The sequence below is a fragment of the Rutidosis leptorrhynchoides genome, chromosome 6, assembly GCF_046630445.1.
Source record: "Rutidosis leptorrhynchoides isolate AG116_Rl617_1_P2 chromosome 6, CSIRO_AGI_Rlap_v1, whole genome shotgun sequence".
Taxonomy (NCBI): Eukaryota; Viridiplantae; Streptophyta; class Magnoliopsida; order Asterales; family Asteraceae; genus Rutidosis; species Rutidosis leptorrhynchoides.
The window spans coordinates 409,033,020-409,105,108 of record NC_092338.1 but is presented as its reverse complement, the minus strand read 5'-3'; the positions used below and the strand labels follow the sequence as shown (position 1 = coordinate 409,105,108).

Genomic DNA, 72,089 nt, shown 5'->3' with positions numbered 1-72,089 from the left:
GTTTCGTGTATGATCTCGGGACCAGTTAATTGTCGATCTCCTACTTCATTCCAACAGATAGGAGATCTACACTTCCTTCCATACAATGCTTCGAATGGTGCAGCTTTAATGCTTGCATGATAACTATTATTATACGAAAATTCTGCTAACGGTAGATACTTATCCCATCCGTTTCCAAAATCGATCACACATGCCCTGAGCATGTCTTCAAGAGTCTGAATCGTTCTTTCACTCTGCCCGTCGGTTTGCGGATGATATGCGGTACTCATATCTAAACGAGTTCCTAGTGCCTCCTGCAGTGATTGCCAGAACTTTGAGGTAAATCTACTATCACGATCGGATATAATGGAAATAGGTATTCCATGCCTTGAAACAATTTCCTTTATATACAATCGTAATAGTTTCTCCATTCTATCCGTTTCCTTTATAGGCAAGAAATGGGCAGATTTGGTAAGACGATCAACAATCACCCAAATGGTGTCGTATCCCCAGGCAGTCTTTGGTAACTTCGTGATGAAATCCATGGTAATACCATCCCATTTCCATTCTGGGATTTCTGGTTGTTGAAGTAACCCTGATGGTTTCTGGTGTTATGCCTTGACCTTGGAACAAGTTAAACACTCCCCAACATATGTTGCAACGTCTGTCTTTAAGTTAGGCCACCAATAATGTGTCTTAAGATCTTGATACATCTTTCCAACTCCAGGATGTATCGAGTATCTTGTCTTATGTGCCTCGTTCAATATCAACTTCCTTAATCCACCCAACTTCGGTACCCAAATACGGTTTGCAAAATATCGAATTCCATCTTCCCGTATAATGAGTTGCTTCTCATACTTCTTCATTATTTCATTTCCTATATTTTCTTTAGTAAGTGCTTCTCGTTGAACTTCTTTGATTTGTGAGTTGAGATTCATGCGAATTTTTATGTTCATCGCTCGTACTCGAATTGGTTCTCGTTCCTTTCTGCTTAGTGCGTCAGCCACCACATTCGCTTTCCCGGGATGATAACGAATTTCACAATCATAGTCGTTTATTAACTCGACCCACCTACGTTGCCTCATGTTCAGCTGTTTCTGATCAAAAATATGTTGAAGACTTTTATGATCAGTAAACACAGTGCATCTAACCCCATATAAGTAGTGTCTCCATATCTTTAACGCAAACACGACTGCTCCCAGTTCTAGATCATGCGTCGTATAATTCCGCTCGTGAATCTTCAATTGTCGAGATGCGTATGCAATAACTTTCTTTCGTTGCATAAGAACACAACCAAAACCTTGTCGCGAAGCGTCACAATATATTTCAAAATCATCGTTCCCTTCAGGTAACGATAAAATAGGCGCCGTAGTTAACTTCTTCTTCAGTAATTGAAATGCGTTCTCCTGCTCCGAGGTCCATTCGTATTTCTTCCCTTTTTGCGTTAATGCTGTCAACGGCTTAGCTATTCGGGAAAAATCTTGAATAAACCTTCTATAATAACCGGCTAAACCCAAAAATTGGCGTATCTGCATTGGTGTTTTAGGAGTCTCCCATTTTTCAATGGCTTCAATTTTTGCTGGATCAACCTGAATTCCTTTGCTACTAACAACGTGGCCAAGAAATTGCACTTCTTTCAACCAGAAAGCACACTTAGAAAATTTGGCGTATAGCTGTTCTTTTCTCAACAACTCTAATATCAACCTTAAATGCTGCTCATGCTCTTGCTCACTCTTGGAATAGATAAGAATGTCATCAATGAAAACGATAACAAACTTATCTAAATACGGACTACAAACTCGATTCATGAGGTCCATGAATACAGCTGGCGCATTCGTCAATCCAAACGGCATGACCAAAAATTCGTAATGACCATAACGTGTCCGAAAAGCAGTTTTCGGAATGTCCTCTTCTTTGACACGTAGTTGATGATAGCCCGATCTTAGGTCGATTTTCGAATAAACACATGATCCCTGGAGTTGATCAAATAAGTCGTCAATTCTCGGTAGTGGATACCGATTTTTGATAGTTAACTTATTTAATTCACGATAATCTATACACATCCTAAAAGATCCATCTTTCTTTTTAACAAATAGAATCGGAGCTCCCCACGGTGAAGTACTTGGTCGTATGAATCCATGATCCAGTAATTCTTTTAACTGACTCTGAAGTTCTTTTAACTCGGACGGTGCAAGTCTATATGGAGCACGAGCCACTGGTGCGGCTCCTGGTACTAAATCTATTTGAAATTCTACAGATCTAAATGGAGGTAATCCCGGCAACTCTTCCGGAAAAACTTCAGGAAAATCTCTTGCCACAGGCACGTCGTTGATGCACTTCTCTTTTTCTTTCTTTTCGACTTTATTAACATGTGCTAAGATAGCATAGCACCCTTTCTTCAAGCACTTTTGAGCTTTCAAATAACTAATGAGTTTTAGCTTTGAGTTACCCTTCTCTCCATAAATCATCACCGGCATTCTATCCTTACAAGGAATGCGAATTGCCTTCTTGGCACACACAACTTCAGCTCCTACTTTGGACATCCAGTCCATGCCGACTATTACATCAAAACTTCCTAATTCTACGGGTATTAAGTCAATTTTAAATGTTTCTCCGGCTAAATTTATTTTACAATCACGGCAAATTTTATCGGCTTTAATTAGTTTACCATTAGCTAACTCAATCATGTACTTAGCATCTAGAGGTAATGATGAACAATTCAATTTAGCGTAAAAGCCTCTACTCACGTAACTTCTATCGGCACCAGTATCAAATATAATAGATGCGGATAAGCTATTAATGGTAAACGTACCCGTAACAAGCTCCGGGTCTTCACACGCCTCTCTAGCATTAATAACAAATGCTCTTCCACGTGCAGATCCATTATTCTTCTCTGGATTCGGACACTGGCTCTTATAGTGACCTTGTTTTCCACACCCATAACAAGTAATGGTAGCCAAAGCAGTTCTATTTGCATTGGTGGCAGGAGTCTTGGTACCATTTGTATTTGTAACGAGAGCCCTACAATCTTCAGCAAGATGACCCTTTCGATTACATTTGTTGCATACCACATTACAGTAGCCAGAGTGATGTTTGTGGCATCGGTTGCATAAAGGATTTTGTCCTTTGTAACCAAAGCTTGAACCACCACCTGCACCTTGTATGGTTTCTTGTTTCTTAAAAGATTGTTGTTGGTTACCTCGATCATAATTTCCATTCCACTTTCTTTTGTTACCTGATACCTTCACATCAGTATTGGATGCTTTCTTATCCATGATGACCTGATCCATTAGCTCGTTTGCCATGGTTATAGCTTCATGAATTGTCTTAGGTTTCGATGCTGTAACGTTTGCCTTGACCTTTTTGGGCAAACCATCTTTGTACATTTCAATCTTCCGTTCTTCGGTTGGAACCAATTCAGGACATAGCAAAACTAATTCCATGAATCGCTGATTGTAGTTGGTGATTTCAGTACCAATAACCTTCAGACTTCGTAACTCATCTTCCAACTTCCTAACCTCGTTCCTTGGACAATATTCATTGATTAACATTGTTTTGAATTCTTCCCACGGAGTATCATAAGCTACATCTCCTCCTACAGCCTTCACATAATTTTTCCACCACGTGAGTGCACTATCTTGTAAAGTGCACGATGCATACTTGGTCATGTCCTTTTCAACACAACCACTGATTTTAAACACAGTCTCCATCTTTTCTATCCACCGGGTTAAACCGATTGGTCCTTCTGTTCCACTGAATGATGAGGGCTTGCAAGCTTGAAAAGTTTTGTAAGTGCACCCCACACGAGGATTTGGGTTAACTGCAGCACCTCTTGCAGCCTCGACCCATAACATTCTGTCGTTCACTCGTTGATTGATGAGTTCCTGGATTTCTTGTTCCGTCATTCGGTTCAATCGCGCCATATTCTTCTATAAGAATGAAAAGAAAATAATTATTCACATGGAATATTATAGATGTAGTGTATATTTACAGTACATTATAGCTTATTAATAATATGAACCAGGTATTATTATAAAAGCCTTTTCTTCTTATTAGCGTTTTATAATTATATCTAGGGTAGTACCTACCCGTTAATGTCCATACTTAATAGCTTAGTACAGAATCAATTACTACCATCTAAATAATACTTAACCATGGAAAATTATTGCATTTCACACTTCACTATTTTACATATGCTTATCTTATATCGAACATTAAGCAAACCACACTAATAATATTATACAAAACATTATATGATCCCATGGTTTAATACGGCAGCGCATCGTTTGGTCTATTTTCTAGGACGTTTAGGTTCAAGGAATGGCCTAACGCTTATCCTAGCTGTCTGCCTATATTTTGGCTGTGGGGCTGAAGAACTGGATGCCGGGACAGCACGAATAGGAATAGCGGGAATAGGAGTGGTAGTGTCTAGTGGAGTTGGTGCCATATCATCCTTACTAAACTCGGGATTTGAATTTTCTAATTCATTAGCCTTTCGTTTCTTTCCTAGTTCGAACTCGTCTTTTGTAATTTCCTGTATTTCTTCCTCGGGTTCACTTTCCTCCTCGGGTTCACTTTCCTCCTCGGGTTCACTTTCCGGGTTCTCTATAGTCGGTTCATCCGGAATTTGTGAGTCTTCCCCAAAGATATTATTTTCGTCATCGGATAGGTTTATGACTGGAACACCATCTGAAGATTCTGGTTCGGAGTCGCTGAATGTGATAACAAGTTTTGAGCCCGACATCTATCATACAACAACTAACCCATTAGTACTACATAATATTTACATATAAATTTTAACCAACAATGATAAGCAATGGTTTTTAAATCAGACCCGGTCAAAGTCCAGACTTACTAATGTATCCTAACGACTTATCGGTTAGACACACTAATGCAAACCTGGTTCGCTAAGACCACCGCTCTGATACCACATGTCATAACCCGTCCTTAACCATAAGAACGTGTTAGATAACGTATGATTTCATTGCGAGGTATTGACCTCTATATGCGACATTTTTAAAAGAGAAACTGCATATATTATACATTACAAACCATAACCATTATTTTTGTTACAAGCTTTAGACAATAAAAAGATGATTATCGTTTAGCGATAATCTTCGACTTACAAACTTTACATATAATGATAACAACACGATTTCGAGCATATTTTACAACACAAATCCTTGGGTATGCAGTTTTATTTTTGACACAAATATGCGTACGCAAGATCCTGCTCAAATTCAACATAATGCAGCGGAAGCTTTAGTAATCACCTGAGAATAGACATGTTTTAAAAGGTCAACATAAAGTTGGTGAGATATAGGTTTAATGCCGGCAGCAATATATATATATAGACCACAAGATTTCGTATATAAACAGTTTAATAAAAATATTCTAAGTGGTTGAGCACTTGGTAACCATACTTAACATTTAATCACGTCGCATATTCCCTTTATTATGAAATCTTACTACACCGTACCAAGTGTAGTCACGAAACGAAGTACTGTGCAACCGTTGAATACTGGTCGTCCAGTCCGGTTGGGGTTGTCAAGCCCGATAGATCTATCAACAGGATTCGCGTTTACAATACCGCTGTAAATATTAGTTACCAAGCTACAGGGAAGTATGCCAGTGGTACAACTCAACGTAGAATATATTTTTCAGTTACTTGTGTCCATAACGTAAAACATAAAATACATGTATTCTCATCCCGAAATATTTAGAGTTTAAAAGTGGGACTATATACTCACTTTCGTCTTGAAGATATATATATAATTTGACTTGGTCTCCGGTTGATATCACGAACCTATCCATATATAATATATCAATACCTTTTCTTTTTAAACAAACGTCACATATATATACTTGTTATACTTTTAATACTTTGAATAATTCCTTAGTCCGTAGTTAGCAGTTCGTTGTTAGTAATTCAATTTTAATGGTTCATTTTTAGATGTTTAATATACCCGCAATGAAATAAATAAAACCCCCAACAAAATAAATAAAACCCCATCGTATATGTATTGGTCGAGATTAATCTTGACCCATGGTACCGGTGTTGTCAAATGACGTATTGCGTACATAAAGTACCGGTGTTGTCAAATGACGTGTTGCGTACAATCATGGGATCTTATGATTAATCTTCTCGTGTTGTTTACGGGTGATCCTGAACCATATAAAATTGAATTATAAGTACATATATATAAAATATCATGTTAACTTAAAAAGATGTGATTTATTTAATTTTTTCCCAATTATTTTCGTGGCTAAACTAGTCTTGGATATCCGATTTTGTTTCGGTCATAGTTTCTTCGTTACAACTCCGTTTTCGTTGATTCAACTTGCCATCTCCTTGGATCGAGTCCCTCTTTAAGACTATGAACTGTAAATACCTTAGTTTGTATTCAAAATCACACGGCATAGGTCAAACTTTAGTGAAACTTATGAAGTTAATCATTTTCCATCATGTAAACAACCTCAAATGATTATTTTTCTAAAAATACTTATACTTTGAGTTAAATCATGAAATTTTTATGTGTTATCATATTCATAGTAAAAATCATTTTTCCAGAAAATAAACCTCCAATTCAAAGTTTAAGATGGTTTTTAATTATCCAACCCAAAACAGCCCCCGGTTGCACTCCGACGTCGTAAATTCAGTTTTTAAGGTGTTCTTTGAAAAACCAAGTTATACCTTGTTAAGTTAGCATATAATTAAGATATGTTACAGGTCTTGAAGTATTTTAAAAGTTAAGTTAGAAGGATCTATTTAGTTTGCGAACAAGTTTGAAATCATTCAAACTATGTTCTAGTTTATAAACTCTTATATATATAGCTTTAAATATATGAATTGAAAAAGAGTTGAAGTAGAGTTTTTACCTCAAGTTTAAAATGTAAAGTTGCTGGAAAGAAGTAGTAAAATAAAAGTTGAGAGAGTTCTTGCAAGTGTGTGTGAAAATTGGAAGTAAAATTTGGAAAATGAATGTGTAAAAATGAGTTAGAAATGGTGCTTATTTATAGGCTTGAAAATTTGGTTTTTAGTGAAAATATCTAAGATAAGTTAAAATTTATTATGTCATGAATGACATATTATTCCAATAATTGAAGATTTCTATTGGTATATACCAATAGTAAATACTTCTAGAAGCTGTGTATAGTACCCTAGATATACGTATAGGATTATTGAGGAAACGGAACGAGAATTCAAATATAACTATCTTTTGTAAATATACTTATATTGTTTTATGTATAAAAGCCCTTTAAAAATGATTAAATACATTACTTATACGATATATGTATAAACATTATAAATCATCAGTATTTATGTCAAATAACGTTACGTAGGTTATTGTTTTGAAAACTTAAGTTAGTAGTTTCAAAATATACTTATGACTTTTTGTTATTAATACAAAATGAGATATTAAAACATCCTTAGATCATGTTAAATATGTATGTATAATTATCATATATTGTATAGTTCGTGATATCATCGGTCAAACTAGACGGTCAAACGTTGTGTAAAACTCCTTTCAAAAACATAAGTCTCAACAATTTGGATTGCTTATCATGTTGGTAAGGTTTAATTTATGTAAATATTAATCTCATAAGTATAAAACGATCGGAAAAGTGCGGGTCGTTACATTGCTAATTACGTAATGTCTAATAATTATATCATATATGTAATACATATAATATTTATATATTTTATATATGCTTCAATCATAATACTTCTTTATAGAAATCATATGTATATATATATATATATATATATATATATATATATATATATATATATATATATATATATATATATATATATATGTATGTATATGTTTTAATAGTTACTTAATCACTCTATTTATTATTTTACATCATTAATTCAAATGTCTATTTTTAATACTTAAGTAATATTTTATTTCGAATTATATTTCCAATCATTATAAATAATATGTATCTATTTATAATTTGTTGTTCGTGAATCGTCGGGAACGGTCGAATGGTAATTGATTACATGATTATAGATTTCAAAACTTTCAAGACTCAACATTACAGATTTTGCTTATCGTGTCGGAAACATATAAAGATTAAAGTTTAAATTTGATCGGAAATTTCCGGGTCATCACAGCTGTAACCGAACCCAGTGAAGAGACTGTTAAGAAATCTGATAATGGGAAGAGAAAGTGGGATAATAACCGCAATTAAAGCCAAAGTCAGCAGAAAAAGCAGGATACTTCTGGTTCGAATAACTGCAGTCAGCGTGTGTGTCCTCGATGTTACAAAGCTCATGATGGTTACTGTACCGTTACTTGTAAGAGGTGTTCCAAACAGGGACACATTGCAAAAGATTGTACGGTGCTTCTGCCGGGTTCTGCTACTCCTGCTGCAGGTGGTAATAGTGGTAATAATGCTGGTAACAGAGGTGGGAATGGTAATGGTAATGGAAAGTCGAATAATGGTGGTAATCAGAGAGTTTGTTACGAGTGTGGGAAGCCGGGGCATTTCCGTGATGCCTGTCCTAACAAGAAGACTGCAGAGACTGCACGTGGTAGAGCATTTAACATTAACGCCAGGGATGCTGAGGAAGATCCTAAACTTGTTACTGGTACGTTCTCGGTCAATGATTTATCAGTTTATGTACTATTTGATTCAGGGGCTGATTTGAGTTTCGTGTCGAGTAAATTAAGTCCAAAAATCAAAACAACGTTAACTCCTTTAGACAATACTTATGTTGTTGAAATAGCTAATGGTAAAGTGCTTACTTCTAAGACTGTGCATCGTAAATGTAACATTAGTTTGACTGGTAGGGATTTTGAGGTAGATTTGGTACCGATTGAACTTGGTAGTTTTGACATTGTTATTGGGATGGATTGGTTATCTGCGAATCGTGCTGAGATTGTGTGTTATGATAAAGCTATTCATATTACTAATGTGGTTGGAGAGCCGTTGATGGTTTTTGGAGATAAGAAATGCCGACAGTTAAATCTTATTAGCTGTTTGAAAGTTCTTAAACATCTTCGCAAGGGCTGTCATGCTATTCTGGCCCATGTTGTTGATTCCGATAAAGAAACGAAGAGCGTTGGTGATGTTCATGGTGTTAGAGATTTTTCTGAGGTATTTCCTGAAGATTTACCTGGCCTTCCGCCGCAACGCGCGGTAGAATTTCAAATTGATCTTGTTCCCGGTGCTGCTCCTGTAGCACGTGCTCCTTATCGTCTTGCGCCTTCCGAACTTCAAGAATTGTCGAGTCAACTCCGTGAGTTGTTGGACAAAGGTTTCATTCGTCCTAGTTCGTCCCCTTGGGGAGCTCCTGTCCTGTTTGTTAAGAAGAAGGATGGTTCTTTCCGTTTGTGCATTGATTATCGTGAGTTGAACAAGCTTACTATTAAAAATTGATACCCTCTTCCGAGAATTGATGATCTGTTCGATCAACTTCAGGGTTCATCTGTTTATTCAAAAATCGATCTTCGTTCCGGCTATCATCAGTTGCGTGTTAAAGAATCTGATGTTTCGAAAACTGCTTTTCGCACCCGTTACGGTCACTTTGAGTTTCTTGTTATGCCGTTCGGATTGACAAATGCACCTGCTGTGTTCATGGACCTCATGAACCGTGTGTGTAGACCCTATCTGGACAATTTCATTATTGTGTTCATCGATGACATCCTTATTTATTCGAAGAGTGATGAAGAGCACGAAGAACATTTGAAGTTGGTGCTCGATCTGTTAAGAAAAGAAGAATTGTACGCTAAGTTCTCTAAATGTGCATTCTGGTTACGAGAAGTTCAATTCCTTGGACATATTTTTAGTAAACAAGGGATACAAGTTGATCCTGCTAAGATTGAGGCGATTAAAAAGTGGGAAACTCCGAAAACTCCTACTCAGATTCGTCAGTTCCTAGGATTAACAGGTTACTATAGAAGGTTCATTTAAGATTTCTCTCGTATAGCGAAACCTCTGACTGCTTTAACGCACAAGGGGAAGAAGTATGAGTGGAAGGATGAACAAGAGACTGCTTTTTAGATTTTAAAGAAGAAGTTGACTACCGCTCCGATATTGTCACTACCTGAGGGTAATGATGATTTTGTTGTTTATTATGATGCTTCGCGTCAAGGCTTTGGTTGTGTTTTGATGCAACGAAAGAAAGTTATCGCGTACGCGTCACGTCAATTGAAGATTCACGAGCAGAACTATACAACTCATGATTTAGAGTTGGGGGCCGTTGTTTTTGCGCTTAAGATTTGGAGAAATTATTTATATGGGGTCAAGAGTACTGTGTACACAGATCACAAAAGTCTTCAACATATCCTCGATCAGAAACAGTTGAACATGAGACAACGAAGATGGATTGAGACGTTGAATGATTATGATTGTGAACTTTTATATCATCCGGGTAAGGCCAATGTTGTGGCAGATGCGTTGAGTCGTAAAGAAAGGGCTGAACCTCGCAGGTTTAGGGCCTTGAATATGACAATTAGAACAATCCTCGCAAGGCAGATTCTTGAGGCATAACAAGAAGCCTTAAAGGAAGAGAATTTTGTGAATGAGAACGTAAGAGGTATGGCTAAGAAGTTTGAGGTACGAGCAGATGGTACTAGATACTTTGCAGGACGTCTTTGGGTTCCGAAGTTTGGTGAACTGCGACAACTTGTTTTAGATGAGGCTCATAAATCTAGATACTCTATTCATCCTGGTTCAGGAAAGATGTATCATGATCTTAAGGAGCTGTATTGGTGGCCTAATTTGAAAGGTGATGTGGCTACGTATGTGGCTAAGTGTTTAACCTGTGCTAAGGTTAAAGCTGAACATCAAAAACCGTCTGGACTTTTGGTGCAACCTGAGATTTCCGAGTGGAAGTGGGAAGGGATTACAATGGATTTTATTACTAAGTTACCGAGAGTTACGGGTGGCTATGACACTATTTGGGTGATTGTAGATCGACTCACTAAGTCGGCTCACTTTTTGCCGATTAGGGAAACAGATTCAATGGAGAAGCTTACTCGGTTGTACTTGAAGGAGATTGTTTCTAGGCATGGTGTTCCTGTATCCATTATTTCAGACTGAGACAGTCGATTTGTATCGAGGTTTTGGCGATCCTTACAGGAAGCCTTGGGAACTAGGTTAGATATGAGCACCGCTTATCATCCTCAAACAGATGGTCAGAGTGAAAGGACCATTCAGACGTTAGAAGATATGTTACGGGCGTGTGTTATTGATTTTGGTAATGGGTGGGATAAATATTTGCCGCTAGCTGAGTTTTCTTATAACAACAGTTATCATGCAAGTATTAAAGCTGCACTGTTTGAAGCTCTGTATGGTAGAAAGTGTAGGTCTCCTGTCTGTTGGAATGAGGTTGGGGATGCTCAACTCACAGGTCCAGAAATTATTCATGAGACTACCGAGAAGATTGTACAGATTAAGGAAATATTGAGAACCGCTAGAATTCGGCAAAAGAGTTATGCTGATAAGGGAAGGAAAGATGTGAAATTTCAAGTTGGTGATCGTGTTATGTTAAAGGTTTCACCTTGGAAAGGTTTGATACATTTTGGTAAAAGAGGAAAGTTGAGTCCTCGTTTTGTTGGACCGTTTGAGATCATTGAGAGAGTTGGACCGTTGGCTTATCGTTTGAAGTTGCCGCAAGAACTCAGTGCTGTTCACGATGTCTTTCATGTATCAAATCTGAAGAAGTGTTTGGCCGAGGCCGATAAGACTATTCTACTGGAGGAACTTCATGTGGATAAGCAACTACATTTTATTGAGGAGCCTGTTGAAATTATGGATCGAGAAGTTAAGACTCTGCCGAATTCCTATTGTCCGGCTTAGATGGAATGCCAGACGCGGTCCCGAGTTCACTTGGGAGCGTGAAGATCAGATGAAGCAGAAGTACCCGCATTTGTTCCCAGATGCTGAGTCAACCCCTGCACCTGCTTAAATTTCGGGACGAAATTTCCGTAACGGGAAGGTCCTGTCACGACCCTACTTTTTCCGTTATCTTTTACCGTTAATTATTTAACGACCGTTAACTGTTATTTGTGCCACGTCATTTCTATGACCTATATGATTATTTTTATAATAATATATATATTAATTATTATGTGTTACGTGAATATGTGTATTCATATTTTGAGTTATACGTTTCTACGTGTCGCGAATTACTATCCGGCGAATCTTTTCGGTTTTCAAACCAACGGTCGAGTTTTTGGGATATTTAAATCCTAATTATTTTAAATATGATATTTTAAGATCATATTATTATATATAGTATTTATATTTATTTTTCGTTGCGTAAATGTTATCTCTCCGGATTTTTAATCGCGTAAGCGTGTTTTCGCGTTTCGGGTTTCGTTCGGGCTTTCGGGCTATATGTAAATCAACAACTAAGTGAGATGGGCCAAGTGAGGCCCACCCCACCCCTAGTTTTGGCCGATTGGATGGAGGGGAGTATACTCCCACTTAATTTTCATTTTTGTAAAATTTATTTCATTTCACAATTACACTACTAAACCTAATATCTAATTTGATCTCTCCCTCTTTTTCTTCTCCCCTTTCCATCGCCAATCCCATCCCCAAGATCATCATCATCAACCAATTTTAAAGCTTGGATCAAGGATTAATTAACACCAACGCGTTCTACTAATCGTCCTCTACCCGACGAACTTTTGATTTAAACTTATGAATAATTATTAAACTTATGATATAAATAATGAATTTCATTATCATTTAATTACTTATGATATAAAAAGTAATTATTAAATTTTAAGACTTATGATATATATTTATTATATCATTTAATTATTACTTATGATTTAATTAACATTTTAATTAAACTTATGATTAATAATACTTTTATTATTAATGGAAAATACTTATGATAAGTATTAAACTTATATTATGAGATTATTATAATAAGACTTATAATAAGGATTAATTAATTATTTATTTATTATAAGGCTTAGTTATTATTTATTTATAATTTAATTATTAAATACTTATGATTTAATAATTATAATTAGAAACTTATGATATGATTAATATTTCATTATTAATTAATAATACTTATGATATGATTTAAAATTTATTATTAATTAATAATACTTATATTATGACTAATATTTAATTAATTAATTAAATACTTATGTTATATTAATTATATCATTTAAACTTATGTTATGACATAATTAGACATATTTAACTTTAATAAACATTATAACTTACATTATATTTACAACTTACACTTTTAAAATTAACTTTGACTATGTTTGACCAAGGTTGACTTTTGAGTTGACTTTGACTTTTAGTTGACTTTTGTTGACTTTCTAATTAAGGAAACTTTCCTAACTTATAAACTTTCCTAAAATAGCAACTTTCTAAATTTGGAAACTTTTCAAAAATAGAAACTTTCCAAAAATGGAAACCTTCTAAAAATAGAAACTTCCTAATAATAGAAAGTGTGTGTCCGTAAGCTGTTCCGATCAAACCAATGCATATTGAGTATTGTTCTATGTCTACTTGCAACATGCACAATAGCTATCATACTAAGACTTGACCTAAGTTAGTTATTTATATCGATCTGCTTTATTTATAGGTCGGCATTGTGATCATTCCTGATCACTGTACTCCATTTGATGTTCGCTTATTTGTGTTGGTTACTTCGTTACTATTAAGGTGAGTTATAGTCCCGATTTTACATACTTTTCAAAGTATATTTTTGGGATGTGATTACATGCATTTTATTTTACGTTTAGACACAAGTGACAATTAAATTTAAATTATTCATTGTGAGTTGGACAAAAATATTCCCTAGTCTGGTAACTGTAATCATTGGTTTCTACCGGTGAACGTGAATCCTACAGATAGATCTATCGGGTTTGACAACCCCATTTCGAGCTAGTCGCGCTAGCAATTTATAATCGGAATATTTAGTACTTCGTATTTTATTGTAGATACACTGTCCAGTGTATATTATTATTGTGTTTGGCAAGGGTAAATAAAGGGTTAAGTGGTTACCAGGTGGCTCATTAATAATGGAATAATGTTTAATATTTTCTAACATTTTTAAATCTTGTGGTCTAAAGTTTATTCAATTATTTAAACCTATAATTCACTCAACCTTTGTGTTGACAGTTTACTCGCATGTTTTCACAGGTACTTGAGTTTATGTGATGCTTTCGCTGTGTTTAGAAGAGTCTGCATGCATTTGGGCAGATGTTAATGAAACAATTTATGAAACTTAAGCTTGCATTCTGATTTTGGATAATTTAAATTGTGGGTTTGTTGACAGTGTTTTGTGTCAACTTTGGTTAATTAATATGTTGGGTTACTTTTAAACTACATATTTTGGTATGCTTTCCTTTTGGAAAACTTTTGAAATAAAAGAATGCAATATTGTTTGTTAAATTCATTTAAGTTCGATCAAGCTGTGGGACCAAGTGACGGAGCCGTTAAGTGTTTTGACGGGGCCATCACAGAGGTGATCACGGTCACTCGACGATCATGCTTGAAGCGGTTGCTTCATACGATATGTGGATATGGCATGCGTTTTTTGGGATGGCGGGTTCAAACAATGACATTAATGTGTTAAATCATTCTCCGTTGTTTGATTCCCTTCGTAAGGATAGAGCCGCACCTTCACCGTTTGAAGTAAACGGAAACCAGTATCCCTTTGGTTACTACTTGGCGGACGGGATATATCCCGATTGGACAACACTAATAAAGGGGTATACGACTCCTATTGAAGAGCCTAGAAAAAAATTTACTAAATTTCAATCGAGTGCTAGAAAGGATGTTGAGCGTACATTTGGTGTTTTACAAGGTCGGTTTGCGATTTTAAAAACACCGGCACGAGTTATGAGTGTTAATAAGATGAGAAGGATAATGTATAGTTGTATTGTTATGCACAACATGATACAAGAAGATAACGGGTTTGCGTTAAGTACTTGGGAACAAGAATGGTTAGATAAACCCGAAAACCGGCCTCGTCGCAATATTCGGAGAAGGGTCAAAGATCTTCGATCACGAGAGAAAGAGATTCGCGATCGAGATGTGCACGATCAACTTCGTGAAGATTTAACGGCTCATATTTGGAACCTCCCGCCAAACTTTCGCTCGATGCATAACTAGTGTTTTTTTTTAATAATGTATTGTAATGTTTTTTTTTTTGCGTGTATTTTTTTTAATTGTAATGTTTTTTTTAAATAATTAATGTACTTTTGTCTAATTTATTTTATATTTTATATTAAACAAAATCAAAAATAATTTAAAAACAATTAAAAAAAAGAAAAAGAAAATGCCACGTCACAGTCTTACCATGACAAAAGCTCCCCATTACAACTCCCCCCAAAATGTCATTGTCCCAGTCACAGTTTTTCCCCAAAAAGTGCATCTCACCCACTCCACGTCACAATCACCAATATCTGTGGTCTAAGAAAACTATTATGATTATATATAATTTTAAAAAATCCTACATGGCAAAATCCTAGCCTTTAGATGGACATAGTAACTTTCAATCCTAGCCATTTAAATTCCAAATGACATCATTTAAGGATTTAACCAACAGTTAATGTTGCTAATTACCCTAATATCCTTAACTAGGAAGTGGCCGTTGGCCCACTTCGTTGGGCCAGAAAATTTGAGCCTACTAACCGAAGTTTGTTTAAGGAAAAAAAATTTTTTTACTGTAGCGAGTACTGTTCATTCGTGCCGGCTGTTATATATGTTGAAAACTAGATTTATGAGCCCGTCCGTTGGACGGGTACTCATCCGAGAAAATTTTGTTTTTTTCGGACATTTTCTAACTAAAAGTTGTACGTATAATTTGAAGAGAACACATAATAAATACAAGTAAAACCTTTCAAATATGTTTATCATATAAATGTTCGCAACACAAGTTTTCGTTAATGTTAAAATAAAAACATTTAAAAGATAAAAAGCACGTTCGTTGTACTTGTACTTGAATAAGCAGTTTGTGCCTGGCTTTAGTAGATTTTCTTGTTTGAATTGCTTAAATCCATAAGACACACATAGATTTAGTTTTTTTTTCTACTTCTCTTGTTTCAACTTCCATTTGTACTTAACTTTCTCCATATTGAAGCATGAAACTCTTTTACCACTTCGTAGACCCGGAAGTAACATCATTTTGTTTGGCAGACGCTACAAACACAAAATACAGTTACAGAAATCTAATTATAGGAGCAACAATTAATTTGATTACGTTAAGCACACACATTATTATCTAATAATAGATATTAATAAAAAATAATGTGATATTAAATTAAGTAATTAGACTCACTAAAACATTACCCCTTGGCACTGTTGTAAACGGCGTCTGTTGCGTCCGTTGCGACGTCCGTTGCGGCGTTTTGGTGACTAAACTGTTTTGACCCCGCCCCGTTTTCTTATAAGCCGGTCAATGGTCAAAAGTCAGGTCAAATGTAGGAAAAATTGGGTCAACGCTGGTCAAAAGTCTAAATTCTGTCAAAATCGGTCATAAGTCGGTCAAATCAATCAAAATTGACTTAGTTTAGTATTGCATTTTGTATTATATTAACGCTAATAGCAATTATAGGTACAAACTTGTCAACGAAGGTTTTTTAGCTCTAAAATATGTATAAATATATATTTATATATAGAAAAGTCAACATTTGTCAACATCCGTTTCGACCCCGTCTCGGCCCCGTTTTTTCCGTTGCAACGTTTTGAGGTCGCTACTGTTTCGGCCCCGTCTCGCGTCTTTTTCAACCTTGCCCATTGGTATTAATATTTCGCAATTCGAATCAGTAACTTCTTGTTGTAGTTCATATGGTTGAACCATTGCAGGCATCACATGATTGTGTATTGATGAATATTCACAGTCATCTTGTTTATATATTAGTAGCTCTATATTAAGTTCATTGATGACATAAAAAATGAGACAATCTCCACAATTGATGTTTAGATCCGAAACAATGTCTTGCCATCCTTGACATAGCATTAATTTTCCTTGAACAATTGATATTCCTACCCATTTCTTATAAGATTCATTATAGTGTATGACCACGTGATGTTTTGGGCTCTCCCTTGCTTTATATGCAGACAAACATTTTTTTTTCCAGGATCTATAAACGTAACAGAGTTAAAACGTTTAGAATGAAGTAACTCTCATTTTTGATAGTTATTAAAACTTTGGGAATTTTAGTAAAATATGTGTTTTGAATATAGAGTAAAGAAAATAGTAAAATATGAAGTAACTCTCATTTATGAAATTATTATTGTTATTATTATTATGATGTATGAACTATATAAGAAAATAAGAAGATGGTCTTACTTGAAACGTCGACCAACAGGGATTTTAAAGAGCAACAATCGCTCCCAAAATTGATTGCCAGGTAGACTATCGATCGACATGTAAGCAAAATATCCCCATAGAACTGAGGTTGGTATCATTCTGATAGCAGGAATAGCGAAAACTGCAAATCCTACCATAATCGATTACGGCAGAATAGTAACACGTTGCTCGTTAACTCGAACAGGCAAGTAAGCCCCGATATGCCTTTCGGGATCAAATTTTCCTTCGTGTCTCCACCATCGTCACCGTTCATTACAACTTCTTTTAAGTTCTCCAACTCCATATCAACAACACTCTGCAAACAAAAAAATTTACTCAACTAAATAAGAGTAATATTTTAAAATACAATTTAAAAAGATTAATGATATTATTAAAATAGAACATACATTTGAATGTGGTTCCATTTCAACGAAAACATCATGCATCCTGCAAAAGATTTCTGAGTTGCTTGCTTCCAACTTTATGCCTTCCTTTGCACACTTAACCATATTCTTTCGCATCATCTATCATTAAAAAAAATTCAATTAATTAAAGTTAAATAGTGTCACCGGAATGTATCAACTTTATTTATGCGTGTTACTGTTCAAAAAAAATTAAATAAAAAATAAAATATGTGTGTCTGACATGCCTTTTGAGAACCGAAAGATTCCGTGTGTGCATAGGTGATTATGGGAGAAAGGTGGGATGCCAATTAAACCACACATTAAAGTCTGAAGTAATAAAGGTGGATTTTTGGGATACAAAATTAGCAAAAAAGAACTAATAATACAAATATTTGTGAAGGAATGTAAATTTTAGAAATGTATCATGAGCCCAAGCAAAAACACATCGTAATGATATGCAGACGGGTTTGTAAGATTGAATTCTTTCTGTTGGGCCATTTGTGCAGCTACACCATGATCGAAAAAGTACAAGGCTGTTATCATCATAGCTGGTACTATGGCACTAAAAACGTGAAGTGCTAGAACCTTTACCATATCATGTAGTCAGATTACAGTTTCGTTTTCTATCATTATCCAATTAAAATGTTCACAAAATGGTATTCAACATTAGGAAGCTTATACACAGTTGTAGTAAATGGACAGGTTGGTCCAAATGGGTGATTTTGGTATTGGTTGGGACAGTTTGTGTTGGTGAGAAACACTTTTTATCCAAAATTCCTATATTTTATATACAAAGTAGTATGATCACCAAAAAGATTGAATTATTCCATAAAATATGATTTTGGAGGTTTTATTACTTCTATGCATTAGATTCGAATATGTGTTCACCCATTTGACCCGTTTCCTTTAGGCTAGAATAAACATTATACGTTTGACCCATTTACACAACCAATTCAATATTAAATGGGTTGAAATTTCCACCTGTAACTCAAATGTATCTTTCACAAAGTTTATTTAGGGAACACTTTTATACCTTGATGACGGTCCAATGGGATAACGAACCAGCCTCCCAAGGTAGAGGAAAAAAAGTTGCGTTTGAGACATCATGAGGAAGTTCGGATGGCTTGGTATAAGATAACGTTTAGCACATATACAATTATATTAGGAGCAATAAGCACATGTCTCAATAAACTATCAAGAGAATTATATTAAAACATAAAACCCCAAACACAAACCTTGATCTTCCTATATTGAAATCGAGAGTTTTCAAAGTCTAAGTGTAAAAACTTCAATAATTAGATAACAAAACGTTAAATTAGTAGACAAATATGGAGTTATGAAAATGAAAGCATTTGATCAACCTAATAGTTTTGTAATTACCTGAAAACACGCGTTATGATGGAGATCAAAAAGAAGATGTAGAAATAAAGTAAGATTCATTAGATTGAGGTTGAGTACCAATGGAGTAGTAATGTATTTGTGGTTGAACCATGTTGACTGTGTGGTACAGAGCAGAATAGAAAGCTAGCAAATATTAATATGCAGCTAACTAATACGGAGTATTATTGTTTTAAGGGATATATAGATAAAAGTGGCCATGAAAATCAAGCAAAGATCATTAAAACAAACGAATGGGCTCACAATTATATTTAAATAGATACATCAAAATCAAAAACCATCAAACTAAACAAACGTCAATTAAGATTAAGATTTCTATTTAAAACTTCTTTTTAAAGCTTTTAAGTGCTTCAAAATAAACTGTGAACATGATTTCAAAATAAGGAATCAAGGATTTACAGTTTACAAATCAAACATTTCAGGATAGTTCTTCAACATCGAACTTCTGAATATGATAAGGGATAAATTATTTCATTGGATCAATGTATGAACACAATAACACAATTTACATAAACTTCAAACAAAAATACGTGAATAACAAAGGCATAAGAAAAGTTGTTTCAATACAACTATTCATTTACGCACAAAATTAATAGAGACCAAATTTATTGCACAAAAGCACAATTACCTTTCAGTATGAAACATATGTCTTAGTATTGTATGTTGCCTGTTCATTGTCCATGTCGAACATATTCAGCTACAAAACCTGCAAGTATTTGCAAATATCATATCCAAAGATCCAATCAGATATTAACAATTCCTGTTATATAGTTGCCATCTTAAAAATATATCTATACATCTACATATAATAATTCAGTACAATAAGCAACCTATTTTGAAAATGCAATAAAGAACACTTTAATAGTACATCAGCATCTTGATAAGGATGTAAAATGGAAGGGCTGGTAGTGTCTTTAAATGGATCACCACTTACATATGGAATATCATCCATAACCTTTGGTTTGGACTTTTTTTGAAGAAGTATAAGTTTATTACTGTGACGACCCGGAAATTTCCGACCAAATTTAAACCTAACCTTTATATGTTTCTGACACGATAAGCAGAATTTGTAATGTTGAATCTCAAAAAGTTTTGAACTACATTCATGTAATCAATTACCTTTTGACCGTGTTTGACGATTCACTAACAATTATGTGTATATAGATATGTATATATAATATATAATAACTGAAAACATTAACAAAGTATTTTATATATGATACTTTACATGAACGTATTTGTTTCGATATATTTATCGATAGAATTAAGAGATAATATCAAATGATTGAATTATCAGATACATGATGATATGATTATGGGCCAATGTTATGAGGTCCACTGTGATTAAAGAAATCTATTCTTTTTGACAATATTCGGAAAATGGTAAAGTGATCTATAAGTAAGAATGTGGAGTGTAAATAACTTAGATGTTGGATATCGACAAGTTAAGTAACTCGACATTTTTCATTAAGATGATTTCATACGTTTATTAAACCTTTGGACTTTATCCCATGCTTCACCAACAGACTGTAATTTAAAAACTTGAAACCTATTATGAATATATATAATTCTACTTTTCTAAAATGTTTTATGATATAACGATTTAAATTAATATTAAATATATTTATTCGCGTATTATTCGTACATAGTTTTATACTTTTACTATACTTTAACTTTACATTTACTTTACTTTTACTTTACTTTTACTTTACTTTAACTTTAATAATTCACTTTAATAATTCATACTTTAATAACTCATACTTTAATAATTCATACTTTAATAATTCACTTTAATAATTCATACTTTAATAATTCACTTTAATAATTCATACTTTAATAATTCACTTTAATAATTCATACTTTAATAATTCACTTTAATAATTCATACTTTAATAATTCACTTTAATAATTCAAAAATCTATTATAAATAGAATTCAATAGGTTTCATTATTTCATAGAAACTTGAAAATATATTTCTCTAAACTCTCTCAATCGAATTACATATATATATTTACTTAGTATTATTTCAAGATATTATTAGTATACATAAAATACTACGACGGAGTTATATTCAGACGATTTCAAAATAAGTTTTCAAACGGGATAGAGCTAAGGAAATTATGGGTTATAGCTATGGAGGTTATAAGTATGGTTCGAGGGTATTGCTCGTGAGGTAAACCTAACGTTTATCATTTTCGTTGCGTCTACGTACTTTCCTGCAATATTGAATCACAATATTGATACGTGAGCATTCATATCTTATTTTTTTTATATTCATAGTGTATCCCTGACTAGTGCTCGAGTATATATGATTATGCATGTTTGTATGCTTAGTTTCGTCGTTAAATAGTTTATGATAAATCACGAATTTGATACATATGCTACTGAGATAAGGTATATGATATGCATGTCGTTAAAAAGCTAAAGAAAAATTAATAACTTTTTATTTAGAAATCGTGTGGGTTCGATGAACGGATTAAAAGATATGGCCAACTGAATTATTATTAATTTTAATATTATTATTAAAACTATTATTATAATTGTTATCAGTTGATGTTATTACTAAAATTATCTTTATTACTAAAAATTAATATTTTTATTGAAACTATCATTTTATTATTTGTATCATTATTATTATTATCAATATTATTTAATCAAATAAATATGCGTACAAAGATATTTTTAACACACGTAATATAATTACATTAATAATACATACCACTATATTTTTATGATATCAAGTGAATTTTATAAATTTTATTACTTGAGATATATAAAAGTATATTTTTTATCATATATGAATTTAAATATAAATTTTTATTTATTAATAAATGACTTGTATTATTTAGTATAATAAGATCTGATAAATATATTTAAATATATAAAACGACTATATATAAGTTATATAATAAACATGTATAGATTTTGGAAGTCATTTTGGGTCAAGTTGACTTTTGTTGACTTTTGCATGTCGGTCTCGAGCATTAGGATTGCGATACACTACGTCTTGACCTAAATTGTTAGACAGATATTGACCAACATATAAATATATATACTTAATATAGGTTCGTGAATCCGAGACAAACCCTGCACTTGTTCAGTTCCGTCATATACATAATTGCTACGAAATACAGTATTGTGAGTTTCATTTGCTCCCTTTTTAATTGCTTTTGCAATATATATTTTTGGGACTGAGAATACATGCGCTGTTTTTATAAATGTTTTACGAAATAGGCACAAGTACTAAAACTAATTCTACGTGGGTTTAAACCAGAAATATACCCTTAGCTTGGTAACATTAAACTACTTGTCTATGTACGGTAGGCGCGAATCCTAAAGATAGATCTATTGGGCCTGACAAACCCCATCCTGACTATGGGATGCTTTAGTACTTCGAGGTTATATTAAACACACCTGATCTGGTGTACTTCAGAGGGTAAAACATGAACGTTAAGGCTTGTTACCGGGTGCCTACAACTTATAGAATACTTTTATACACTTGCGAGTGTACATATATTTATAAACAGAAATCTTGTGGTCTATTACTATTACGAAAATGATTGATTATGATAAACTAATGAACTCACCAACCTTTTGGTTGACACTTTAAAGCATGTTTATTCTCAGGTATTAAAGAAATCTTCCGCTGTGCATTAGCTCATTTTAAGGATATTACTTGGAGTCATTCATGACATACTTTGAAAGACGTTGCATTCGAGTCGTTGAGTTCATCAAGATTAATATTAAGTCAATTATAGTTGGATGTAATATGAAATGGTATGCATGCCGTCAATTTTAGATGTAAAGAAAGTTTGTCTTTTAAAAACGAATGCAATGTTTGTAAAACGTATCATATAGAGGTCAAATATCTCGCGATGTAATCAACTATTGTGAATCGTTTATAATGTATATGAACGGGTCCTTTCAATTACATTGGGGACATTGAGCTAACCCACTTGAAACATAAGATAACGCCAAGATAACGCGGTCCAAACCAACACCATAAGTGGGACCCCATAATCCACTATAAAACTTCGCAACCACCCTGTACCATAACGCCAAGACCTAGCACCTCGACTCTTCATATAAGTGATAAGAATACCAAACGAAAAAATAACTGCAAGTATGTGATGACCTGGAAATTTCCGACCAAATTTAAACTTTAATCTTTATATGTTTCCGACACGATAAGCAAAATCTGTAATGTTGAGTCTCGAAAGTTTTGAAATCTATATTTATGTATTCATTACCCTCCGACTTTTCCCGATAATTCACGAACATGTATTTGTAAATTAATATATATATGTATATATATATATATATATATATATATATATATATATATATATATATATATATATATATATATATATATATATATATATATATATATATATATATATATATATATATATATATATATATATATATATATATATATATATATATATATATATATATATATATATATATATATATATATATATATATATATATATATATATATATATATATATATATATATATATATGAAAATGTAAGGATGTATAATAATTAGAAGTAATGAAACATACTTAAAATTTAATATGTAAAATAAAATACAATTTAATCAATTGAGTTGAATATGTAAAGTAGTAAATAAAATAATGAAGTCGCTATTAAAATAAATATCCATATATATATATATATATATATATATATATATATATATATATATATATGAATCTATACATAATTAAAGTTGTATGTATATTATAAATATAAAATAAATATTAAATATTCAACATATGTTATTACACCATATTAATAATAAAGACTAAGTACAAGCTAAAATATTAAAGTTATATTACTAACCTTACTTTCAATATAAATGTTAATATTATTATTTGAATTAGTAATGTTATTATATAAAAATATATAAAAGTTGTTATGTATAAGTTATCATATTATTAATTATTATGATTAAAATTATTATTGTTTAAGATTACTATTGTTATTAAATGTATTAAAAACCATATTATTATATCTATAAAGTATTATAGGAATTTTTATCATTAGTATTACTACATATGTTTGTTAATAAGATAAACTATAAACTATGAATACAATTACATAAATAAAAGAGTTATATAAATTTGGATATAAATACAATACATGAATAATGATATTCTTACAGATTATAATTAAAATTAATTATATAGACATATGCAAAAATACAGATTATAGTTAGAGATACAAATACGGATATATATATATACATACGGTAAAATACATATATATTTTTTTTATCTAAAATTTTGTATCCTGTTTCTAATGGTTATCCAAAATGTGCTGTAATTAGTTTCATAATAGCAAACCTGTACGAATAAATCCCAAGTGGTCCTGATAACAGACAAATTCTGTTAGGGTAGTTTGGAGTTTTCTGCTTGTTCTTTGATTCGATTAAATTGGGTCATACCAATCAAGATAACAAACAAAACGTTAATTGAGTGATATTAACTTTAATTATATTCTGCTAACACATATATGATACCTACATACATGCATATGACATACAAACACACACCCTAATAAACACTTGTTCCACTACATCGAAACATTAACCTGACCATAATCAATTTATATTTCTCTATCCTTATTTTTTTTCTTCATATGATCAAACACTCATAACACCATTTTGCTTGTTTGAAAGTTGATGAAGTATTCGATCACCGTCATCCGAAACAAGTCTTCTTGTTACTTACAATTGTTACACGATTTAACCACCACTTGGTTTCATCTATCACTACTGCCACTCACCACCGGCATCCTCCACCATCTCCGACCACAAACACAATCGAACACCAACACCTTTCTTTTCTCTCTCTTCTCTCTCTCTTCAATGAAACCCACTTCTTCTTTCTCCTACAATCGCTGCTACAATTCACGGTATTCTGTTCTAGTCGATCACCATAACCATCACATCATTAATTTCATCTTCTTATTCGATCGGACCCGCTAACTGCTACACGATCATACATGTTTCCTGCTGCTATTATTATTACGTTCTCTTCTGTACGTTTCTTTTTCTGTTTTGCGTCGAACCTCAAAACTACCAGGCATACCACCATATCATGCAACCTAGTCGAGATTCTGTCTCCTTTTTGTTTAAAACGAGAACCCTCACAAACCACCACCATACACGAAATTGTTTCTATTCTTTATTTATACATCGAAAAGATGAAAAGGTGATGAGGAGAATAAAATAAACCATAAGGTTATTTGATGATTGAACTTCTTTTGAGTATTGGCCGACAATTACATAAAGGAGTTGGTCACTTGTACAACTTGTGAATTAAATAATTAGACTGCTATAATTCTGTCTGCAATTTTTTTTTTATTCTTTTACAAACCGAAAACTTACTTGGGCCGTAAGGGATACTTGGGCCGAGGTCATTATGGGTCGAGATTAAATGGTTGAGCCATGACCCAGCTTGGGTTTTCTAAATAGACTAAGAACTGAATCGCAAGAGTTCATTGCAGATGTCATTTTTTTTTCTGTTATTAAACGATAAGATGATGGTGATCGTGAATAGATTATGAAGATGAGATTCGAAAATGATGAGGGTTAAATGATGATGATGTTATGATCTTTTAGTGATGATAATTTAGCGATGATGATGACGGTTAGAATTAGGTGATGATATTATAATGTCAAGATGATAATGATGATGCTGTGATTATGATGAAGAAGATGATGAGATGTTAAAATGGGTTTGATCCTTGTGATGGAGAAGGAATTAGGGAACAGAAAAAGATGATTTAAATGTTTTTGAGTTTGGGTTTAGACAGAGGTGACGAGCCAGCAGAATGGTTAGAAGATCTTTGGGGTTTCCATGAGGTCACGGGTTCGAGTCCCGGCTTGCGCAGATTATTTATATTTTATTTTTAAACTTCTAGAGGTAGTTCTCTTTCCTTTTATTATTATTATTAGTAATTTATTATTATTATTATTATTATTATTATTATTATTATTATTATTATTATTAGGAGTAGCATTGTAGTTATTATTATTATTATTACTAATAAGAGTTACCTTTTGTTATTATTAACCTAATTAAAATTTCAAATATAATTACTATTATTATTGTTATTACTAATACTATTATTGTTACTAGTATTATTAGAAAGTAATATTATTAATATTATCATTGGTATTATGTTATAAATATTAATATTATTAGGATTGACACAAGTATTATTATTAATATTAGCATTTTCATTAATATAATTATCATAACCGGTATTATATTATTAAAGATTAACATAACTATTATAAAAAGTATCATGTCTTTTAATCTATAATTTTGTTAAAACTATTATTAATACTATCATTATTTTTACTAGTACTATTAAAATTATTTTTATTATCATTATACTTATTTTGGTACTATTATAACTGGTGCTTTGTAAATAAAAGATTAATTATATAAAAATATATTTAATGCTCATATTTAAATATATAAATATTTTCATATATAAAATGAATATATAATGAAGTAGCTAAATTAGTAATATAAAAATTATATCACGACTAATAAATATATATATAATTATTCGATTACAATTACGTGTGTTAATATATATATACGAATGATATAGGTTCGTGAATCCGAGGCCAACCTTGCATTGTTTAGTTGTTCAATGTCGTTATATGTATTTTTACTACAAAATACAATACGGTGAGTTTCATTTGCTCCCTTTTACTCTTTACGTTTTTGGGCTGAGAATACATGCAAATGCTTTCATAACTGTTTTACAATATTTATATGCGTGAGTTTCATTTGCTCCCTTTTTAAATGCTTTTGCAATATATATTTTTGGGACTGAGAATACATGCAAATGCTTTAATAACTGTTTTACAATATTTATATGCGTGAGTTTCATTACTCCCTTTTTAAATGCTTTTGCAATATATATTTTTGGGACTGAGAATACATGCGCTGTTTTTATAAATGTTTGACGAAATAGACACAAGTACTTAAAACTACATTCTATGGCTGGATTATTAAACCGAATATGCCCCTTTTTAGTCTGGTAATCTAAGAATTAGGGAACAGACACCCTAATTGACGCGAATCCTAAAGATAGATCTATTGGGCCCAACAAGCCCCATCCAAAGTACCGGATGCTTTAGTACTTCGAAATTTATATCATGTCCGAAGGAGGATCCCGGAATGATGGGGATATTCTTATATACATATTGTGAATGTCGGTTACCAGGTGTTCAATCCATATGAATGATATTTTTGTCGCTATGCATGGGACGTATGTTTATGGGAAATGGAAATATGAAATCTTGTGGTCTATTAAAATTATGAAATGATTATTTATGTTAAACTAATGAACTCACCAACCTTTTGGTTGACACTTTAAAGCATGTTTATTCTCAGGTATGAAAGAAATCTTCCGCTGTGCATTTGCTCATTTTAAAGATATTACTTGGAGTCATTCATAGCATATTTCAAAAAGACGTTGCATTCGAGTCATCGAGTTCATCAAGAATATTATTAAGTCAGTTATAGCTAAATATATTATGAAATGGTATGCATGCTGTAACTTTTGATGTCATGAAAGTTTGTCTTTTAAAAACGAATGCAGTGTTTGTAAAATGTATCATATAGAGGTCAAGTACCTCGCGATGTAATCAACTATTGTGAATCGTTTTGTAATCGATATGGACTTTGTCCAGATGGATTAGGACGGGTCCTTTCAGTTGGTATCAGAGCGGTGGTCTTAGCGAACTAGGTCTTGCATTAGTGTGTCTAACTGATAGTTGTTTAGATGCATTAGTGAGTCTGGACTTCGACCGTGTCTACATGTCAAAAGTTTTGCTTATCATTTCGTGTCGAAAATTACCTGCTTATCATTCTTAAGGAATCATTTGCTTATTATTCTTAGTCTAGACACATCTTACTGCATTGATTGCATGAACAGTGTATAGACAAAAATTCATATCTTAGCGTATCTGTTACTGTAGACTTTATCTGACACGTTTCCTTAATTCCCTTCGTAATCTACGAGATCTTCTGTACTATACATAGATATTCTATGTAATTATAATATCATCCGATATCCGAAAATCATTTCATATCGAAAAATTCTTTATTCAATTGTACGAAATGGAACTCACAACTAGTTCAAGTCCCTCGGATTCCGATATGGAGTCCCACTCCAGCTCCGAAAGCAGCGTAACTAGAATGAATCAACCAATCATCCATCATCAATTCATCTGATAGGTTCGTAGTCGACATAATCAATGGAGACAAGAAGAAGGCGATCCTTTTCACCCACCGAATTTCCCTCTTGGTGATGAATCTGAATCACTTACCGGCGAACCTATCCGAAACACCATTTTCACCCTCATCGCCAGGATACCTCGCAACGATTACATAATTTCTACAATTCTAAACCTAATTCATCCACTTATTCAAATAACCAATCATCCCGGCGTAATAGAAGAAGTCAACGAACTTCGCGCTCGAGTAATCAATTTGGAAAATATGGTGCAAAATGTACCAGCTTCAGCAACATTATCGGCACCAACAGTACCACCAACAACAACATCCGCATCCCAAGCCTAAATTTCACAATCTATCCCACGAACATCAACATCATACGCACCATAGATACCAAGGAGTACCAACAGCAATGAACGATGAAGTATTGATCCATAACTTCATTAATATTCTGCGAAGAATATGTGGATCCTAATACTTTTAGAGATTACTTATTCTAGCTTAAATCGAAAATCAAATGAGTCTAATATTATATTGACTCATTAAATCCATAATTACATCTGAAGAAAATACATATGTATATATATTTTCATAAAGATTGTGATTAAAAATTCTTTCGTACAAACTGTTAATGATGAAAATATTTTAATGGGTAGGTAATACCCGAGGAATATATAGATTCCACATTAATAAGTTGCACCGTACATTCTTCAATTCAGATTCAGCAGTCATTAACAACACTGCTCAAATTCACACATACGTATCCGTTCACCAAAGAACAACTATTTTCATCCAAGTTCAATTTCATATTCAGATTTTGACCAATCAGAATCCAAGTCAAGATTGACAAGTGGCATAATGAAGAAAACATTTGACGGTATAAAATTTGTTAGAAACAAACAAATTAACTATGAGAAATTTTGTTAAGAATCCACGTTAACAAAATCCTAGCTAACAGTGGACTAATCGACTGAGGACTACCAACAGTGGACAATTAAAAATGAATTAAAATATTGATTATAACATATGAAACTAAACAATTTTTCAAGTTGCCACTTGATTTCATCTTAAACCTCAATTGTATCTTGACGATTACAATATGCGTTCAAACCTTTCATGATTCTTGAAAACACCTCAACTGATATGATGAACCAACCGCACTTCATCTACGAAAGAAAAGATTGATGTATATAGTTATGCACTTGAAAAACTCTCGGAAACTGAGTAAACGTTTAACACATAACTGTGCTAATTTCTTTAGTGTTATTATTACCCAAAATAACCTTGCTGTTCTTCTTCAAAATAGCAAATTTTGTCACAGCTCCAGCAAGATAACTTCGACTTTTCGTTCGAAACAACCTTATTATCACTTTGATTTATATGTATGCTCTTTTATTGTTACCGGAGAACCTTTTATATGTCACCATATTACCATCAGCGTTTAATCATCTAAAAACACAATTCTCCTGAAATCACGTCGGATTGATAGCCGATGATTCAGATATCGAAGCATTAAAAAAAAAATTGGTAAATGGTCTAAACGGCCAAAAGTTTGATAAGAAAGAAAGGAGTGTTAGGAACGTTCGATAAAAAAAATTGGGTATTGAAAAAAAAAACAGATTGAGCTACCCATGAAGGAGACCAAGGACAAATACAAGGACCAAACCCTATATTCAAAGGATTCCGATAATTCTGGATCCGTTGAAATCTTTAGAGAATATCTTGCTCCGAAGTCATGTTAAAATCTTACAGAAAATCTTTCTCCATCAAGCATCGAACTTAGAAATTCCAAAATATCATCATCAATATCTTCGATATTTCTGAGGATGTTTTCATAAATATTCTCGTCCAAAATTATATACTTCTTCGTGCTTCCTGTGTATCATTATATTGGAAACATTCAATAGAAAATTTAGTACCGAAAAGTAGATTATGCGAAACTATGAAGAAAGCCGTGGACAAATCATAAAGAATAAGTTTGACTTCAAAGAAAATAAATGATTCAATGTCTACTGAAGTCTTTAGCAAATATCTTGCTCCTGACTCTAAACCCTTGCGGACAATAGTCTCCATCATCCTCTGATCTTAGATATTCAAGGATATTATCGTATCTTTCATTATAAATATCCTCCATATTTCTGAAGATATTTTCATAACTATTCTTATCTGAAATCATTAACCTCTTAGTGGTATCAGTATTATATCATATAGAAACTGTAGTTTCTATATTCTGTGAACTTTCAAGCTTAAAATATGAATGTTATTGAAGTAATGTTGGGAACTGATGCATGAGTTAGTATAATATAATGACGCTTGGCCAACGTGATTATATTACAGTAAGTCATGCTGAGTTCTAATGGGACATGATGGTTCACAGTAGATCATACCACCATCATGTGTCATGTTACATAACTCTTTCATTCTAATTAACTTCTGAACATATCAAGAAAGTATATTCTTGATAGCTCTATTCTCAATGATTCTGGTAATTTGACGAATCAAATCGTGCTATTACGTTCTTTCTTGATTATAACATTAAATTCATTCGAAACTCCATACTTACAAATTCTGGACCATTACTCGTTTTACTAGAGATCGAGAGGAGATTAAAAAGACGAAGAGCTCCGAAACATAAAGGAAGATATAAAACTCGACAACAACACTGAAATTACAATAATTAAGAATTAAAACATCACGACAATTAAAAATTAAAAGATTACAATCAAACTACTCGTCATCGTCAATTGTCATCTGCAAAGTAGCGTTCATCAGTCATTTCACCATCCGTGAGGTACTCTGGAGACATCGGTATTTCTCTTGATGCTTCAACTGCTGCTTCAGCTGATTCATCGAGGTAACGATAACCCAACGTCTCTTCATCTTCAAGAACCGCATACAAAGAAATGCGTATACCGCGATCTTCAATGGTATCTTTTATAAAGTACCATTGATCATCGGTACATAGAAAACTTGCCCTACAATCCGCATCATAATCGTCTTTATAAAAGAACACAGACGTGAATTCACACGGAACTTTTTCCTTCAGAAAGGATAGCAAGTCTTGTAAACCAACATCACGAATGTCGATATCTTCAAACGAAATATTGTCGCCCCACTTATATTCCTTCATTTGATTACGAAAATCACCTCCGTAATGAACATCGAATGAAACAATCATTGGGGGAAGTGTTAACATTTTGCAGTATGGGAGTGTTTGATTTTGATTTTGAGAAAGGTGGAAATATAAAAGAAATATATGTTTGAGTGTATAAAATGAAGTATATGGTTGGTGTTTATATAGTGTAAAAGTGACCTTTGGGATAGCCGTTGGAATTTTTTTTTCTTTCTACTAACGGCTAAAAATTTGGGCAAGTTTTTGGGCGAAGGTGGACGATGCCCGTTGGGACCTCTCTCATGATAGTTTCATTCGTACTCTTCGATTAATCGAATCATTTTATCCATATTACTCAATGATGATAAAACTCAATTTATCAACTCATATTCGTCATGAAAACATTTTTATTGTTAACCATGACCACCTCACTCAAATTTCGGGACGAAATTTCTTTAACGGGTAGGTACTGTGATGACCTGGAAATTTCCGACCAAATTTAAACTTTAATCTTTATATGTTTCCGACACGATAAGCAAAACCTGTAATGTTGAGTCTCGAAAGTTTTGAAATCTATATTTATGTATTCATTACCCTCCGACTTTTCCCGATAATTCACGAACATGTATTTGTAAATTAATATATATATATATATATATATATATATGAAAATGTAAGGATGTATAATAATTAGAAGTAATGAAACATACTTAAAATTTAATATGTAAAATAAAATACAATTTAATCAATTGAGTTGAATATGTAAAGTAGTAAATAAAATAATGAAGTCGCTATTAAAATAAATATCCATATATATATATATATATATATATATATATATATATATATATATATATATATATATATATATATATTTATATATATATATATATATATGAATCTATACATAATTAAAGTTGTATGTATATTATAAATATAAAATAAATATTAAATATTCAACATATGTTATTACACCATATTAATAATAAAGACTAAGTACAAGCTAAAATATTAAAGTTATATTACTAACCTTACTTTCAATATAAATGTTAATATTATTATTTGAATTAGTAATGTTATTATATAAAAATATATAAAAGTTGTTATGTATAAGTTATCATATTATTAATTATTATGATTAAAATTATTATTGTTAGTATTAAGATTACTATTGTTATTAAATGTATTAAAAACCATATTATTTTACCTATAAAGTATTAAAGGAATTTTTATCATTAGTATTACTACATATGTTTGTTAATAAGATAAACTATAAACTATGAATACAATTACATAAATAAAAGAGTTATACAAATTTGGATATAAATACAATACATGAATAATGATATTCTTACAGATTATAATTAAAATTAATTATATAGACATATGCAAAAATACAGATTATAGTTAGAGATACAAATACGGATATATATATATATACATACGGTAAAATACATATATATTTTTTTTATCTAAAATTTTGTATCCTGTTTCTAATGGTTATCCAAAATGTGCTGTAATTAGTTTCATAATAGCAAACCTGTACGAATAAATCCCAAGTGGTCCTGATAACAGACAAATTCTGTTAGGGTAGTTTGGAGTTTTCTGCTTGTTCTTTGATTCGATTAAATTGGGTCATACCAATCAAGATAACAAACAAAACGTTAATTGAGTGATATTAACTTTAATTATATTCTGCTAACACATATATGATACCTACATACATGCATATGACATACAAACACACACCCAAATAAACACTTGTTCCACTACATCGAAACATTAACCTGACCATAATCAATTTATATTTCTCTATCCTTATTTTTTTTCTTCATATGATCAAACACTCATAACACCATTTTGCTTGTTTGAAAGTTGATGAAGTATTCAATCACCGTCATCCGAAACAAGTCTTCTTGTTACTTACAATTGTTACACGATTTAACCACCACTTTGTTTCATCTATCACTACTGCCACTCACCACTGGCATCCTCCACCATCTCCGACCACAAACACAATCGAACACCAACACCTTTCTTTTCTCTCTCTTCTCTCTCTCTTCAATGAAACCCACTTCTTCTTTCTCCTACAATCGCTGCTACAATTCACGGTATTCTGTTCTAGTCGATCACCATAACCATCACATCATTAATTTCATCTTCTTATTCGATCGGACCCGCTAACTGCTACACGATCATACATGTTTCCTGCTGCTATTATTATTACGTTCTCTTCTGTACGTTTCTTTTTCTGTTTTGCGCCGAACCTCAAAACTACCAGGCATACCACCATATCATGCAACCTATTCGAGATTCTGTCTCCTTTTTGTTTAAAACGAGAACCCTCACAAACCACCACCATACACGAAATTGTTTCTATTCTTTATTTATACATCGAAAAGATGAAAAGGTGATGAGGAGAATAAAATAAACCATAAGGTTATTTGATGATTGAACTTCTTTTGAGTATTGGCCGACAATTACATAAAGGAGTTGGTCACTTGTACAACTTGTGAATTAAATAATTAGACTGCTATAATTCTGTCTGCAATTTTTTTTTTATTCTTTTACAAACCGAAAACTTACTTGGGCCGTAAGGGATACTTGGGCCGAGGTCATTATGGGTCGAGATTAAATGGTTGAGCCATGACCCAGCTTGGGTTTTCTAAATAGACTAAGAACTGAATCGCAAGAGTTCATTGCAGATGTCATTTTTTTTTTCTGTTATTAAACGATAAGATGATGGTGATCGTGAATAGATTATGAAGATGAGATTCGAAAATGATGAGGGTTAAATGATGATGATGTTATGATCTTTTAGTGATGATAATTTAGCGATGATGATGACGGTTAGAATTAGGTGATGATATTATAATGTCAAGATGATAATGATGATGCTGTGATTATGATGAAGAAGATGATGAGATGTTAAAATGGGTTTGATCCTTGTGATGGAGAAGGAATTAGGGAACAGAAAAAGATGATTTAAATGTTTTTGAGTTTGGGTTTAGACAGAGGTGACGAGCCAGCAGAATGGTTAGAAGATCTTTGGGGTTTCCATGAGGTCACGGGTTCGAGTCCCGGCTTGCGCAGATTATTTATATTTTATTTTTAAACTTCTAGAGGTAGTTCTCTTTCCTTTTATTATTATTATTAGTAATTTATTATTATTATTATTATTATTATTATTATTATTATTATTATTATTATTATTATTATTATTATTATTATTATTATTATTATTAGGAGTAGCATTGTAGTTATTATTATTATTATTATTACTAATAAGAGTTACCTTTTGTTATTATTAACCTAATTAAAATTTCAAATATAATTACTATTATTATTGTTATTACTAATACTATTATTGTTACTAGTATTATTAGAAAGTAATATTATTAATATTATCATTGGTATTATGTTATAAATATTAATATTATTAGGATTGACACAAGTATTATTATTAATATTAGCATTTTCATTAATATAATTATCATAACCGGTATTATATTATTAAAGATTAACATAACTATTATAAAAAGTATCATGTCTTTTAATCTATAATTTTGTTAAAACTATTATTAATACTATCATTATTTTTACTAGTACTATTAAAATTATTTTTATTATCATTATACTTATTTTGGTACTATTATAACTGGTGCTTTGTAAATAAAAGATTAATTATATAAAAATATATTTAATGCTCATATTTAAATATATAAATATTTTCATATATAAAATGAATATATAATGAAGTAGCAAAATTAGTAATATAAAAATTATATCACGACTAATAAATATATATATAATTATTCGATTACAATTACGTGTGTTAATATATATATACGAATGATATAGGTTCGTGAATTCGAGGCCAACCTTGCATTGTTTAGTTGTTCAATGTCGTTATATGTATTTTTACTACAAAATACAATACGGTGAGTTTCATTTGCTCCCTTTTACTCTTTACGTTTTTGGGCTGAGAATACATGCAAATGCTTTCATAACTGTTTTACAATATTTATATGCGTGAGTTTCATTTGCTCCCTTTTTAAATGCTTTTGCAATATATATTTTTGGGACTGAGAATACATGCAAATGCTTTAATAACTGTTTTACAATATTTATATGCGTGAGTTTCATTACTCCCTTTTTAAATGCTTTTGCAATATATATTTTTGGGACTGAGAATACATGCGCTGTTTTTATAAATGTTTGACGAAATAGACACAAGTACTTAAAACTACATTCTATGGCTGGATTATTAAACCGAATATGCCCCTTTTTAGTCTGGTAATCTAAGAATTAGGGAACAGGCACCCTAATTGACGCGAATCCTAAAGATAGATCTATTGGGCCCAACAAGCCCCATCCAAAGTACCGGATGCTTTAGTACTTCGAAATTTATATCATGTCCGAAGGAGGATCCCGGAATGATGGGGATATTCTTATATACATATTGTGAATGTCGGTTACCAGGTGTTCAATCCATATGAATGATATTTTTGTCGCTGTGCATGGGACGTATGTTTATGGGAAATGGAAATATGAAATCTTGTGGTCTATTAAAATTATGAAATAATTATTTATGTTAAACTAATGAACTCACCAACCTTTTGGTTGACACTTTAAAGCATGTTTATTCTCAGGTATGAAAGAAATCTTCCGCCGTGCATTTGCTCATTTTAAAGATATTACTTGGAGTCATTCATAGCATATTTCAAAAAGACGTTGCATTCGAGTCGTCGAGTTCATCAAGAATATTATTAAGTCAGTTATAGCTAAATATATTATGAAATGGTATGCATGCTGTAACTTTTGATGTCATGAAAGTTTGTCTTTTAAAAACGAATGCAGTGTTTGTAAAATGTATCATATAGAGGTCAAGTACCTCACGATGTAATCAACTATTGTGAATCGTTTTGTAATCGTTATGGACTTTGTCCAGATGGATTAGGACGGGTCCTTTCAAAGTAGCCCGTTCGTATATAGCCACTGAAACTGGTACTGCTCTGCTGTATTGTTTTCTCCTTTTGGAACACGAAATTCACTAATTACTCCTTATTGTTCAAACACAACCCAAATTAGTAAAACAAAAGAAAAATGGGAAAACATTGAAAAAATGTGTGTGAGTACCCAAATAGCCTCTTGCATAAAAAGCACGAAAATAAGCATGTTGAAAAGCTCCGCTACAACCCTTGTAAACCGTGTGATGAGTGTGCAAGCATTTAGTACAGCAAGAATACACAACATGATCGCAGTCCACAAATAGACCCTAGTACAAAGATAGTTTAGTAAACATGTTATTACATAAACTCAATATTCATTAATAGAATTTTCTAACGATGGCCCTTAGGGCTATTAAGATGCAAAAAAGTCTTGTACTTTTTAATAACCGTCATGTGAAAGTCAACATTAACTGCTTTGTACAACACATTAATGCACCTTAACGACAATTTGTTGTTAAAAAAATCCTTAATAATATTTTTAATTATTAATTAATAATAAAATGTAAAGTGTGCATATCATTCAACCCATGCTAGAAACAATTCTTTCCCTAATTCTGGCCTTCCTTTGGCAAAATCATACAAGTAATTGTACATAATAACAGTAGGTTCAGCAACTCCTAATATTAGAAGAGGCTGCCCACCGAAAATCGCATGTATAATTCCGAAAATCGCATGTATAATTCCACAAATCGCAGTAGAAGTTAGCGTTTCAACCGAACTTAAAGTTCCATCTACCCTCCAACAAACAAATAATAATAATAATTAACATCTAGATACCCACAAATTTGAATCCATACTAAACCACACAATGGAAGATCATATCAAATAAAGCAAGAAACTTTTTTAAAATACTGATTTAAATGAAAATGAAAAAGATAATGATAGAGTTGTTACTACCTGTATCCCTATTCAGCTACTAACCAAATGCAATTACTGGCAGACCAAAAGCAAAGAAGATATATGCAGTTGGAGCCAATATCCTTAAAAATTAAAAAAGTAAAAAGAAATATTAGCACAAGATCTAAAATAAACACTCAAATTATTATACTATACACTTGTTGTGCACAATGTAACTTAATATAAGTAAGTACCCTAGCTCCAGAACATATGACATAACAAAGAAACTCACCTTAATCAAGAGAAGATCGCTAAATCGCCGTTCTTCATCATCATTGTTGGACGGTTCCATTATCGAACCCTAGAATTATTTATCCATTCTTCATCATCATGCCGATGCCGCCCGGATTCAATTCCATATCTCTTAATCGTCTCTTAATCGATTGAGGATATGATGAAGATGATGATGATGATTCTGATGAAGATGATGAAAAAACGGAACCCTAATTTTTCGATCAAAACTGATGGGTTGCGATTCATAAGAACATCGAAGATTGGAAAGAAGTTGAAAAAATTACTTCAATACATCCAATTTGAAAAGACCATAAAGGAATTTTAATGACTTTAAAATATTAATCAACAAACATATAGCAGTCAATTATGAATATGATCAGAATAACCATTCAATATATATCCAATTTGAAAACACCGTAAACGAACTTTCGTTCATTTTTGCTAATTGATGTACCAATTGACACAGTAGTCCGGATCAAATTAAGAGTGTAACAATGTCCGATCGGATGTAAAATCGATTCATGAATTGACAATGTTGAATCACGAAGAAAATTTTTTTGGCTAATCAATTGAATGAGATTTCAATTGTAATTGACGAAGGAAAAATAAAAGGGTTTAACCCTAAATCGATTTTTTCAAACATCCGGAAGGCATTATGAGTGGATACGCGTCAGTTGTACGTAATTAGTGAATTTTTTAATTCAAAATTATGAGAAAATTGTATTTTGTGAGGATGAATACGCAGCTGACACGTGGCGGATTTATGCTTGTGATTTTTGTAGATAAAAGATTAGAAAAGTTAATTACGCTATAGAATAGAATTTCACAATGGTGCAGTTGCTTTCATATTTTTCCATTAATTTCACAACCGCTGTTAATTCTTTTCCTAACATCCTAAATCAATCGATATACAACAATAATCATACACACTTCCCAAATTAATAAGCTTTCATCTTAATCTCAAAACATCAAAATCAAGCGTTTATAATTACGATTCGATTGGTTAACCTTGAAAAGAAGGCGATTATGCAGTCGATATGGGAATGACCATTCGTTGTTTACAGGTTTGTAAGACATTATCGTTTGTTATTTTGTTTGATGTTGCTTATCGATGAACGATTTTGTTGTGTTAAAAAAAATAGGGTTTCATTTATTATATTTTTGATTGCTGGTAGTTTTTTTGCCAGATTATGTAAACACCATATATTTTTACTGATTTTACAAATTAGGGTTTTAGTTGATAAATTGCAAACCTAGGTTCTTGATGTTGTAACGGGTTAGGTTGCCATCGAAAGACTAAGTCAAGTGATAAGAAATAATAGGAGAAAGACTATGCCGCTGCAACTTTAAAAATCATGCCTTTGCGTCCCCAAAATTACTTCTTGAGGAGAGGTTTGTTATTAATTTAATTTGTCAGATTGTTTATCAATATTTGGATTTGGATACAATAGATTTATTTTTCAAATGTTTTTTATCACCATTTTCCCGTCTTTATCCTGTCATATAAAGATCCCAAGATATGGTTTGACGAACGCGACCACATAGGCCATGATGAGATCCGTCTTGAAATGGTACATATAGGGATAATCTTTTTACTTTAGATCAACCTGTAACTTCTTATCAATGACTCAGAAGATAAAGCTAAAAAGCATGATGATTTGTATATTGTCTATGCTAGAATCACTGTAGTACTTCCCGATGACGATTGTGCCTACATTGCACGTAGGGAATGCAAAAGAAAGGCAATTACTACAGAAGAGATTGATGATTTTACGCTTGACATGGATGCAATTTCAGGACGCTCACATGCATGTTCGTATTGTGGGACAGAACCAAAAGGTGTTGGATCTCAAGTAAATCTTTAGGAACACTCAATATCTAAAGGAAATACAAACAGTCATGACTCTTCATGACTATCATTAATTTGTCAAATTGTTATCATGTACAAAGTCGCGGTTTGTGTTCTGAATGAACCTTGCAATTTGAATGTTGTCTGTTTTTTAAAATTATAATACATGATATTATTTGTAGATATGGATGGGGATCAAGCAGCTCCTTCTCGAATTTTTAACTGATATAATGGGAGAAGATGGATCCGGTGAGAATAATGACAGTGATGAAGCGCAATCATAGAAAGCTGAGTCTGTGAATCGGTATATGGAACGTAAAGAGGGTGAGATCAACCAGCCGTCTACTAGGGTATGTGAAATCCCTGATACATTTCAAAATGGGTGGGTTACTTGAACCTTTTATAATTGGTGTGTCAAATATGGTGACAGAGTTATAATATGTTAGTTTTATCAAAGTATATAAATAAAATGATTGAGAAGGTTTTATGCAAGAAAAGTACACTCTGAGTGATGTTTAACCAAGGCTAAAACAACTTTTTTAAGCGAAGAAATTTGTATTTGTATTAAGTTTATAAGGAAACACAAATACAGGTTAGTAGTTCTATTTTTGGTGCATCACTAAATTTGCTATGTAAAGCAAACATGTAAAGCAAATCCTCCGCTGGAAATAAACAGAGCATCTCATCTACTGCACCACCACACCTGACCACACCAGCAAAAAGACAACCACCATTTGAGCCAGGTATACCATTCTGTTCGATATCTGTATTATTCAAAGTTGCTATGATTTGTTGATTTTGATTTTTAAATTTCATCTGTCCAATTTTTAATTTAGTTGCTAAAAATTTGTGCGCTAGCTGAGTTACGATTTATGGTTGCTGGCTGTTTTGCTGGTGTTGTCCAATTTTTAATGTAGTTGATGTAATGGTAACCGGAGGTATGCAATTTTTCCTGTAAAATAAATGTAGCAGCAAACCATGCTAGCAAACCATGCTCTGTAACGAATATGTGAAGTAATCGTAGGAGACAGTTTGTAAGGAATATGAAGTACACATAGCACTACAGGACAATATCAGCTAAAAAACAGCCGCAAAATGTCAGTCGGCTTTTGTTTTAGTAGCCACTAATATGACACGTTGGTTATTCAAGTTGCCCATAAAAAGAACTATACTTGAATGTTAATTTATTGTTGTAGTGTCTAAATCTGGCAGCTGAATGGGTTTGGTAATGGCTTTTTGGGGATAAAGAAAGACAGGGGTAATGGGTTTTAACACTACTTACGGGCAGAAACGTTTTAACACTACTTACTATTAGATAATTACAACTAATCTAACAACTTTTTTTTGTGTTATGAGTATAATGAACTCAGTCAATACCAAACATGTGAAGTCTAACTGGTGTGGGGCATTATTTTTGAATGCTAGATTATATAACTGAACATAACGGAATCCCATGTAACATATACATTTACTAATAAAATTGACCCATCATTAACGCAGCTATGAAAAACGGTTATTTTAATTATCGTCGCTATCGTCTAATTCTATTTGATTGTGTTGATTTTTTTAGCTATGACAATCCAGACTGTGCAGCAAGAACCATACACTTCTTGATGAATATAATGTTTGGTTCAATGTTTACTAAGTTATGGAGTAGGTATGTCTCATATTATTAGTAGTACCATGTTGATGTATATTATACTTATAAATGTCATTTATTTCTCATAATATTTTTTTCACTATAAGTTGGAAGTTTTATTTTTTTGCAGTACCATTTATTCTTTCATTTTCACCATTTCATAGGAAGCTAACTGGAGCAAAGTAGGGAAATCAAAATATTCCCAATGGAGAAATTATGCTGATGTAGACGAGTATTTCTGGTATGATTTTTTTTTCTTCGGAGTTGCTGTGTAACCGTGTTATTTAATAGTATTACTAAGAATAAGAATAAGAATTCCCTCTATATTTAGGTCAGTAGATTGTTTCCAGTTAGGTTGGCCAATGCGTGTTGATGCTGATTTTTTCCTTGAGCCTTTAAAATCTCGTGAATCTGAGATAAACGGGGTAAGCTATACCAGTGGTGCATTGTTTTTTATATTGTTTTCATAATTCCTAATTCAAGAGTTCATTTAAGATATCGTATGGTTTTGAGTTTCAGTATGGCAAACCAGCTGTTAGAAACAGATGGGCTGCTAAAGTCAATTTTCTTAAGATTCTTCATATTGGCATGTTTTTAGAATCTTTGACATAATGTGAAGTTTCTTCATATTGTGCTTACAGGTAACTTTTGTTGTATTTGATACTTGTATGAATATCCATAAAGAATTGTATTCACCACCATTGGTAACATTTTTGTTTTTAAAGGCTATGATTATTGTTGCTTGGAATGGCAATGGGAACCCAGCCAGTCTTCAATCCTGATGTATTTAAGAAAGTACTTAGTATCTTCATAACTATAACTGCTTCAATATTGAAGCTCAATCAAGGTAGATATATCACTCATATTTCATTATCTATGAACTTTGTAACAAGATTTAATTTTTTTTGTTTGACAGCTTGTCTTGACGTGGTATTTTATTTGAAGGCAAGGCATTGCATTCCCTTTTATGTCAAGCTAAGATACCTATTGAAGGTTGTATCAGCACATGGGTGGTAATCTTACCTATTGAAGGTTTTAACTATAATTTATATGTTAAAATTTTGAAAGTAATTTTGAGTCTTATAAAATTGTACAATGGATAGGGCCTTCAGTCGTAACCATGTTTGCTCTAGACATCTAGGAAGAATGCTGATTATGTGTGGTGAGTTTTCTTTTGGCACGGGTTATAAAATTGTACAAACTTATATCTACTTGTAAACTTGGCGTAAATCTTTTGTTTTTATCTTCTCAACTATCATACTTATTTTTCTTTGTTTATCATTTTAATGTTTTTACTATTTATTGATTTATTTATTTATTACATCTTTTTCACAACTATTACTTATGTCATTACCATTTACAAGTTATTAACAATATAATTATTTTTAAATTTGCGTATGATAAAATACCCGCGAATGCGCGGGTTATAAACTAGTAATTAGTGAGAACGAATTTTTGTTATGGATAAATAAGTCTTTTATTTTATTAGAAATAGGGTATGGTTTGACTGTCCGGATTGATTCTTATATTCAATTTTTTTATAAAGTATTTCGACCCAATGATTGTCTTGATTTCACGAAATCTTAAGACAAGAACGCCATTTGTGTTTTTGGCAATAAAATCACAAATCAGATTATTAGAGAAATTGTGTGTATATGTAAGCAAAAGTGCCAAAACGAATTAAGAAATTCTGTTATGTTAGGTAGTTGCAAAAGAAGGTGCAACACTTCATTTTGGTGGGGAAAAGCGGTTACACGAAAAGGTGTAACTTTTGACTGGAAACCCTTGGCAGGCACCTTTCCGACATAACGTATAGTGTCTTTTGCGGTTGAGGTTTCGGGACCCCATTCAGGGGCGTTGCCCCTTAGACCCCGCAAGGCGCTGCCTCTTGACCCCGCGTGGGGGCGCAGCCTTGACCCCCGCTATTATCGTCCCATTAACGAGTCAACTTTTACGGGCGTGCACTACGCACTCTCCAAACCCGTTAATAAGTATAACTTAATAACCCTTGGTTACACATAAATCGCAATTACCTAAATTGATTGTTGGATGACACAAAAATCATCAACATTTTAATTATTTGCTAGTTAGGCAATTGAACGGGCCGAAGTTTTGGAAGGGTCTAAAATTTTAAGGATCCATGTATATGTCATGATTTTCTAAGACGAACCAGAGAGATTCAACGCCAACTTTGGGACGAACCGAAGGTGAGCTCGGAACTAGTCATAAGGTTAAGTATATAACTCACTTCCAAAAGCCAGTTTGAAAGAGGAGGAAACACCTTGACTTATAAGCCATCACCCAATCTCATAATTGGGCGATGTGAGATCGTAACAATACCCCGCCATTAAAGAGCCAACGTCCTCGTTGGTCACGGCTATATTGTTCACGGTTGGCACCCTCTCTTCGAGTCCAAGCCACCACTCCGAGGTTTCGGGTCCCAAAAGATGAGGCTAGCTCTAATAACAGTTGTCATGATCTCCTGGGACGAACTAGAGCGATCCAAAGCTAACCCTGTAACGAACCAGAGGTGAGCTCGGACTAACCATAAGGTTAATTGTAAAACTCACTTCCAAAAGCTAGTTTGAAGGATAAGGGATCACATTGACTTATAATTCATCACTTGATCTCATACTTGAAGATGTGGGATCATAACAATATAATTTTATCCATCATCGGACAAAGAAAAAGAGATATAAAAAACCTATCATTTGAAACTTAAAGAATCAAGATACTTTATTATCTATCAAGTACTTAGTTTTTTATTTTTTTTTATCTATTGTTGTTTGTTGATCACGCCTCTCTTTGAACAAGATTCAAACAATAAGAAGGGTAAGTTTAATGATCATCTTAAAATATAGAACAAAAACAATCATAAATTCGTGTTAAAGAAGTTGAATCGATGAAGGTTGTTGGTCAGCAAGGATCAGGATCTATGGTTGGTAATAGGGTTACGTTAGAATATATTCGTGTTAAAAATGACAAAGAATCACATCGTTAAGAATAATGGTTAACTTCGTTAACAATGTCTCCGTGTCTAAAGGTGATTGGGAGTTAAATGATGATGACACAACGTTTGCGGTCAGATTGGACCGATTGAAGAAGGCGAAGAAGGAAAATAAAGAAGAGTTGTTGGCTAAAGGTAAATTGGAATCGAACGAAGATTGCCCGTTACCGATTTTGATTGGTCGTAATGGAAGACGTTATTGCGATTGCGAGGTACCCTTGTGTGAAGGTTTTTGTAATTCGTGGTACGTTTTGAATAAAGATGTTTCAAGGAGTTTACTTAGAAAAGTTAATCCGAGGTCAAGAAAGACGGTGTATGAGGCTTCGAGTTCCGGCACTTTTAAGCTTAGAGATCAAATTGATGACTTTAATTACAGGGACGCGATCCAAAACTTGATTATGGGTGCTCGTAAGGGAAGAGACGGCGGTACATCGGTTAATGGGATAGAAAATATGTCTGTGGAGGCTTTTGCGACTTTTGATGATATGATGACACGTTTGGTCCGGGAGAATGCACCGGGTGATGAATCCACCAATGTGTTTTCTTACAAGATAGAGAATCGATCCGGAAAGAACACTTTGAAAGAGACGGTGAAGGGTAAGTTGAAAAGAGCGGAACCTAGAGGTTGAGATCTGGGGGTTGTATCGAGTTCCTTTGTTTGCCTTTTTCTGGTTGTTGATTTCTTTTTATTTCGCTTAGTTTGGATGTTTGGATCGGTTAGAGTTGTTTAGTTTGTTTTAAGATTTTTTGGGTAGTTAGTGGAGGCTCATTTATAGATAGTCCTTTTGGTTTAGATGATTGTTTTCTAAGCGCGAGCTTCCGTTTCTCTTGTTTCTTTTTATTCTCTACTAAGGGTCATTTCCAAGGGCGGATCTTTGGGAGGGCAGGGAGGGCAGGGAGGGCAGAGGCGATTCTATGTGTGTTAGTGTGGGGTCAAAGGACCCCACTACTTTGGAAATTTTTAATATAATGTACTCTTCAAATTGTACGTGACACCACTAAATTTAGGTATAGGACCCCATGTATTTTTAGAATTTAAGGTTTTTTAGAGGTAAACATCCGCTAAATTACCATTCAAATATAATTAGCTTCGAAATTTTTTTGGAGACCCCATTGGATTTTCATCCTGGAGTCGCCACTGAGGGAGGGGTGTTGGCCCTCCCAAATTTCTGAACAATTAGTGTATATTGTTTGTGAAAAATTGAACTGAAGTTTAATTTTAAAGTAAGGTTGTGAAAATGGTAAAAAAGAAGTGAAAATGACGATGTAGGAGATAGCATGGGAAAGACAAAGAGCCTCTGCAAATGTACTTTTAATTTTATTGCATCTTAAGTCCTTTGAAAGTTTATAGAAACACACTGTTAGCCCCATAAATTTATATACATAGATTAACATTAATTAACGTTGTTTAACGGAAAAGAGTTCTACGTGCTACTAATTTTAATAACCTTATACTACATTAATTTTCGTTTTTTGACGAGTTAATGATTAAATAAAACTTGAAATGTATTTAATTATAGTATGCTAAATATATTACTTGTTTTTCAAGCATAAAATCATCAAAACATATCGGAAGAGTCTTTGTGACACTATGTTTTACGTTTTATTATTTCTGGCCCCTCCACAAAGTTGTTTCAAGATCCGCCACTGGTCACTCATTTTTATATGAGCTCTAGTTATTTTCGGAAAAAAACAACCATAAATAAACAAACACAATTAATTGAGTACATCTAATCATTTGCAATTCTCAAAGGTGAAAGAAAACAAATAAAGCCAATGTAGCATATGTTGTGGTTCAATGCTTGAACTTATTGAGGTTCTCAAGGCTAATTAAACCTGTAGACTTGGAACTTTTGTGTGTCCCAAATTTACACATTTCCTTTATTTGTCAAGGTTTCAAAATGTCTTAAAACAAATTCAAATTCCAAATCTCTTATTTCAACTTCTTGGTGAAGATAATTTATCTGGCAATCGAGTCTTGATTCAACGGGGAACATTACTCTCGTTCTGTTTTCCAGACTTCCATTTACCATTACGGCAATACTGTAAAAACAATATCATTTCATTTCATAGATGATGAAAACATTATTAAAAGTAAAAACTATATTACAGTAGACTAGCAAAAACATTATAAACATTAGTATCATTTTTTAGTGAAAACATGTTGTGTGGGAAGACAACTAACCTGCAAATGACTAGCCACCTGTTCTCTTGTGATACCAGGTTCGTTCATCAGCTCATGGATAAACTTCGGAAGACACACTAATACAGAACGAATGTTTCGCTTAGTAACACAAAAATTGCATCACAAATAATATAACTCTGTTAGCAATAGTAAATCAAATACTTACATCCGTCACCAAGTTGACTCACAGCTTCCATAAACTTTTCATGCAATTCTGGAGTCCATATGACACCCGCCCTGCCCTTTCCGTTACTGTTTTCAACTACCTTTGGTTCCTCTTTAAACACGAGACGCTCTTTTTTCACAACACCGGTAGACGTACTAGTGACCTTTGGATTAATAGCCAAATTTGGGATGGGGCTAAACTTGTTCCTACCATTAGGGTTGTCGTTATGCTTCTGCACCCTCAATTTTATCACGTCGGTTTTCAATATCCTTATATCTTCAAAAGTGAGTGGCCATTTAAACACATAGTAAGCTCCATCCATCAATGCTCTTTCAACAGTTTCGTCATCGTCTTCTTCAGACATCACTAATTAGAAAAAAACATATGAATCATTAATTACTAGACAGTAGTCTTATCTGAAACAAATTATACATATATATTTATCTTATTGATGCCTTAAAAGATGAATTAAAAGAGAAAGGGTGTAATATTAAGCTCACAGATTGTTTTGTGCTCCAGGGTTTGGGTCATCCTCAGAAAAACATGTGCATTAACATCATCCAAATCGCTATTTATGAGCACAAAATCGAATTTCTCCTTGCCTTGGACTAATGTTTTCAGAGCATCACCACCAGATTCACAAGTGGAGACTACAACATATAATTTTTGTTAGGATATTAGGACCCAAAACAACGCAAGTGATTCTTCAAGATCACTCGCCGATAGTAATTCTACAAGATTACTAACCCACTTAATGAACGAAAGATTATAAATGCAAGAAATGTAAATCGACACAAGAGATAACGTGGTTATATGCAATCGTTGCGATTGCTTTAGTCCACAGACCAACTAGAGAATGTATTTACTGAATATTTGTGGTGTGTTTATAATGAGTTACAAGAGGGTCTCTTTATAGAATGATTTAAAGAGTAAGCTAAAAACAATTCCTTGAAGCTTCATGTGAGTTTCCTGACAGCTTCATGGAAGCTACATGTGAGTTTCCTGACAGCTTCGTGGAAGTTACATGTGAGTTTCCTAACAACTTCGTAGAAGCTACATGTGAGTTTCCTAACAACTTCGTGGAAGCTTCGTGTGAGTTTCCTGGAATCTTCCCTCTAATTGTTTAAAGTTCTCCATATCTCCAACAATCTCCCACTTGGAGACTTTGAACAAACCCAATCTTCGTCAACCCAAAATATCAACGATCTAACCAAGAACGTTAAACCACCATTATACCGCCAAACTCCATTTGGGACACGCACACTCAACACATACTTCGGATGAGCAGACTTTCGATACAAGGTCTTCAACACTACTTGTTAGAATTGAAACATTAACTCTCTAATTCTCTAGTTGGGGTCTTCTCTCATCAATTCATTAGAAGACCAATTGAGGTAATGCAAAACCTCAATTTCTCTGTCGTAACAACCTTAGTAAACATATCAGCAGGATTCTTCGTACCAAGGATTTTCTCCAATAATAAAGTACCATCATTTATATGTTGTCGAATAAAATGATACCTTATCTTGATGTGTTTCGTACGACTATGAAACACCGGATTCTTCCCAAGATGTATTGCACTTTGATTATCACAATACAAGACGCAATAGTCTTGTCTTTTACCCAACTCACCTAAGAAGTTCTTCAACCAAACAAGCTCTTTAGAAGCTTATGCAATAGCCATATATTCGGCCTCAGTAGTTGACAAAGCAACACTCTTTTGTAGTCGAGAGATCCAACTAACCGCCGTCTTCCCTATTGTGAAAACATAACCCGTAGTGCTTTTCCCCGAATCATCACATCCACCCAAATCAGCATCCGCATAACCCTTAAGTATGAGATTGTTTTTGGAGAAACACAATCCCATATTAGAAGTACCTTTCAAATAACGAAGCAACCATTTGACTGCTTCACAATGCTCTTTCCCCGGATTAGACATATAACGACTTACAACTCCTACTGCTTGAGCAATATCGGATCTTGTACAAACCATGGCATATATAATACTACCCACGGCCGATGCATATGGAACCTTTTCCATATCCGTTTTGTCTTTTACCGTCTTTGGTGATTGACTTTTTGATAACTTAATCGTGCTACCCAAAGGCATAGAACGAGCCTTTGAATTCTCCATATTAAACCTCTCTACTACTTTCTCAATATATTTGGATTGAGACAAGTATAGAGTACCTTTCACACGATCACGCACAATACTCATGCCAAGTATTTGCCTAGCACCACCAAGATCTTTCATCTCGAATTCACGGGAAAGTAATCCCTTCAACTTGTTAATTTCGGACATGTTGGAACCTGCAAGTAACATGTCATCAACATACAACAATAAGATTATATAAGAAGACTTGAGTTTCTTCAAGTAGCAACAGTGATCCGCTTCACATCTTAAGAAACCAATCTTCTTCATAAAATCATCAAACTTCAAGTACCATTGCCGAGGTGCTTGCTTCAATCCATACAAACTTTTCTTTAGCTTACAAACCCACTTCTCTTTACCCTTTACCTCAAAGCCCTCGGGTTGCCTCATGTGGATCTCTTCAACAAGATCACCATGCAAGAATGCGGTCTTCACATCTAGTTGCTCTAGATGTAAGTCTTCGGATGCAACCATAGAAAGTACCAAACGAATAGTAGTCATCTTCACCACCGGTGAAAATATCTCTTGGTAGTCAACTCCTTTCTTTTGTTGAAAGCCTTTAACCACCAAACGTGCCTTGTACCTTTTCTTGTCATCCAACTCATTCTTGATTCGATACACCCATTTACTTTGCAACGCCCTTTTATCATGAGGTAACTTCACTAGTGACCAAGTTTTATTCTTCTCAAGTGACCCCATCTCTTCTTTCATGGCATGCTCCCATTGTATGAATTCTTTTGTCTTCCTTGCCTCAAAGTAACTTTCGAGTTCACCATTCTCGGTATAGAGCAAGTAGTTTGCTGATGAAAATACCTAGGATTATGTTTGGGCACTCTAGTCGAGCGTCTTAGTGTAGGAGTAACCGAAATGGTTGGACCGGTTTCATTTGTATCCTCCTCATCACCAGAACTCGCACTATGTCCGGAATCATCACCGCTTTCCGAATCATTTCCATCATTAGCATTTTCTGACGCCTCACCGTTAATTGGTAATTCATTGTTACCCGTACTCCCACTAGAACCCGCAAGATCATCAATAGAAACATCGTCAAAAGTAACATGACCCGGTTTAAGACTCCCCGTTTCCAGTTTACCATAAACCGAATCTTCATCAAAGGTAACATCACGAGAACGAATCACTTTTCTAGCCTCGTTATCCTAACAACGATAGCCCATTTCATACAACCCGTAACCTATGAAAGTACACTTCTTTGACTTAGCTTCAAGCTTGTCTCTATCCGCATCTTTGGTCTTCACATAAGCATTACACCCAAAGATCCTAAGGTGATTATAACTCACCTTCTTACCTTGCCATTCTTCCTCGGGAATTCTGAAACCCAACGGTGTTGAGGGTTCCCTGTTTATCAAATAAGCCGCCGTATTTACCGCATCCGCCCAAAACATCTTAGGTAAATCGGCGTGTAGTATCATACTCTTAGCCCTTTCATTTAACGTACGATTCATACGTTCGGCTACCCCATTGTGTTGCGGTGTCTCTGGTACCGTTTTTAACATTCTAATACCGAGCTTTGCACAATGGTCTTTAAACTCAAGACTACCATATTCCCCTCCATTATCCGACTTCAAGCACTTGACCTTCAAGTTAGTCTCATTTTCTACCATAGCTTTCCACTTCACAAATGTATTAAATACATCAGATTTAGCTTTAAGAAAATAAACCCATACCTTTCGAGTGGAGTCGTCAATGAAGGTGACATAATAGCAAGAACCTCCATGTGATTCTACATTCGTTGGACCAAATACATCCGTATGAACGAGCTCCAATTTCTCCAACTTAGGTGCATTCCCTGATTTCCCAAAAGTCACCTTCTTTTGCTTCCCATATACACATGGTTCGCAAAACTCAAGTTCTACCTTTTTCAAATCCGGAATTCTCCCACTCAAAACAAGCATCTTCATACCCTTCTCACTCATATGCCCGAGTCTTAGGTGCCATAGAGTTGATTCGGACTCAACATTAACTGTAGCAACCACCGTGTCTTCATCAAACACTTCAACCATATAAAGAGTTCCCCTTTTATGTCCACGAGCCATTACACAACTACCTTTAACCACCTTCCATTGGCAGTTTTCAAAAGTAACCGCGTTACCTTCATCATCTAATTGACCAACCGAAATAAGTTTCATATTTAATTTAGGAATGTACCTTACGTTTTTCAGGGTCCAATTAGAGCCAAGAGTAGTCTTCAATACAACATCTCCAATGCCCTCTATATTGAGTTGTTTGTCGTCTGCCAATCTCACCTTGCCTTGATATGAACGAAAATTCTTCATCATGCTTTTGACATGAGTAGCATGAAACGAAGCTCCCGAATCCAAAATCCAAGACTCCATAGAATGTTCAACACTACACAAAAGTGAATCATCACTATTTTCCGTGGCCAAGTTCACACCTTTCGCCGGACCATTTTTACAATTCCTTTGAAAGTGCCCTTTTTGATTGCAACCCCAACAAACAGCTTCACTTCTATCCTTTGATGGATACCTCTTCTTAGACTTCTTTCTACCCTTCTTCTCACCGCGTTCAAATTTCCTACCACGGTTGTCGGTACTTAACAAAGAACCGGATGTCGATTCTCCCGAGTTTCTCCTACGAGTATCTTCGCCAAGAATCAAATCCATTATAGCTTCAAACGCTAGCTTAGTAGTTTCCGTAGAGCTACTAACCGCGGTAACCGTACCCGACCAACTTTCCGGTAATGATGAAAGCAAGATAAGTGCTTTTAGTTCATCATCAAACTTAATCTCTACCGATTCAAGCCTTGAAATGATATTATTAAATTCATTGATATGATCCGTTGCACTCGTACCTTCCTTTATCTTAGTATTAAACAATTGACGTATGAGAAATACCTTATTTGCAGCTGTAGGTTTCTCATACATGTTAGAGAGTGCTTTCAAGCATGCAAACGTCGTCTTCTCATTCACAACATTGTATGCAATGTTTTTAGCAAGTGAAAGACGAATAGCACCCAAAGCTTGATGATCCAAAAGCGTCCAATCGGCATCGCTCATGCTTTCGGGCTTGGTCTCTGAAATGCCCCATCCTAATCCATCCGGACGAAGTCCATCTCGATTATAAACGATTCATAATAGTTGGTTACATCGCGAGGTACTTGACCTCTATATGATACATTTTACAAACATTGCATTCGTTTTAAAAGACAACCTTTCATTTCATCGAAAGTTGACAGGTATGCATACCATTTCATAATATCCAAACTATAAATGACCTAATCTGTCATTTACTTAATTATAATCTCTAATGAACTTCAACGACTCGAATGCAACGTCTTTTGAAATATGTCATGAATGACTCCAAGTAATATCCTTAAAATGAGCTAATGCACAGAGGAAGATTTCTTTCGAACCTGAGAATAAACATGCTTTCAAATGTCAACCAAAAGGTTGGTGAGTTCATCAGTTTATAGTAATCATTTCATTTTCATCATTTTAATAGACCACAAGATTTTAAATATTATAAAACGTGCAGAAGTCCCATTCCAACTGCACAAAAAAATATCTTTTATATGAAGAACACCTGGTGAGGATTCAAAATATAATAGTAACCATCTGTGTCGGTCTTTCACCCCACGGCTGAATACATGTGCCTTCAAAATATAGAACCTCTGTGCCGGTCTTTACACCCCACGGCTGAACACATGTTTATAAAATATAGGACAACCGGTGCCAAAATGTCATAAATAATAAACCATTCACCCGGCTCGGGAGCTCATACGCTCTAACGGAAACCGGGGGCTAATACGTGTCATAATAATCATCCCCAATCCCAGATAATTCTATCATAGAATGCAGTTAAGGTACTTGTGTCTATTGCATCAACATTTATAAAAGCGCATGTATTCTCAGTCCCAAAAATGTAAAGAGTAAAAAGGGAATCAAATGAAACTCACCGTATTGTATTTTGTAGTAAAAATACATATAACGACATTGAACAACTAAACAATGCTAGGTTAGCCTCGGATTCACGAACCTATATCAGTTATATGTATTAAAACATATAATTATCATGTAATAATAATCAAACCAGTTTATGTATATATATTATTTATTTAGTTTAGTCATATACTTGTTATTCTAAAAATTATATATATATTTATTTTGTATTTTAATATTTATACCTATAGTTATATTAATATATATATATATATATATATATATATATATATATATATATATATATACATATACATACATACATACATATATATATACATATATATATATACATACATATATATATACATATATATATATATATACACATATATATACATATATATATATATATATATATATATATATATATATATATATATATATATATATATATATATATATATATTGTAAATCAATAATTTGTTATATAAAAATAATATAAATTATGATAAAGATCATAATAACTCTAATAGTATTATTAATAATGTTAATAAAAATGAAAATATTTTTAATATTAATAGTAAAGATAATACTACTAAAAATAAATAAAAAGTCATATGTTAATAATAATAATAATATTTGTGAAAATAATGTTAATGACATTAATAATAATAATAATACTTTTTCCAATAATAATACTAATAATGAAAATAATAATAATAATAATAATAATAATAATAATAATAATAATAATAATAATAATAATAATAATAATAATAATAATAATAATAATAATAATAATAACAAGAATGATAAGTAAACTACCTCAAAAGCTTTTCCCTAAAAAAATGCCTCGGACGGGGCTCGAACCCACGACCTCACACTAACCTTTAACATCCTTAAACCGTCCCTCTGTCTATCCGTTTCTGTTTTAATTTGCAACGTAATTCTATATAACCCGTATTCTGTCTTCATCATCTTAATTTCATCACCATCATCTTTTAATCATCATCATAATCCCATTAATATCCATCATCAATTTCATTTATCCTATATTATTATTATCTAACCCGTATCATTAAAATCCCGTCATCAATCATCATCATCATTCAATATCCTACGGCACCATCATCTAAATTACCTCATCATCTTTATCCTAATCGTACTCATCATCTATTATCATAACCATTGTCACACCCGTCACCAGCTTTTATAATAGATGAAGGAAACCAAAGACGTATTGCACATTAGCAAGGTTTAGGATTCGATTATCAAAAGAAACAAAAAGGGGTTTGGTTACGGCCCATGAAGTACTCGTGTGACCCAACAGAAGGATGAGATATCGGTCCATCAAATGTATTCTTGGATGGGATGGAAACCGAACAAAACATAAACAAACAAAATGTTGCGTATGATTAAAGGATGATGTGAAATTAGTGGGTCGATTTCCTTGCTTTAATAAATTGTATGATTCATATTTGTATCAATCTTCTCCCCGAAATCAGCTAACAAACATGATGAAAGTTGTCAAGTGGGGCATTTACTTATATATATATATATATATATATATATATATATATATATATATATATATATATATATATATATATATATATATATATATATATATATATATATATATATTAATCCACAAGAATTCTCCTAGCTCTCTAAACCGAAGAAAAAAAATATAACCGCTGCTTTCTTTAATCAATTTTTGCGGGACACACACTATCACAGAACAAAAGCAATACCTTGTCCCAACTAATCTAGCATGTCCCACGGTTTTTAATTGTTTGCAATATGAGTTGGCCACTTACTTTCCCACTAGTCCCTTTTTATTTCCATACTGATATAATACAAAAGGTGGTGGTTCTTGAGGTTGAAATCAAATGGAAAACAGAAACATAGCAGCTAAGGCTGCATGCTCTCGAATGAATAAGGAGAATAGAAGAAAATTAACAAGTGGGACGGTCGATGGGTGACGGTAGGGTTTGAGAAGAAGAAAAAAAATGGTGATGAAAGGTGGCGTTTGTGTTGTCATCGACACAGAAGACAAGATCATAAGGTGGTGATCTTTCTTATTTGAAGTGATACAGGAATTGAATTGCAGAAGCTACAATTTAATTGTTGGCGGTTTAGAAAGGGAGTGAGAGAGAAGGGAGGTTGTCATGGAATGAGGTTCATGAGTTTCATAGTGATGATCGTGATTCACGGCTAGAATCGAAACATATTAAGAAAGGTTGGGATTGCGGGTGTAGATGAACAAAGCAAGAAATGGTTTCGGTTCATAGTTTTTCTGTTGTATTTTTCTGTTTTAAATCACCTTATCCTAACTGAAGGTTACATAGGAGTTACGAATTATTATTACAGCTGGATCAAATCGTTCTTTGTTTGTTTTGTACCCCAACTGATTCGACAGGGGAATCATTCGTACGTGAAAAAGAGAAATAGAAAAAAATATAGAACGATAAAGTCTTGTACTGAATTTTGTATTGTTTTGAAATCTGATACTGACCTCTAACAGATTTTGGATTGTTCTGTGATGGAATATTTGATGTGTACGAGCTCAAAACAAAAGAATAAATCAACTGCAGTTGATTACGATATGAAACAGAAATTTTCACTTTTCATTTATCTGTATTTTATCATATTTATATATCTATATTATACATATAAATCTTGTATCTTGTAAACGTATATGTATCTATATATTATCTGTTATACTTGATTTCGTGTACCTGCATCTATATCCATAGTAGTATATCTATTATATCCATATAATTATTATATATCAATAGAATTATATTTTGTATTTATATATTTATTTTATATTTATATAATTTGTATTTATATATTTATTTAATTGAATATATGTATTTACTTATATATATCTAACTGAAACGTTCATATAGTTATATATATATATATATATATATATATATATATATATATATATATATATATATATATATATATATATATATATATATATATAGTAGTAAACATAATAATAATAATATTAATTATATAAACATCAATATTAATAATATTTATGAACTAATAATGATAATAATAATAATATCAATAATATATATATATCGAATTTTTCATATTCATATATCTATATTTCATATGATGATAATAGTTATTCAAATATTCATATTAATGTTTATAATGTAATTATTGTTAATATAACAATTTTATTCAAACTTGTAATTTAATATATTACAATTTATAAATTTTATCCTGATTACCAATCATATAATATATATTATAACTTATATTAAATATTTATAATTTAATATATATAGTATCACTTATGTTCATATTTCATATATATAAATATGTGTATATATATATATATATATATATATATATATATATATATATATATATATATATAGCAACTTATTTACCATGTATTTTTGTTTTACATAAATAATTCCAAGGTTTAGTTTATATTTTTATTATTTTAAATTATCATATATCCTTACATTTATATATATATATTCATTTACAAATAATTGTTCGTGAATCGTCGGCAATGGTCGAAGGTCAATTGAATATATGAACACAGTTCAAAGTTTTTGAGACTCAACATTATAAAATTTCTTAATAATGTCGGGAACATATAAAGATTAAGTTTAATTTTAGTCGGAAATTTCCGGGTCACTACAGTACCTACCCGTTAAAGAAATTTCGTCCCGAAATTTGAGTAAGGTCGTAATGGCTAACAATAAAAAAAAATGTTTTCATGACGAATATGAGTTGATGAATAGAGTTTTATTATTATTGATTAATATAGATAAAACAATTCGATTACTCGAAGAGTACGAGTGAAGCTATCATAAAAGATTGAAATGAGTAAATGTAGGTTCGTCTTAACTGGTGACGTAGTCACGATTGATTCCCGGAATTTAAGGGATTTAAAGAAAATCTTCGTAATAAGATTTGATTCTTCGGTGATTTAGGAAATCAAGATCTTCTTTGATTAAATGCAGTAATCTGTTCCAATTGCTCTGTCGGATATTTCACTATAATCTACCCACCTTCGTTTCCTTATAACTCACACCTTCTATTCTTTCCCCCTCAATTCATACTTTAAAACATTCGTCAATATGCTCCATCCCGTTCTGATCCTTGATATACTCCTAACTTTCATATCTGTCATTCCCTTTTTCATTTACCACCGGAGGATTTTGTTTATTTCTACTATTATCTTGGGGTTATAATATTGTTAATTCTCCCGTGCCTTTACGTTGCAATACGTATTGATATACACGGTTTGTAATTTCTGGTTGGTTGTCGGGTTTTATATCTCCTATTATATTTCGATGTCCCTGCTTATGTCTCCCATAATCATTGTCATCTCTAGTTAATGCTTCCTTTTATTTGCTGCGATTTATACCCCAATTTCTATTTCAGATCTTTGTCCTTTCGTTTCTTCTTCTTGCGATTAAGCACCGCTTGTAATGGTCCAGAATTCGCAGATATGAATTTCGGAATGAACATTGTTAATGTTCTAAGAAAGAAATGGTAATGGCACGATCTTGATTTGTCAAATTACCAGGATACCTGGGAAAAGACCGAATCATCAAGAAAAATATTTTTCTTGATATAATAGAGGTAAATTAGAATACAAGAGTCGTGTAACATGGCACATGATGATGGTACTGTGAATCGCCACGTTTCATTAGAAACTCAGCATGAATTACTATAATATAATCACATTGATCAAGTGTCATTATATTATACTAACTCATGCATCAATTCCCAACACTACTTCAAAAACATTCATATTTTAAATTCGAAGGTTCGCAGAATATAGAAACTAAAACAGTTTCCTTTTGTGATATAATACGGATAGCGCAGAGAGATAATTAATATCGAACGAGAATATTTATGAAGATATCTTCAGAAATATTGAGGATATTAATAAAGAAAGGTACAATGATATCTTAGGATTTCAGAATCAAATTGTGATGAAGAAATTCATTCATGATAATTTAGAGTGGTTAAGGAGTAAGGTATTCGCTAAAGATTTCATCAGAAGCAGAATCATCTGGATTCTTTATGTACAAGTTTAGTCCTTATAATTTGTTCAGAGTCTCCTTCATGGTTTGCTCAATCCGGTTTCCAGTTCCAACTTTTCTGAGCTTTGCCAAATATACTATTCTTTATCTTTATACCCTCGACGGTTAAGGTCGTGTACAGTTTTTGCTGCTGTATTCAACTTGTACAGTTTTGCTACTATATTCAGTTTGTACAGTTTTTGCTGCTGTATTCAGCTTTTTTAGAATTTGGAGTATTGATTTGTAGACTGGGTGCTTTTCAAAATTTCAGAGTAGAAGATCATAGTTCTAAAAGATAAATGTTATATGTATACATATAACGGTTGATGTAGACATGCTGTGAGTTTTCAAAGTACTGATTGCTGATTCCCTGTAATTGGTATGGTAATTCTCGTTACAAGATGCGGATGAGTATACGATAGGGTTTTAATGAACAAATATAATGGTTTTTCGGAGGGACTTAAGCCAATGAGTAATGAAGTTGCTGGTAAGTTTACTGCTAATGTGGTGGGATATAAGTGGTTTTCCGGTAACGTTGACGAAAGACAAACTTATATATCAGGCTTATAATAAAGTTAATCCGAATAAAAATCGAAGTTGATTTGCTGAAGCTGTGACAAAATTGGCTAATTTGAAGAGGGAATGTAAAGTTATTTTCGGTAATATCAACGCCAATGGAGCTAGCTCAGATACGTGTTAAACGTTTACTCAGGTTCCGAGTGTTTTCAAGTGCATAACTATATGTATCAATCTTTCCTTCCGTAGATGAAGTGCGGTTGGTTCATCCTATCGATTGAGGAGTTTTCAAGAATCATGAAAGATTTGAACGCAAATTGGAATCGTCAAGATACAAATGAGGTTTAAGATGAAATCAAGTGGCAAACTTGAAGTATTGTTTAGTTTCATATGTTATAATCAATATTTTAATTCATTTTAATTGTTCACTGTTGGTAGTCCTCAGTTGATTAGTCCACAGTTAGCTAGGAACAGTTAGCTAGAATTTTGTTAGCGTGGATTCTCAACAAAATTTCTCATAGTTAATTTGTTTGTTTCTAACAAATTTTATTCCGTCAAATGTTTTCTTCATTATGCCACTTGTTGGATTCTGATAGGTCAAAATCCAAATATGAAATTTGAATAGAACTGGTTATTCTGTGTTGAACGGATTCATATATCTGTGGATGTAAGTAGGATAGGAAATGACTATTGAATCAGATTTGAAGAATGTACAATATAATTTATTAATGTGAAATCTTAAATATTCCTCGGGTATTACCTACCCGTTAAAATATTTTCATCATTAACAGTTTGTATGAAAGAATTTTTAATCACAATCTTTATGAAAATATATATACATATATATTTTCTTCAGATGTAATTACGGATTTAATGAGTCAATATAATATTAGACTCATTTGATTTTCGATTTGAGCTAGAATAAGTAATCTCTAAAACTATTAGGATCCACATATTCTTCACAGAATATTAATGAAGTTATGGTTCAATACTTCATCGTTAATTGCTGTTGGTACTCCTTGGTATCCATGGTGCGTATGATGTTGATGTTCGTGGAACAGATTGTGATGTTGAGATGTGGGATGCGGATGTTGCTGTTGGTGGTACTGTTGATGTCGATAATGAGGCTGAAGCTGGTACATTTTGCACAATACTTTTCAAGGCTACAACTCAAGTGCGAAGCTCGTTGACTTCTTCTATTATTCCGGGATGATTGTCGGTTAGAACAAGCGGATGAATAAAGTTTTGAATTTGAGGTAGTATATAATCATTGCGAGATATCCAGGAAATGAGGGTGAAAATGGTGTTTCGGATTGGTTCGCCTGTGAATGCTTTCAGGTTCATCGTCAAGAGGGAAATTTTGGTTTGATAAAAAGGATTGCCTTCTTCTTGTCTCCATTGTTTAAGTCGACTACGAACTCATCAGATGAATTGGAGATGGCTGATTGATTGATTCATTCTGGTGACGCTGCTTTCGGAGCTGGAGTGGGACTCCATATCGGAATCCGAGGGACTTGAACTAGTGGTGAGTTCCATTTCGTACGATTAGATAAAGGGTTTCTCGATATGAAATGATTTCCGGATATTGGATGATATTCTAGTTACATAGAATATCTATGTATATAGAACAAAAGATTTCGTAGATTACGGAGGAATTTACGAAATATATCAGGCATAGTTTATGGTAACAGATACACTAAGATATGGATTAGCAGATACGCTAAGATATGAATTTTGTCTATACACTATTCATGCAGTCAATACAATAAGATGTGTCTAGACTAAGAATGATAAGCAGGTAATTTTCGACAAGAAATGATAAGCAAAACTTTTGACATGCAGACCAGATTCAAGTCCAGACTCATTAATATAACCTAACAACTACTAGGTCGAAGTCCAGACTTCACTAATGCATCCTAACAACTACCTGTTAGACATACTAATGCAGACCTGGTTCGCTAAGACCACTGCTCTGATACCAACTGAAATGCCCCATCCTAATCCATCCGGACGAAGTCCATCTCGATTAAAAACGATTCATAATAGTTGGTTACATCGCGAGGTACTTGACCTCTATATGATACATTTTACAAACATTGCATTCGTTTTAAAAGACAACCTTTCATTTCATCGAAAGGTGACAGGTATGCATACCATTTCATAATATCCAAACTATAAATGACCTAATCTGTCATTTACTTAATAATAATCTCTAATGAACTTCATTGACTAGAATGCAACGTCTTTTAAAATATGTCATGAATGACTCCAAGTAATATCCTTAAAATGAGCTAATGCACAGCGGAAGATTTCTTTCGAACCTGAGAATAAACATGCTTTCAAGTGTCAACCAAAAGGTTGGTGAGTTCATCAGTTTATAGTAATCATTTCATTTTTATTATTTTAATAGACCACAAGATTTTAAATATTATAAAACGTGCAGAAGTCTCATTCCAAATGCACAAAAAAAAATATCTTTTATATGAAGAACACCTGGTGAGGATTCAAAATATAATAGTAACCATCTGTGCCTGTCTTTCACCCCACGGCTGAATACATGTGCCTTCAAAATATAGAACCTCTGTGCCGGTCTTTACACCCCACGGCTGAACACATGTTTATAAAATATAGGACAACCGGTGCCAAAATGTCATAAATAATAAACCATTCACCCGGCTCGGGAGCTCATACGCTCTAACAGAAACCGGGGGCTAATACGTGTCATAATAATCATCCCCAATCCCAGATAATTCTATCATAGAATGCAGTTAAGGTACTTGTGTCTATTGCGTCAACATTTATAAAAGCGCATGTATTCTCAGTTCCAAAAATGTAAAGAGTAAAAAGGGAATCAAATGAAACTCACCGTATTGTATTTTGTAGTAAAAATACATATAACGACATTGAACAACTAAACAATGCTAGGTTGGCCTCGAATTCACGAACTTATATCAGTTATATGTATTAAAACATATAATTATCATGTAATAATAATCAAACCAGTTTATGTATATATATTATTTATTTAGTTTAGTCATATACTTGTTATTCTAAAAATTATATATATATTTATTTTGTATTTTAATATTTATACCTATAGTTATATTAATATATATATATATATATATATATATATATATATATATATATATATGTATGTATATATATATATATGTATGTATATATATATATATGTATGTATATATATATATATGTATGTATATATATATATGTATGTATATATATATATATGTATGTATATATATATATATACATATATATATATATATATATATATATATATGTATGTATGTATGTATGTATGTATGTATATTGTAAATCAATAATTTGTTATATAAAAATAATATAAATTATGATAAAGATCATAATAACTCTAATAGTATTATTAATAATGTTAATAAAAATGAAAATATTTTTAATATTAATAGTAAAGACAATACTACTAAAAATAAATAAAAATTCATATGTTAATAATAATAATAATATTTGTGAAAATAATGTTAATGACATTAATAATAATAATAATAATACTTTTTCCAATAATAATACTAATAATGAAAATAATAATAATAATAATAATAATAATAATAATAATAATAATAATAATAATAATAATAATAATAATAATAACAACAAGAATGATAAGTAAACTACCTCAAAAACTTTTCCCTAAAAAAAATGCCTCGGACGGGGCTCGAACCCACGACCTCACACTAACATTTAACATCCTTAAACCGTCCCCCTGTCTATTCGTTTCTGTTTTAATTTGCAACGTAATTCTATATAACCCGTATTCTGTCTTCATCATCTTAATTTCATCACCATCATCTTTTAATCATCATCATAATCCCATTAATATCCATCATCAATTTCATTTATCCTATATTATTATTATCTAACCCGTATCATTAAAATCCCGTCATCAATCATCATCATCATTCAATATCCTACGGCACCATCATCTTTATCCTAATCGTACTCATTATCTATTATCATAACCATTGTCACACCCGTCACCAGCTTTTATAATAGATGAAGGAAACCAAAGACGTATTGCACATTAGCAAGGTTTAGGATTCGATTATCAATAGAAACAAAAAGGGGTTTGGTTACGGCCCATGAAGTACTCGTGTGACCTAACAGAAGGATGAGATATCGGTCCATCAAATGTATTCTTGGATGGGATGGAAACCGAACAAAACATAAACAAACAAAATGTTACGTATGATTAAAGGATGATGTGAAATTAGTGGGTCGATTTCCTTGCTTTAATAAATTGTATGATTCATATTTGTATCAATCTTCTCCCCGAAATCAGCTAACAAACATGATGAAAGTTGTCAAGTGGGGCATTTACTTTATATATATTAATCCACAAGAATTCTCCTAGCTCTCTAAACCGAAGAAAAAAAAATATAACCGCTGCTTTCTTTAATCAATTTTTGCGGGACACACACTATCACAGAACAAAAGCAATACCTTGTCCCAACTAATCTAGCATGTCCCACGATTTTTAATTGTTTGCAATATGAGTTGGCCACTTACTTTCCCACTAGTCCCTTTTTATTTCCATACTGATATAATACAAAATGTGGTGGTTCTTGAGGTTGAAATCAAATGGAAAACAGAAACATAGCAGCTAAGGCTGCAGGCTCTCGAATGAATAAGGAGAATAGAAGAAAATTAACGAGTGGGACGGTCGATGGGTGACGGTAGGGTTTGAGAAGAAGAAAAAAAAATGGTGATGAAAGGTGGCGTTTGTGTTGTCATCGACACAGAAGACAAGATCATAAGGTGGTGATCTTTCTTATTTGAAGTGATACAGGAATTGAATTGCAGAAGCTACAATTTAATTGTTGGCGGTTTAGAAAGGGAGTGAGAGAGAAGGGAGGTTGTCATGGAATGAGGTTCATGAGTTTCATGGTGATGATCGTGATTCACGGCTAGAATCGAAACATATTAAGAAAGGTTGGGATTGCGGGTGTAGATGAATAAAGCAAGAAATGGTTTCGGTTCATAGTTTTTCTGTTGTATTTTTCTGTTTTAAATCACCTTATCCTAACTGAAGGTTACATAGGAGTTACGAATTATTATTACAGCTGGATCAAATCGTTCTTTGTTTGTTTTGTACCCCAACTGATTCGACAGGGGAATCATTCGTACTTGAAAAAGAGAAATAGAAAAAAATATAGAACAATAAAGTCTTGTACTGAATTTTGTATTGTTGAAATCTGATACTGACCTCTAACAGATTTTGGATTGTTCTGTGATGGAATGTTTGATGTGTACGAGCTCAAAACAAAAGAATAAATCAACTACAGTTGATTACGATATGAAACAAAAATTTTCACTTTTCATTTATCTGTATTTTATCATATATATATATATATATATATATATATATATATATATATATATATATATATATATATATATATATATATATATATATATATATATATATATTTATATATCTATATTATACATATAAATCTTGTATCTTGTAAACGTATATGTATCTATATATTATCTGTTATACTTGATTTCGTGTACCTGCATCTATATCCATAGTAGTATATCTATTATATCCATATAATTATTATATATCAATAGAATTATATTTTGTATTTATATATTTATTTTATATTTATATAATTTGTATTTATATATTTATTTAATTGAATATATGTATTTACTTAAATATATCTAACTGAAACGTTCATATAGTTATATATATATATATATATATATATATATATATATATATATATATATATATATATATATATATATATATATATATATATATATATATATATATATAGTAGGAAACATAATAATAATAATATTAATTATATAAACATCAATATTAATAATATTTATGAACTAATAATGATAATAATAATAATATCAATAATATATATATCGAATTTTTCATATTCATATATCTATATTTCATATGATGATAATAGTTATTCAAATATTCATATTAATGTTTATAATGTAATTATTGTTAATATAACAATTTTATTCAAACTTGTAATTTAATATATTACAATTTATAAATTTTATCCTGATTACCAATCATATAATATATATTATAACTTATATTAAATATTTATAATTTAATATATATAGTATCACTTATGTTCATATTTCATATATATAAATATGTGTATATATATAGCAACTTATTTACCATGTGTTTTTGTTTTACATAAATAATTCCAAGGTTTAGTTTATATTTTTATTATTTTAAATTATCATATATCCTTACATTTATATATATATATATATATATATATATATATATATATATATATATATATATATATATATATATATATATATTCATTTACAAAAAATTGTTCGTGAATCGTCGGCAATGGTCGAAGGTCAATTGAATATATGAACACAGTTCAAAGTTTTTGAGACTCAACATTATAAACTTTGCTTATCGTGTCGGGAACATATAAAGATTAAGTTTAATTTTAGTCGGAAATTTTCGGGTCACTACATTCTCTAACAGAGGTTGATGTAGCTTCTTTTGATACAAGTAGTCTTCAATTTTCATCTTCCAAAAGCCAAAGTCTCTCCCATCGAATCTGTCGATTCTAAACTTCCCGTCTTCCTCCATCGTTCCCTTAACGAAACCTTGTGCTCTGATACCAGTTGTTAGGATATTAGGACCCAAAACAACGCAAGTGATTCTTCAAGATCACTCGCCGATAGTAATTCTACAAGATTACTAATCCACTTAATGAACGAAAGATTATAAATGCAAGAAATGTAAATCGACACAAGAGATAACGTGGTTATATGCAATCGTTGTGATTGCTTTAGTCCACGGACGAACTAGAGAATGTATTTACTGAATATTTGTGGTGTGTTTACAATGAGTTACAAGAGGGTCTATTTATAGAATGGTTTAAAGAGTAAGCTAAAAACAATTCCTTGAAGCTTCATGTGAGTTTCCTGACAGCTTCATGGAAGCTACATGTGAGTTTCCTGACAGCTTCGTGGAAACTACATGTGAGTTTCCTAACAACTTCGTAGAAGCTACATGTGAGTTTCCTAACAACTTCGTGGAAGCTTCGTGTGAGTTTCCTGGAATCTTCCCTCTAATAGTTTAAAGTTCTCCATATCTCCATCAATTTTATACCCATTTAGTTGAATAAAATGAAAGCTGAATATGAATGTGAAATCAGTAGTCCATTAACATGATCTTTTAACATCACTGAATGTAGCTAATTGAAATTTTATACATCTACTTTTTTTGCAATTACCTTCTTATGATCTGTTATGCGTTTAGTTATGTAATTTTTGATAAATTCATCAATTTTATGTATACAAGTCTCAATATAATTTTGGAGGACATATTAAATATCATAGTGAATATATCAGTAGTCTATTTAAATAATGCAACTAATTTTTTAGACTTTACTTGCGCAATGCACTTCTGATTGATCACAAAGTAGAAATATTAAAATGAACACGTCAATATAGATATTTTCTCTGTGGTGCGAGGTCTTCCAAAGAAAAATCAAAAGCTACACTGGTGGATGAGACAAGAGCTCTCGTTGTTAAGTTAACATGATATCAACATTCTGAAAACTATTAAGCAAGAGTTCTCATTTATTCTTCGTTACGGGGTCGGTTTGTTTGGTCCGCAAGGCTCATATATAAATAGCGTTATCTAGTCGTTTTAGGTAGTTTTATTGTCTAGGTACGAGCCTTCTTGTTATCCTTGTATTTGTGGCGTCTTTCATTTTTCGATGAAAGCATCTTGTTACAAATTTTCGTAATTTTTACCCAAAAAAAACCATAAACTATGACATAAACAAATACATAATATTATAACTTCAATTACTCGACATGCGAAACAGAAAAAAATAAGATACCTATAATATAATGTAATGTCAAATGTTATGTCATGTCATGTAATATAATATAATATAATATAATATAATATAATATAATATAATATGGGACGAGATCCATGAATAAGCTTAAAATGGTACAAACGAGATAAGCAAATTTCAATATATTTTTTTTATTTTGAAAAAAATTATATTTTTAGGGTCTTTTAATATGCAAATAGAAGGAAACGCAAAAATTAAAAAAAAATAACAAAATTGTTAAAAAAAAATCGGTAATGAATGATTAATTTATCATTCATGAGACAAGTGATGAGTGATTAATTTATCATTCATCACTCGTTTTTGATGAATGATAACATTAATCATTTATCACGATTATTATCATTCATCACCGATTTTTGAACGATTTCGAATGTTTTTGGCTTATGAAAACATAGATTAGGGGAACATTGTGATGCAGATTTATGAATCTAAGAAAAATTTAAAAAATAAAGCAAAAAAAATGTGATTTTGCTTATCCGGTTTGTACCCCTAAAATAGTTTATCTCTGGATCCGTTTCGAATATAATATAATATAATATAATATAATATAATATAATATAATATAGTATAATATAGTATAGTATAGTATAATATAACATAATATAATATAGTATAGTATAGTATAGTATAATATAATATAGTATAGTATAATATAATATAATATAATATAATATAATATAATATAAATTGTCCAAAAAGGTAACATAAAAGTCAATATTTTCCAATAATGGGTGTATCATTTTTTTCTTCGCCCAAAAGACTGTCTGATTTAAATTTAATATGTGAAAGGGATTCTGATATGAAAAAATACTAATAAAAGTAAAATTCATCCACATGTGCTTCTACATAGACGCCACCTCATCGAATCTGATGAGGTGGCGTCACGTCATCATCTTCTCCGATGAGGTGGTCGCGGAAAATCAGAATTTGGCCAGAAAAAGCCGTCGAAAAATTTTTTGGCCGGAAAATTCAATGACATGGCGCCGAAAAATTCAATGACGTGGCACCAGAAAATTCGATGACGTGGCACCACCTCATCAAATTTCATAAGGCGGCGTCTATGTGGAAACACGTATGGACCAATATTACCTTTATTGCTATACTTTTCAAATCATAATCTTTTTTACGCACTAAATTAAATCAGATACCCTTTTTGGCAAAGAAAAAATCTTATACCTTTTATTGAGAAATTATGACTTTTATGTTTCTTTTTTGAGCAATTTACCCATAATATAATATAATATATCATATAATACGGAGTATATAATATAATATAATATAATATAATATTAAATTATATTACATTATATTATATAATAATATATATTACACATTGCATATAATTATATTATAGTATAATATAATATTAATATAGGATAATATTTAGTTTTTAATTATACTAAATTATATAAATATATAGATACTAAAATGGATGGGTCTATTGTTGTTCACAGTGGCATGCTTATAAATATACCGAACTTCTAGGAAAAAATGGTAATATTCTCTTTAAACAAAACTTTTGTTTTCCTTCATTTTTCATTTATTTATTCTTTTTTACACATAATTAATCGAACAAAAGCATCCTGTAGCGAAGCACGAGTTTTTACTCTCCTATAATACTATAGTTCATGATGAATTGATAAGAGTAAGTGGATATTAGGTAAGGATATACATCGAAAAGAGGATTCATAATTTTAGAAGTATTATATAAATATATATAAAAGTAACATATAATGGTACTAATAATTATAAGTGACGATGATAATGATAAAAAAGATGTTATTTATAGATTAATTATAATTTCATAATGATATATTGCATCATATTTACATGTGATTCAAATATTTGTATATATGCAACTAGAATTAATTTTATGATTAAACTTATTAAATTAGAATTGTAAATTTATGTTTTGTTACGTAGAATATAACTCATCTTTCAATATTCATCGTACATTAAAAAATTACTCAAACCAAACACAAACAATCAAATATTATTAAAGGTGAAAATAATAGTTACCTTCGAATGAAAAACTACTAAGCAACGTTGCCACAACATCAATTCGAGTCTTGTTGTCATCAACGATCATCACTTTGATAGGGGAGTTGCATTCATCCAACTCACTCTTACATTTAAGTTGTTGACTCAAAATATTACGAGTTGTCATTGTTGTAACACTTTTGAGAGAGAATGAGAGAGAAAAATAAAGGTAATGTATATGGTTCTAAAAATGTGTAATTGCTTTTAAAGACTAAAAACATATAAATGCGCAAATATTATTAGGTATATTGGATTGTACTATGTTATTATAATCTATCTATCTATACATTATTATAAAGCGCGTGCCAATAATCCTACGTGTCAGTCTGTTATTAATTCTGGTTAAATGTGCTTATGTAACGGCTTGTGTTTAACTTATAATTTATAGTAATTATAGGAGTATCCAAATCAACCAAAACTTATCCATACAATTATTTATTATTAATTAAATATAGTATAAAATTATATAATAATTTCCTATAAATAATTCGCAGTAGGGATTTTATAAATATTAAATATTATTCGATGTTATTAGATATCCGTATTATGATATTATATAAATATCTATCTTCTATTCTATGTTATATTAAAAAAGTCATGAGCTAAATAATATCATCATGAATTACGTATTATTTATTTAAATTATAATTAATAGTTGTGATATAAAAACTTTATACATGATTAAGGGTCGAATACAAAATATTATATGATGATGGTTCACGAGCAGTTTGTTGATATACTATTACTAACATCATTCAAAACTACCTTTAAAATTTGTCAACACCACCGCGAGCTCTTAAATTCAAAAGAATAAATTGTTTAAAAATTAATTAATTTTGCACGATTATTTTACTATGTAACGCACGGGATAATTTTACACTGTTAAGAAATAAAAAAAATTGTTTCCGTTAAGTTAGTAACACCACACAAAATCACTTTTAAAATTTATGAACACCACGAGCTCTTAAACACAAAAGAATAATTGTTTAAAAAAATCAATTAATTTTGCACGATTATTTTACCCACTGTGCAATGCACGAGCTCTAATAATTTTGCAAAGTATATAATACACGGAGTCTTAAATAATTCTTATACTTTCCTTAATTTTTTAGTATCGATATTTACGTACCAATATGAACTGGAAATTGCATTTTTTTTCACGATCTTTTACACACCCGTGCAACGCACGGGCTCAAAAAACTAGTTAATGATATAACAATAACTTTGTAGTTAATCATCAACTGATCAACTCAATATAATTGTAATTTATTATAATAATAATATAATATATAATATAATGCTATATATATTTTTATTTTTTTTAAACCTGAGTATCCAAACGGTCAACTTGACTAATCTCAGGGCGACTACTCGCTACGCGAGCAGCCCGGAGTCATTGCAGGCGAACCTCCGTGGCCATGAGTGGATAACTGTGGGTGCCTGAAATCGAACCCTTGACCTCCACTATGGAAGACAGGGTCTTAACCATTCAACCACCACACTCATGGTTATATAATGCTATATATGATATAAAAAAAAAGGATATAATTAATGCATATACAAAGTGTTTATGAGGCTCAAGAAATAATTCACCTTAGCATTTATACATGTTTCAATTTTTTTTCTTCTAATTTTCATAAAATAATTACTAACTATCATAAACTCATCCATTTTCTCACTATTACTCGCAACAATATCTTTTATTAAAATAAATTCAGTCAAAGTTCTTTTGAATATAAAAAAAAGTTAACGTTTATCATACATATCTTCATTAAAAAATAAAAAATAATAATAAGAGAGTATTTTTGAGAATTAAGGAGTATTAAATTTAATGAGCATATTAAATAGGATTAAATGCTTCAAAATGGAATTGGAGTTGACATTCATGGTGCGTCAAATTTTAAGAGTTTTCATTGTTGTAAATAACTTTTACATTATTACTTCTTTTTTTTTTTTTTTTTTGTAAAATGATTGTTTATTAAAATTTTAAAGAGAAATGAAAGTAAACGAAGAAAAACAGTCCAGATTTATTTTGAAGAGAAAGTAAATGAAAGTGTGAGAAAATTTAGTTATTTTTACTTTCAATCTTTCTTTCAAAATTTAAAGAATTTCATTTTCTTCCCTTCCAATCCTCTTATCTTTTATTTTGTTCCTTTATAATTAAACTCTGAAAAAGCGTTCATTTTAAGATTTGTTTAAATTGATCGTAATGTAATTTTTTTTATGAACGGCGAAATCCGCACCACTCAGAGGAAACTTAACCAATAACCTCTTTCGCGATCATATGTCACTCACACAGTAATGAAAATTAATCAAATACATTATAAACTAACGGTTTCCCGTATTCGTTAGTTAGTTAATGATTTGTTGAGTTTTAACATCCATTTATAAGAAGGGTAAATATTAGAACTCTAATGATTTTTTGTATTTTTTTGGGTAACCAATATGTATTTTAAGATATATATATATATATATATATATATATATATATATATATATATATATATATATATATATATATAGTTTTTTAATCAATAGAGAAACACTTTTTTGGGAGAAAGTAATTTTTTTCGTTTGTTTTCTAAATTTTTTTTTTTTTGTCATTAAGATCACATGAAGATATGAAGATTTAAAAAAGACACTTGTGATGAATGTTATTATTTGAAGAAATAAATGATAACATTCATTGCAATAAATGTTTTGCTTCTGAGTTTTTTTTTTAGGATTTAAAAATTAGGGTTTAGAAATTATGGTTTAGGGTTTAGATTAAATTTTTAACATGGAAAATTTAGAGTTTAGGGTTTAGAGTTTCTGGTTTTGGGTTTTGGGAGTCGGGCTAAATCTTGAAAAAAACTTCACATATCATGGAAAAAAGACGCTCGAAAAATAACATTCAGGAATAACATTATACATGATGCATTTTATTAGTTTTTTCTTCGAGCGTTTTTTCGTTAAAATAATAACATTTATCACAAAGTGTCCTTTTTACATATTCATATTTTCGTGTGCTCTTAATATCGGGAAAAAATTTGAAAAACTCAAAAAATAAAAAAATAAATTTTACTTTTCATTTCCCCCAAAAAAGCGTTTTCCTCTTGATTATGCCTGGAAAAATAATTTCAAAAAAACGAAAAAAATTACTTCCCCTAAAAAAGTACTTCCCTCTCAATTAAAACACAATATATATATATATATATATATATATATATATATATATATATATATATATATATATATATATAGTGGTAGGATCAAGAGGGAAGTAACCAATCGGGGGGAAGCGAGGGGAAGCAAAAACTTTTTTTTTTCGTTTTTTGAAAAAACTTTGTTCACGAACATTATAGATGAGATGAAAATATGAACATTTAGTAGAGACACTTTTTGATAAATGTTTTTATTTTGGCGGGAAAACGCTCGAAGAAGTAATATATAACAATTATCGTGTTTTTCGAGCGTATATTGAGGTTTTAACTATTGGGGTTTAGATATTAGGGTTTATAGGGTTAAGATATTAGGGTTTAGAAATTTAGGGTTTAGGGTTTAGATTTAGGATTTAGATTGAGTTTTTAACACGAATGGTTTAGAGTTTAGGGTTTACTCTAAATCGGGCTAAATTTTACTTCACAAAACATGGAAAAAAAAAACGTTCATATTCTTCACGAGCAATATTATCTTGAATGTTATTTTTTAAGATCGTTTTCCCGCCTAAATAATAACATTCATCACGAAGTGTCTCTTCTAAATGTTCATATTTTCGTGTGATCTTGATGCCGGAAAAAAAATTCAAAAAAAAACGAAAAAAAAATAATTTTGCTTCCCCCCGCTTCCCCCCGATTGGTTACTTCCCCATTGATCCTGCCCATATATATATATATATATATATATATATATATATATATATATATATATATATATATATATATATATATATATATATATATATATATATATACACACACACACACACACAAACACACACACACACAC

At 31.9% G+C, this 72,089-nt stretch overlaps 3 protein-coding genes and 1 pseudogene across 18 annotated transcripts; 2 read left to right on the top strand and 2 right to left on the bottom strand.

The window, feature by feature from the left end:
- Positions 1-14,466: 14,466 nt before the first annotated feature.
- LOC139855094 (protein ALP1-like) lies at positions 14,467-15,093 on the top strand. Its single transcript, XM_071844344.1, has one exon. It carries the CDS (start codon positions 14,467-14,469, stop codon positions 15,091-15,093), a length of 627 nt encoding a protein of 208 aa, XP_071700445.1.
- Positions 15,094-17,271: 2,178 nt separating this feature from the next.
- LOC139855093 (boron transporter 4-like) lies at positions 17,272-37,668 on the bottom strand (annotated as a pseudogene).
- Positions 37,669-38,501: 833 nt separating this feature from the next.
- On the top strand, positions 38,502-42,345 carry LOC139851707 (uncharacterized). Of its 16 annotated transcripts, none has more exons than XM_071840846.1 (12): positions 38,502-38,674; positions 38,840-39,002; positions 39,120-39,181; positions 39,300-39,449; positions 39,642-39,809; positions 40,136-40,202; positions 41,030-41,116; positions 41,263-41,339; positions 41,430-41,523; positions 41,618-41,739; positions 41,824-41,945; positions 42,015-42,345. In XM_071840846.1, the coding sequence occupies exons 2-5, from the start codon at positions 38,966-38,968 to the stop codon at positions 39,741-39,743; spliced, it is 351 nt and encodes a 116-aa protein (XP_071696947.1). In that variant the 5' UTR covers positions 38,502-38,674; positions 38,840-38,965; the 3' UTR covers positions 39,744-39,809; positions 40,136-40,202; positions 41,030-41,116; positions 41,263-41,339; positions 41,430-41,523; positions 41,618-41,739; positions 41,824-41,945; positions 42,015-42,345. The 16 variants fall into 16 exon arrangements, 10 of the variants coding, with proteins under 10 accessions (XP_071696947.1, XP_071696946.1, XP_071696944.1 ...); XM_071840845.1 differs by having other exon boundaries at positions 40,052-40,202; XR_011760689.1 differs by having other exon boundaries at positions 39,337-39,449; positions 39,642-40,202.
- A 3,519-nt stretch (positions 42,346-45,864) lies between these two features.
- Positions 45,865-47,275, bottom strand: LOC139851472 (two-component response regulator EHD1-like). The gene is made up of 4 exons (XM_071840520.1): positions 46,957-47,275; positions 46,457-46,822; positions 46,291-46,367; positions 45,865-46,148 (listed from the first exon to the last, which is right to left on the bottom strand). The coding sequence occupies exons 1-4, from the start codon at positions 46,985-46,987 to the stop codon at positions 46,089-46,091; spliced, it is 534 nt and encodes a 177-aa protein (XP_071696621.1). The 5' UTR covers positions 46,988-47,275; the 3' UTR covers positions 45,865-46,088.
- Positions 47,276-72,089: the final 24,814 nt, after the last annotated feature.

Coding starts and splice junctions, on each gene's coding strand:
- LOC139855094 (XM_071844344.1), top strand. CDS start 14,467: ATGCTTGAAGCGGTTGCTTCATACGATATGTGGATATGGCATGCGTTT.
- LOC139851707 (XM_071840843.1), top strand. CDS start 38,966: ATGCCTTTGCGTCCCCAAAATTACTTCTTGAGGAGAG. Junction 39,182..39,299: donor ATGAGATCCGTCTTGAAATG/GTACATATAGGG, acceptor GAATCACTGTAG/TACTTCCCGATGACGATTGT. Junction 39,450..39,641: donor TTGTGGGACAGAACCAAAAG/GTGTTGGATCTC, acceptor TATTATTTGTAG/ATATGGATGGGGATCAAGCA.
- LOC139851472 (XM_071840520.1), bottom strand. CDS start 46,987: ATGACCCAAACCCTGGAGCACAAAACAATCT. Junction 46,823..46,956: donor CCTGGAGCACAAAACAATCT/GTGAGCTTAATA, acceptor TTTTCTAATTAG/TGATGTCTGAAGAAGACGAT. Junction 46,149..46,290: donor AGGTGGCTAGTCATTTGCAG/GTTAGTTGTCTT, acceptor TTGTTTTTACAG/TATTGCCGTAATGGTAAATG.